This window comes from Salmo trutta, chromosome 25 (genome assembly GCF_901001165.1).
Source record: "Salmo trutta chromosome 25, fSalTru1.1, whole genome shotgun sequence".
Lineage (NCBI taxonomy): Eukaryota > Metazoa > Chordata > Actinopteri > Salmoniformes > Salmonidae > Salmo > Salmo trutta.
Window position 1 is genome coordinate 244,791 of NC_042981.1, and position 64,072 is coordinate 308,862.

Genomic DNA, 64,072 nt, shown 5'->3' on the forward strand with positions numbered 1-64,072 from the left:
ACAGTCAGTTTCCGTTTTATAACATTTTCAAATTTTGGTCATTTTTCACCTGTCCCGGAAAATACCAGCAGAGGGCAAATGGATCATATTGCAAATGTACAAAACATCACGATTCATGACATGGCCTTTTCTCCCAAACGGAAAAGACTTCGAAGACAAAACATGGTGAGCATCGGTTTGGCATAATGGGCAGTTGGCCCCGAACAAGATGGAGTCGAGGCCTCAACGCTTTTTGAGTTAAGGCCATTTTTCTGGGATTAAAGGTCAAAAATGAAAATAGAGCGCTAATTTGACCGCTTCACGTCAAAGTACATGAGCCTACGGTGTCAGGAAAAAAGAACCAGACATTTATCTATCGTCATTTAAGAGAAATTGTACAATGTACAATTGGTGATGTTAAAAAAAATGAGTTTTTTTCCCAAAAATGTTACAGATCCAGTTGCAGCGTGTTCAGATGAATCCGTTAAGGCGGGTTTTGGAGCTCTGCGAGATTTCTGTGATTTTCTGAAATAACACAAACTCATTCAACCCTCTGTAAATAAGTCAATTCTTAATGTAAAGACTTAAAACTCAATATTCTATAAGAGCCTAACTCAAGGAGGATATGTGTTCAGCTTCCTGTGTCAACCAGAAGTGCCTTAAAATGGTGTCATAGTGGCTGTTTCGAAGGGTTAAAAAGGTCAGAGCTTTCCACAACTTCATATGTGTGATTAGGCAACACTCATGAACTGTAAATCAGTAATTTCTCCCAAAAGCTCTATCTCTCTCTCACACACACACACACACACACACACACACACACACACACACACACACACACACACACACACACACACACACACACACACACACACACACACACACACACACACATACACACACACACACACACAGCAAGGATGGAGTGACACAGTGCGGTGCTTAAAGACACACAGAGCCTGCAATGGCATTACCATTATCTCTAGGCTGTGCCGAGTTCAACGAGATGCCCCGCTTGACCGTAGCTCGGTCTGAGCGCAGCGACCTTGAAAAAAAGTAGGCCCAAAATGAAGCCTGGACCTAAATTTCAAGTGCTTTTGGGTGACAGCGAGAGAACCGTTAGGGTTAGAAGCACAATTCGACCTCAGGAACGTTCCTGAGGTCCTCTTGATCTGTGCAAGCCTAACCTTGACCCTGTGGCATTAACCCTTCACAGTGAAAAGGTGTTTACATCAAACAGTTTGCAATGACTTCTCTCCCCATAGGAATACATTTGCCTATTCCACTTAATTCAACCTGAAGCCTATGTGGGTTATGAATGTCTTATGAACCTGTCTTCTATAACAATCCATCAGGCTACTGTGAGGTCTACCTGTGTCGATTCTAAGCTTCCTGGAGCAACCAGAAGTTGTTAAAAACACCCTAAAGGTGTTTTGATATAACCAACCTGCAGATTGTGAAAATCACTGGATTCAACCCTGTGTAAATCAGTTAATTCTTAACATAAAGACTTAAAACTCAGGATTCTGTGAAAGCCTACCCCAATGAGGATATGTGTTTATTTTAAGCTTCCTGTGCCAACCGGAAGTCCCTTAAATTGGGGTCACAGTAGCTGTTTTGAAGGGTTAAAAAAGTCACATCTTTCCAAAACTTCATATGTGTGACTAGGTAACCCTCATGAACTGTAAATCAGTCATTTATCCCATCAGATGTCAAAGAAAAGCTCACACACACACACACACACACACACACACACACACACACACACACACACACACACACACACACACACACACACTATGTTGCTCTGTCTGCATTCTACGTCTTGCTTGTCCTATGTTGCTCTGCATGTGCTCACTGATTGTCTGTATTGTAATAGTTTTTAATAACCTGCCCAGGGACTGCGGTTGAAAATTAGCCGGCTGGATAAAACCATCACTTTTACTGAAATGTTGATTCATGTGCACCGTCCCTGTAAAAATAAAAATAAACTCAAACTCACAATTATTCTACAATGTAGAAAATAGTAAAAATTAAGAAAAACCCTTGAATGAGTAGGTGGTCTAAAACTTTTGACCGATACTGTATATTCTCATTATTGTTGTTTTATTGTATTACTATTTCCTTTTTTGCAAATGTTTCTTACTTTTTGACTCAGAATTGTTGGGAAAGGGATGGTAGGTAAACGTTTCACGGTAAAGTCTACACCTGCTGTGTGACAATAACATTTGATTTTACTCTTATTTTGAAAAAAATGAATCTGCAATCATGATGCTGTCATTATATCCTGCTGCCAGGAGAACAGTAATCTACTCAAATCGGTCTCCAGGAAGACATAAACCGACGGGAAAATGGTGGAAGTGGATGTTCTGTTTGAATCAGATTGCGTGTGGAGTGGACATGAGAGTGAGAGGAATTGGATTACAGTGGAGAATGCAGAAGGGAATGAGAGAACTAAAGTGGTAGTGGAAACTTGGAAACTAGTAAATCCAAACCTAGTTCTTAGTCTTTTTTTGGTTGGAATAAGTGTTTTGAATCGATGTTGTTACCAGAGAGATCTGTTTTCAATTCTCTATTAAAATTATGGATGCGTTGGGTGAGGTGGCGTCAATAAGAATAATGAGAAGTGGGCTTATTTTTTGTATTTTTTTGTTGTTGTGTTTCTATGGAACAGAAGGAGCCTGCTTTGTCCCTCAAGATGTCGGATTGGAGTGTGTGGATCTTCGAAGCAGGACGCCTATCAAGGGTTTTATCTCTGGGGTGGCGCTAGAAGTAAATGCAAAGGATTTATGGGAAGAATTTGATCAAGTGGTTGGTGCACAATGACTGACCCGCATGGTGGATGGAGTGCGGAAGCACACTCCGTCTGTTCTATTGTTTTTTTGATGAGTCTCACGTGTATTTCGGTTCCATGAGATTCCCTGTGAGAGGCTTCGTGCCCTAACCCATACAGTGTGATAAATGTACATTGTTTTGTCATGGGTCAAGTGTATGTAGACGGGAGGAGCATGATATGCCAGCTGAGCCTAAATGCTGTAATTGTGGTGGTGAACGTGCACCTAACTTTCTGCAGTGTCCTGTTTGGGTGAAGGAGACGGAGGAATGAGTGCCGTCCAGAATGTCTCCTATCTGGAGGCGTTGAGAAGAAAGGAGTGAAGTTGATGAAGTAATGGTAGTAGGAGCAGAGACACCAGATGATGTTCCTTGTCAACAGAGAGATCCTGACATGTTGCACGTTAAGAAGGTGGACTTTTTAGCGGTTATTACTTTGGTTATCAACTGCACAGCGCAAACGGAGAGGAAATCTGAGAAAACAGGCACCAGGAGTGCAGCTGAGACTCAGGGACTTCTCTGCAGAGGCATTACAAGGAATCCTATCGATGAATCCTCACAGGCACCTGTGTAGAGATGGGATTTGAATATGACTGAAGGAGTGGGATGGTTGTTTGAATGGTTTTTGTATTATCTCGGATCCCCCCTTTCCACAATGGAGTATATTATGTTATGTACCCGGTACAGTAGGTGGCGGCGAATCACCACTAGGCGTCGACTGCCATTCAACTTGAAAGAAGGAGAAGAAGAAGAAGAAGAAGAAAGACGAAGACGGAAGCCGATATAATCCGCAGTTCATCCACCCACGGAGAAAGCAAGGACATGGGAGTAGTTCAGCTAGTGACATATTAAAGTAGCTAGCAGCGCAGCGGCGTTGTTTTTCCATTAGTTTTAACCAGTTGGCTAACCAGCTAAACTCCGTGAACGTTCATCAGAACCGGGAGCATGGCGTTAATGCTGTTGACGCGGTCTCGCACCCCGTTGATGAAAACATCTCGGTCCTTAAAGAGCGAGTTCCGCAACGGTGAGAATGATTGTCCATGTCTACTGTAGATCCGTGTATAAATCTGTTGTTGTAACATGTATTAGCTGGTTTAACATTGTAGGTAGACTACCAGTGCTGTTTAGATGTGAATACAATGATACATGTTCATAGCTGAAGTGTTTTATGACCGTGTAGAGGTTAACTAGTTGTTTCATTGAGATAATGGTAACGTTATACGGGCTATCTGTGTTAATAAGTTACTCCAGTTAGCAACTAGCTCTGCCGGTAACGGTGTATATACCGGTTCCAGAAGCGTGTTTGTGACATGGTCCGTTCAGGCCTTTGTTGATCCATTACGGGGCCGCGGACAGAAACAACTTCTAGACTGATTCCTGCTCCTCTATTAGCTACGACCTTTAACTAAGCGGGTCATCTTGGGCTTTTAACCTTTAGTGTTTCTGTTCCAGACGTTGTGATTACATTGTCAGGTCATCTAAGGCCAAGACTAGGGTCTGGGGGGGGGGGAACGGTCCGTGAGGCCTGGAAACGGAGCTACAACTAACGTTAGTTGTCGGTTCTGTCGCCAGGCTCCCCGGTTGGTGTATATGCGACTGTCATTATTGGAATAAAGCTCTCTAGTTTAGCGCATCCACTTCCTATACAAACCATCGGGTTTCAGATCCTCGACAGCTTTTAGTCAATTTCCATTCAAATATATTTTGTCATGCTGTTATATCTATAAACATGTCATGTATGTATTTTGCGGTGTAACGTGGTCGCTTCAGGCACCACACCTTGCGAATGGAGTGAATTCATGTAAGGGGAGGACACGTCATTCGAGGGATGGTTACCTCCTCCTCTAGTCCACTCCTTAACCAGCCGCCCCAGCCTGCTATGGTGCCGTTTCCCTGGTCTGCTATGGTGCCGTTTCCCTGGCCTGCTATGGTGCCGTTTCCCTGGCCTGCTATGGTGCCGTTTCCCTGGCCTGCTGTGGTGCCGTTTCCCTGGCCTGCTGTGGTGCCGTTTCCCTGGCCCGCTGTGGTGCCGTTTCCCTGGCCCGCTGTGGTGCCGTTTCCCTGGCCCGCTGTGGTGCCGTTTCCCTGGCCCGCTGTGGTGCCGTTTCCCTGGCCCGCTGTGGTGCCGTTTCCCTGGCCCGCTGTGGTGCCGTTTCCCTGGCCCGCTGTGGTGCCGTTTCCCTGGCCCGCTGTGGTGCCGTTTCCCTGGCCCGCTGTGGTGCCGTTTCCCTGGCCCGCTGTGGTGCCGTTTCCCTGGCCCGCTGTGGTGCCGTTTCCCTGGCCCGCTGTGGTGCCGTTTCCCTGGCCCGCTGTGGTGCCGTTTCCCTGGCCCGCTGTGGTGCCGTTTCCCTGGCCCGCTGTGGTGCAGTTTCCCTGGCCCGCTGTGGTGCAGTTTCCCTGGCCCGCTGTGGTGCAGTTTCCCTGGCCCGCTGTGGTGCCGTTTCCCTGGCCCGCTGTGGTGCCGTTTCCCTGGCCCGCTGTGGTGCAGGTGTTTATAGAGGTGCAGGTGTTTATAGAGGTGCAGGTGTTTATAGAGGTGCAGGTGTTTATAGAGGTGCAGGTGTTTATAAACACCTTTATAAACACCTACACCTCTATAAACACCTCTATAAACACCTACACCTCTATAAACACCTACACCTCTAGAAACACCTACATTTGAAATTGTCAGCGTAAAACAGGTCTGTCTCTGCATGGCAGTGCTGTGAGACAGACTACGAAACGGCACCACAGCAGGCCAGGTAGATTGAATCCCCGAGCTGACAAGGTACAAATCTGTCGTTCTGCCCCTGAACAAGACAGTTAACCCACTGTTCCTAGGCCGTCATCGAAAATAAGAATTTGTTCTTAACTGACTTGCCTAGTTAAATAAAGGTAAAATCAAAAAATAAAATATCCACATAATTTCCTACCTCATGATGCCATCTATTTTGTGAAGTGCACCAGTCCCTCCTGCAGCAAAGCACCCCCACAACATGATGCTGCCACCCCCGTGCTTCACGGTTGGGATGGTGTTCTTCGGCTTGCAAGCCTCCCCCTTTTTCCTCCAAACATAACGATGGTCATTATGGCCAAACAGTTCTATTTTTGTTTCATCAGACCAGAGGACATTTCTCCTAAAAGTACGATCTTTGTCCCCATGTGCAGTTGCAAACCGTAGTCTGGCTTTTTAATGGCGGTTTTGGAGCATTGGCTTCTTCCTTGTTGAGCGGCCTTTCAGGTTAGGTTGATATAGGACTCGTTTTACTGTGGATATAGATACTTTTGTACCCGTTTCCTCCAGCATCTTCACAAGGTCCTTTGCTGTTGTTCTGGGATTGATTTGCACTTTTCGCACCAAAATATGTTAATCTCTAGGGGACAGAATGCGTCTCCTTCCTGAGTGGTATGACGGCTGCGTGGTCCCATGGTGTTTATACTCGCGTACTATTGTTTGTACAGATGAACGTGGTACCTTCAGGCATTTGGAAATTGCTCCCAAGGATGATCCAGACTTGTGGAGGTCTACAATTTTTTTCTCTGAGGTCTTGGCTGATTTTCTTTTGATTTTCCCATGATGTCAAGCTAGGAGGCACTGAGTTTGACAGTAGGCCTTGAAATATATCCACAGGTACACCTCCAATTGACTCAAATTATGTCATTTAGCCTATCAGAAGCTTCTAAAGCCATGACATAATTCCAGAAAATTTTCCAAGCTGTTTAAAGGCACAGTCAACTTAGTATGTAAACTTCTGACCCACTGGAATTGTGATACAGTGACTTATAAGTGAAAAAATCTGTCTGTAAACAATTGTTGGAAAAATGACTTGTCATGCACAAAGTAGATGTCCTAACCGACTTGCCAAAACTATAGTTTGTTAACAAGAAAGTTGTGGAGTGGTTGAAAAAAATGATTTTACATTTTTCCAAATTTATTTAATTTAATTTTACTTCAACAGTATTTAACATGAGATCGTCTCTAAACTTTACTGGAATGTGGTTCTGAATATAAACAGCAACGCCGCCTCCGTTGGCATTTCTGTCTTTTCTGTAGATGTTATAACCATGTATTACTACCACTGTATCATCAAGGTGCTAACAGTGTAACTCTGATTCATAGGCTCGTGATTACTGCATCTAATAGCTGTAGGATCAACAGAGGTATTCAGGCAATTAGGGGGACAATTTAAGTTACTTACATTGTGTCTGCCAACACCCCTGGGATATAGTATATTTGATGCAGCATTATGACAACTCTGCGTCACAATGGTAGGGATTAACTGAGCTGGGCTTGGGTCATTGATTAGTCAGTCTCAACACAGCCTTGAAATGCGTGGACAGGAGTCCAGGAGCCAAGGTGATTTGGATGGACTCCATCATTCCTGAAGAGTATCTTCTGTTTCCAGAAGGTGTGGAAGTTATCAATAAAAGTGACTCCAGTAGAGCTACAGTAGTCTTTTAGCCAGGTGTGTAATACCAGCAGAGCTACAATAGTCTTTTAGCCAGGTGTAACACCAGCAGAGCTACAGTAGTCTTTTAGCCAGGTGTAACACCAGCAGAGCTACAGTAGTCTTTTAGCCAGGTGTGTAACACCAGCAGAGCTACAGTAGTCTTTTAGCCAGGTGTGTTATACCAGAGCTACAGTAGTCTTTTAGCCAGGTGTAATACCAGAGCTACAGTAGTCTTTTAGCCAGGTGTGTAACACCAGCAGAGCTACAGTAGTCTTTTAGCCAGGTGTGTAATACCAGCAGAGCTACAGTAGTCTTTTAGCCAGGTGTGTACTACCAGCAGAGCTACAGTAGTCTTTTAGCCAGGTGTGTAATACCAGCAGAGCTACAGTAGTCTTTTAGCCAGGTGTGTAATACCAGCAGAGCTACAGTAGTCTTTTAGCCAGGTGTGTAATACCAGCAGAGCTACAGTAGTCTTTTAGCCAGGTGTGTAATACCAGAGCTACAGTAGTCTTTTAGCCAGGTGTGTAATACCAGCAGAGCTACAGTAGTCTTTTAGCCAGGTGTGTAATACCAGCAGAGCTACAGTAGTCTTTTAGCCAGGTGTAATACCAGCAGAGCTACAGTAGTCTTTTAGCCAGGTGTGTAACACCAGCAGAGCTACAGTAGTCTTTTAGCCAGGTGTGTAATACCAGCAGAGCTACAGTAGTCTTTTAGCCAGGTGTGTAATACCAGCAGAGCTACAGTAGTCTTTTAGCCAGGTGTGTAATACCAGTAGCCTGCTGAATTTTTCACACCGTGGCCCAACGATGGTACCGGACCTGAAATGATTGGCTGCTTTTTGTAATCTTTCAGTGCTAGAATCAGTTCTTCAAAATCATTTTTCAGAAGTTCTGAGCTAGCTCTCCTTATGTCGTTTGTCCCCACACGGACTACAACAGTTCCCGGCATCTGTCATAGAACGGTAGAAGCAGCTTTGTAATGTTCTGTACTCGTGCTCCTGGGTTACACAGGGTTCTGACAACAGAGCTGCTGATGAAGACAACTTGTGCAATGGCTGAGGAGGTCCGGCTGTTCTTTTGCCTTGAGTGGTTTCGCAAACCCCTCGAGGACCGAAGGGCAGTGGGGCCCGATGGACCCGAGCTGGCTGTAGTATCAATCGTGGATGATGAATGGGTGGCATACTGTAAACTGACTGGCTGACTGTCTGCCCTGTCATGTACTTTTCTGTCGCAGCCTATAGATCAATATATCTGTTTCTCTCTGTGTTTTCAGGGAAGCTTCAAGATGGTTCCTGTTTCAGCTGTACATCTCTCAGACTCTCCAGTCAAAGGTAGTTTCTAACTGATACGAAGTAACAGTTTAATTAATCACCATGCTGGAGTTTTTATGTTCATATTGTCAATGAGTGTGGTGTGGTTATTGTTTTGGGGGGATTTTATTAGGATCCCCATTAGCTGTTGCAAAAGCAGAAGATACTCAGCCTGGGGTCCATATAAAAGATGAAACATGAGAATACAGAACATTTTTAATAGACAAGAACAGCTCAAGGTCAGAACTAAATCAATCAAATATATGTTTTACAGAAGGCACACAGCCTACGTATACATACACACAAACTATTTAGGTCAAATTCTTGGGCCATCTCTTTTCTCTGTATACATAAATGATGTCGCTCTTGCTGCTGGTGAATCTCTGATCCACCTCTACGCAGACGACACCATTCTGTATACTTCTGGCCCTTCTTTGGACACTGTGTTAACAACCCTCCAGACGAGCTTCAATGCCATTCAACTCTCCTTCCGTGGTCTCCAACTGCTCCTAAACACAAGTAAAACTAAATGCATGCTCTTCAACCGATCGCTGCCTGCACCTGCCCGCCCGTCCAGCATAACTTCTCTGGACGGTTCTAACTTAGAATTTGTGGACAACTACAAATACCTAGGTGTCTGGTTAGACTGTAAACTCTCCTTCCAGACTCACATCAATCATCTCCAATCCAAAGTGAAATCTAGAATTGGCTTCCTATTTCGCAACAAAGCATCCTTCACTCATGCTGCCAAACATACCCTCGTAAAACTGACCATCCTACCAATCCTCGACTTCGGCGATGTCATTTACAAAATAGCCTCCAATACCCTACTCAACAAGCTGGATGCAGTCTATCACAGTGCCATCCGTTTTGTCACCAAAGCCCCATATACTACCCACCACTGCGACCTGTACGCTCTTGTTGGCTGGCCTTCACTTCATAATCGTCGCCAAACACATTGGCTCCAGGTCATCTACAAGACCCTGCTAGGTAAAGTCCCCCCTTATCTCCGCTCACTGGTCACCATAGCAGCACCCACCTGTAGCACGCGCTCCAGCAGGTATATCTCTCTGGTCACCCCTAAAGCAAACTCCTCCTTTGGTCGTCTCTCCTTCCAGTTCTCTGCTGCCAATGACTGGAACGAACTACAAAAATCTCTGAAACTGGAAACACTTATCTCCCTCACTAGCTTTAAGCACCAGCTGTCAGAGCAGCTCACAGATCACTGCACCTGTACATAGCCCATCTATAATTTAGCCCAAACTACTACCTCTTCCCCTACTGTATTTATTTATTTTATTTATTTTGCTCCTTTGCACCATATTATTTATATTTTAACTTTGAACTTTCTTCAAACTACAAATCTACCATTCCAGTGTTTTTCTTGCTATACTTTATTTACTTTGCCACCATGGCATTTTTTTGCCTTTACCTCCCTTATCTCACATCATTTGCTCACATTGTATATAGTCTTATTTTTTTCTACTGCATCATTGATTGTATGTTGTTTTACTCCATGTGTAACTCTGTGTTGTTGTATGTTGTCGAACTGCTTTGCTTTATCTTGGCCAGGTCGCAATTGTAAATGAGAACTTGTTCTCAACTTGCCTACCTGGTTAAATAAAGGTGAAATAAAATAAATAAATAAAATAAATAACTAAAATAAAAAATAGGGGAGAGGTGTTGTGCTGTATCTGTTTTAAATAAAAAAACAGATTTGTTCATTTTGAGCAATATGAGATGGAACAGAGTTCTATGCAATAATGGCTCTGTATAATGTTTATCAATAATTGGATGGAGCAATTCCATAAATTCATCAAATGCAGCGTCTGGATGCTCCTCATTAATCACATCAGACCAACACATATGTTTAACATCCTCCACGTAAAAGTCAATCTTTTATTGGATCTGTTATTCACTATTTTACGCCCAGCTTTTGGAACCTTGGCTTTCCTGGATATAGCCACTATATTGTGATCACTGCATCCAATGGGTACAGATACAGCGTTAACATGATCGATACATGTGGATGATCTTGTTCCTGTAGGGTTTGTAAACACCCTGGTAAGTTGATTAATAAACTGAACCAGATTACAGACACTGGTTACAGTAAGACGCTTCCTATTGAGAGGACAGCTTGATGAAAACCAGTCAATATTCAGGTCCCCAAGAAAGTAGACCTCTCTGTTTACATCACATACACATCACATACACTATCAAGCATTTCACACATATTATTTAGATACTGACTATTAGCACTTGGTGGCCTATAGCAACACCCCAAAAGAAAAGGCTTTAGATGTGCCAATTGAACCTGCAACCACAACACTTCAATAACACTTGACATAAGATCTTCTCTTAGCATTACAGGGATATGGCTCTGAATATATACACCTCCCCCATAAACATTACAGGGATATGGCTCTGAATATATACACCTCCCCCATAAACATTACAGGGATATGGCTCTGAATATATACACCTCCCCCATAAACATTACAGGGATATGGCTCTGAATATAATCACCTCCCCTATAAACATTACAGGGATATGGCTCTGAATATATACACCTCCCTCATAAACATTACAGGGATATGGCTCTGAATATATATATATATATACACCTCCCCATAAACATTACAGGGATATGGCTCTGAATATATATATACACCTCCCCCATAAACATTACAGGGATATGGCTCTGAATATATATATATACACCTCCCCCATAAACATTACAGGGATATGGCTCTGAATATATATACACCTCCCCCATAAACATTACAGGGATATGGCTCTGAATATATACAGCAACACCTCCCCCATAAACATTACAGGGATATGGCTCTGAATATATACACCTCCCCCATAAACATTACAGGGCTATGGCTCTGAATATATACACCTCCCCCATAAACATTACAGGGATATGGCTCTGAATATATACACCTCCCCCATAAACATTACAGGGATATGGCTCTGAATATAATCACCTCCCCTATAAACATTACAGGGATATGGCTCTGAATATATACACCTCCCTCATAAACATTACAGGGATATGGCTCTGAATATATACACCTCCCTCATAAACATTACAGGGATATGGCTCTGAATATATATATATATATACACCTCCCCCATAAACATTACAGGGATATGGCTCTGAATATATATATATACACCTCCCCCATAAACATTACAGGGATATGGCTCTGAATATATATATACACCTCCCCCATAAACATTACAGGGATATGGCTCTGAATATATACAGCAACACCTCCCCCATAAACATTACAGGGATATGGCTCTGAATATATACACCTCCCCCATAAACATTACAGGGATATGGCTCTGAATATATATACACCTCCCCCATAAACATTACAGGGATATGGCTCTGAATATATATATACACCTCCCCCATAAACATTACAGGGATATGGCTCTGAATATATATATACACCTCCCCCATAAACATTACAGGGATATGGCTCTGAATATATATACACCTCCCCCATAAACATTACAGGGATATGGCTCTGAATATATACACCTCCCCCATAAACATTACAGGGATATGGCTCTGAATATATATACACCTCCCCCATAAATCTTACAGGGATATGGCTCTGAATATATACACCTCCCCCATAAACATTACAGGGATATGGCTCTGAATATATACAGCAACACCTCCCCCATAAACATTACAGGGATATGGCTCTGAATATATACACCTCCCCCATAAACATTACAGGGATATGGCTCTGAATATATACAGCAACACCGCCCCCATAAACATTACAGGGATATGGCTCTGAATATATACAGCAACACCGCCCCCATAAACATTACAGGGATATGGCTCTGAATATATATATACACCTCCCCCATAAACATTACAGGGATATGGCTCTGAATATATATATATATACACCTCCCCCATAAACATTACAGGGATATGGCTCTGAATATATATATATACACCTCCCCCATAAACATTACAGGGATATGGCTCTGAATATATATATATACACCTCCCCCATAAACATTACAGGGATATGGCTCTGAATATATACAGCAACACCTCCCCCATAAACATTACAGGGATATGGCTCTGAATATATACACCTCCCCCATAAACATTACAGGGATATGGCTCTGAATATATACACCTCCCCCATAAACATTACAGGGATATGGCTCTGAATATATACAGCAACACCGCCCCCATAAACATTACAGGGATATGGCTCTGAATATATACAGCAACACCGCCCCCATAAACATTACAGGGATATGGCTCTGAGTATATACACCTCGCCTATAAACATTACAAGGATATGGCTCTGAATATATACACCTCCCCCATAAACATTACAGGGATATGGCTCTGAATATATACACCTCCCCCATAAACATTACAGGGATATGGCTCTGAATATATACACCTCCCCCATAAACATTACAGGGATATGGCTCTGAATATATATATACACCTCCCCCATAAACATTACAGGGATATGGCTCTGAATATATATATATATATACACCTCCCCCATAAACATTACAGGGATATGGCTCTGAATATATATATATATATATATATACACCTCCCCCATAAACATTACAGGGATATGGCTCTGAATATATATATATATACACCTCCCCCATAAACATTACAGGGATATGGCTCTGAATATATACAGCAACACCTCCCCCATAAACATTACAGGGATATGGCTCTGAATATATATACAGCAACACCTCCCCCATAAACATTACAGGGATATGGCTCTGAATATATACACCTCCCCCATAAACATTACAGGGATATGGCTCTGAGTATATACAGCAACACCTCCCCATAAACATTACAGGGATATGGCTCTGAATATATACACCTCCCCCATAAACATTACAGGGATATGGCTCTGAGTATATACAGCAACACCTCCCCCATAAACATTACAGGGATATGGCTCTGAATATATACAGCAACATCTCCCCCATAAACATTACAGGGATATGGCTCTGAATATATACCTCTCCCCTATAAACATTACAGGGATATGGCTCTGAATATATACAGCAACACCTCCCCCATAAACATTACAGGGATATGGCTCTGAATATATACACCTCCCCCATAAACATTACAGGGATATGGCTCTGAATATATACACCTCCCCCATAAACATTACAGGGATATGGCTCTGAATATATACAGCAACACCGCCCCCATAAACATTACAGGGATATGGCTCTGAATATATACAGCAACACCGCCCCCATAAACATTACAGGGATATGGCTCTGAGTATATACACCTCGCCTATAAACATTACAAGGATATGGCTCTGAATATATACACCTCCCCCATAAACATTACAGGGATATGGCTCTGAATATATACACCTCCCCCATAAACATTACAGGGATATGGCTCTGAATATATACACCTCCCCCATAAACATTACAGGGATATGGCTCTGAATATATATATACACCTCCCCCATAAACATTACAGGGATATGGCTCTGAATATATATATATACACCTCCCCCATAAACATTACAGGGATATGGCTCTGAATATATATATATATACACCTCCCCCATAAACATTACAGGGATATGGCTCTGAATATATATATATATATATATATATATATATATATATATATATATATATATACACCTCCCCCATAAACATTACAGGGATATGGCTCTGAATATATACAGCAACACCTCCCCCATAAACATTACAGGGATATGGCTCTGAATATATATATACAGCAACACCTCCCCCATAAACATTACAGGGATATGGCTCTGAATATATACACCTCCCCCATAAACATTACAGGGATATGGCTCTGAGTATATACAGCAACACCTCCCCATAAACATTACAGGGATATGGCTCTGAATATATACACCTCCCCCATAAACATTACAGGGATATGGCTCTGAGTATATACAGCAACACCTCCCCCATAAACATTACAGGGATATGGCTCTGAATATATACAGCAACATCTCCCCCATAAACATTACAGGGATATGGCTCTGAATATATACCTCTCCCCTATAAACATTACAGGGATATGGCTCTGAATATATACAGCAACACCTCCCCCATAAACATTACAGGGATATGGCTCTGAATATATACACCTCCCCTATAAACATTACAGGGATATGGCTCTGAGTATATACACCTCCCCTATAAACATTACAGGGATATGGTTCTGAGTATATACACCTCCCCTATAAACATTACAGGGAAATGGCTCTGAGTATATACACCTCCCCTATAAACATTACAGGGATATGGCTCTGCGTATATACACCTCCCCTATAAACATTACAGGGATATGGCTCTGAGTATATACACCTCCCCTATAAACATTACAGGGATATGGCTCTGAATATATATATATATACACCTCCCCTATAAACATTACAGGGATATGGCTCTGAATATATATATACACCTCCCCTATAAACATTACAGGGATATGGCTCTGCGTATATACACCTCCCCTATAAACATTACAGGGATATGGCTCTGAATATATATACACCTCCCCTATAAACATTACAGGGATATGGCTCTGAATATATATATATACACCTCCCCTATAAACATTACAGGGATATGGCTCTGAATATATATATACACCTCCCCTATAAACATTACAGGGATATGGCTCTGAATATATACAGCAACACCTCCCCCATAAACATTACAGGGATATGGCTCTGAATATATACACCTCCCCCATAAACATTACAGGGATATGGCTCTGAATATATACACCTCCCCCATAAACATTACAGGGATATGGCTCTGAATATAAATACACCTCCCCCATAAACATTACAGGGATATGGCTCTGAATATATATACACCTCCCCTATAAACATTACAGGGATATGGCTCTGAATATATATATATACACCTCCCCTATAAACATTACAGGGATATGGCTCTGAATATATATATACACCTCCCCTATAAACATTACAGGGATATGGCTCTGAATATATACAGCAACACCTCCCCCATAAACATTACAGGGATATGGCTCTGAATATATACACCTCCCCCATAAACATTACAGGGATATGGCTCTGAATATATACACCTCCCCCATAAACATTACAGGGATATGGCTCTGAATATATACACCTCCCCCATAAACATTACAGGGATATGGCTCTGAATATATATACACCTCCCCCATAAACATTACAGGGATATGGCTCTGAATATATACACCTCCCCCATAAACATTACAGGGATATGGCTCTGAATATATACACCTCCCCCATAAACATTACAGGGATATGGCTCTGAATATATACACCTCCCCCATAAACATTACAGGGATATGGCTCTGAATATATACAGCAACACCGCCCCCATAAACATTACAGGGATATGGCTCTGAGTATATACACCTCGCCTATAAACATTACAAGGATATGGCTCTGAATATATACACCTCCCCCATAAACATTACAGGGATATGGCTCTGAATATATACACCTCCCCCATAAACATTACAGTGATATGGCTCTGAATATATATACCTCCCCCATAAACATTACAGGGATATGGCTCTGAATATATATATACACCTCCTCCATAAACATTACAGGGATATGGCTCTGAATATATATATACACCTCCCCCATAAACATTACAGGGATATGGCTCTGAATATATATATATACACCTCCCCCATAAACATTACAGGGATATGGCTCTGAATATATATACACCTTCCCCATAAACATTACAGGGATATGGCTCTAAATATATATATACACCTCCCCCATAAACATTACAGGGATATGGCTCTGAATATATACAGCAACACCTCCCCCATAAACATTACAGGGATATGGCTCTGAATATATATACAGCAACACCTCCCCCATTAACATTACAGGGATATGGCTCTGAATATATACACCTCCCCCATAAACATTACAGGGATATGGCTCTGAGTATATACAGCAACACCTCCCCCATAAACATTACAGGGATATGGCTCTGAATATTTACACCTCCCCTATAAACATTACAGGGATATGGCTCTGAATATATACAGCAACACCTCCCCCATAAACATTACAGGGATATGGCTCTGAATATATACACCTCCCCTATAAACATTACAGGGATATGGCTCTGAGTATATACACCTCCCCTATAAACATTACAGGGATATGGCTCTGAGTATATACACCTCCCCTATAAACATTACAGGGATATGGCTCTGAGTATATACACCTCCCCTATAAACATTACAGGGATATGGCTCTGCGTATATACACCTCCCCCATAAACATTACAGGGATATGGCTCTGAATATATACACCTCCCCCATAAACATTACAGGGATATGGCTCTGAATATATATATATACACCTCCCCCATAAACATTACAGGGATATGGCTCTAAATATATATACACCTCCCCCATAAACATTACAGGGATATGGCTCTGAATATATACACCTCCCCCATAAACATTACAGGGATATGGCTCTGAATATATATACACCTCCCCCATAAACATTACAGGGATATGGCTCTGAATATATATATACACCTCCCCCATAAACATTACAGGGATATGGCTCTGAAATATATACAGCAACCACTCCCCCATAAACATTACAGGGATATGGCTCTGAATATATACACCTCCCCCATAAACATTACAGGGATATGGCTCTGAATATATACAGCAACACCTCCCCCATAAACATTACAGGGATATGGCTCTGAATATATACACCTCCCCCATAAACATTACAGGGGTATGGCTCTGAATATATACAGCAACACCTCCCCCATAAACATTACAGGGATATGGCTCTGAATATATACACCTCCCCCATAAACATTACAGGGATATGGCTCTGAGTATATACAGCAACACCTCCCCCATAAACATTACAGGGATATGGCTCTGAATATATACAGCAACACCTCCCCCATAAACATTACAGGGATATGGCTCTGAATATATACACCTCCCCCATAAACATTACAGGGATATGGCTCTGAATATATACATCTTCCCCATAAACATTACAGGGATATGGCTCTGAATATATATATATATATATATATATATATATATATATATATATATATATATATATATATATATATATACACCTCCCCCATAAACATTACAGGGATATGGCTCTGAATATATATATACACCTCCCCCATAAACATTACAGTGATATGGCTCTAAATATATATACACCTCCCCCATAAACATTACAGGGATATGGCTCTGAATATATATACACCTCCCCCATAAACATTACAGGGATATGGCTCTGAATATATATATACACCTCCCCCATAAACATTACAGGGATATGGCTCTGAATATATACACCTCCCCCATAAACATTACAGGGATATGGCTCTGAATATATATATATATATATATATATATATATATATATATATATATATATATATATTATACACCTCCCCCATAAACATTACAGGGATATGGCTCTGAATATATATACACCTCCCCCATAAACATTACAGTGATATGGCTCTAAATATATATACACCTCCCCCATAAACATTACAGGGATATGGCTCTGAATATATATACACCTCCCCCATAAACATTACAGGGATATGGCTCTGAATATATATATATATACACCTCCCCCATAAACATTACAGGGATATGGCTCTGAATATATACACCTCCCCCATAAACATTACAGGGATATGGCTCTGAATATATATATACACCTCCCCCATAAACATTACAGGGATATGGCTCTGAATATATATATACACCTCCCCCATAAACATTACAGGGATATGGCTCTGAATATATACACCTCCCCCATAAACATTACAGGGATATGGCTCTGAATATATATATATATATATATATATATATATACACCTCCCCCATAAACATTACAGGGATATGGCTCTGAATATATATACACCTCCCCCATAAACATTACAGTGATATGGCTCTAAATATATATACACCTCCCCCATAAACATTACAGGGATATGGCTCTGAATATATATACACCTCCCCCATAAACATTACAGGGATATGGCTCTGAATATATATATATACACCTCCCCCATAAACATTACAGGGATATGGCTCTGAATATATACACCTCCCCCATAAACATTACAGGGATATGGCTCTGAGTATATACAGCAACACCTCCCCCATAAACATTACAGGGATATGGCTCTGAATATATACAGCAACACCTCCCCCATAAACATTACAGGGATATGGCTCTGAATATATACACCTCCCCCATAAACATTACAGGGATATGGCTCTGAATATATACATCTTCCCCATAAACATTACAGGGATATGGCTCTAAATATATATACACCTCCCCCATAAACATTACAGGGATATGGCTCTGAATATATATATACACCTCCCCCATAAACATTACAGTGATATGGCTCTAAATATATATACACCTCCCCCATAAACATTACAGGGATATGGCTCTGAATATATATACACCTCCCCCATAAACATTACAGGGATATGGCTCTGAATATATATATACACCTCCCCCATAAACATTACAGGGATATGGCTCTGAATATATATATATATATATATACACCTCCCCCATAAACATTACAGGGATATGGCTCTGAAATATATACAGCAACCACTCCCCCATAAACATTACAGGGATATGGCTCTGAATATATACACCTCCCCCATAAACATTACAGGGATATGGCTCTGAATATATACAGCAACACCTCCCCCATAAACATTACAGGGATATGGCTCTGAATATATACACCTCCCCCATAAACATTACAGGGATATGGCTCTGAGTATATACAGCAACACCTCCCCCATAAACATTACAGGGATATGGCTCTGAATATATACAGCAACACCTCCCCCATAAACATTACAGGGATATGGCTCTGAATATATACACCTCCCCCATAAACATTACAGGGATATGGCTCTGAATATATACACCTCCCCCATAAACATTACAGGGATATGGCTCTGAATATATACAGCAACACCTCCCCCATAAACATTACAGGGATATGGCTCTGAATATATACAGCAACACCTCCCCCATAAACATTACAGGGATATGGCTCTGAATATATACACCTCCCCCATAAACATTACAGGGATATGGCTCTGAATATATACACCTCCCCCATAAACATTACAGGGATATGGCTCTGAATATATATACAGCAACACCTCCCCCATAAACTTTACAGGGATATGGCTCTGAATATATACAGCAACACCTCCCCCATAAACATTACAGGGATATGGCTCTGAATATATACACCTCCCCCATAAACATTACAGGGATATGGCTCTGAGTATATACAGCAACACCTCCCCCATAAACATTACAGGGATATGGCTCTGAATATATACAGCAACACCTCCCCCATAAACATTACAGGGATATGGCTCTGAATATATACACCTCCCCCATAAACATTACAGGGATATGGCTCTGAATATATATATATATATATATACACCTCCCCCATAAACATTACAGGGATATGGCTCTGAATATATATACACCTCCCCCATAAACATTACAGGGATATGGCTCTGAATATATACAGCAACCACTCCCCCATAAACATTACAGGGATATGGCTCTGAATATATACACCTCCCCCATAAACATTACAGGGATATGGCTCTGAGTATATACAGCAACACCTCCCCCATAAACATTACAGGGATATGGCTCTGAATATATATATACACCTCCCCCATAAACATTACAGGGATATGGCTCTGAATATATATATACACCTCCCCCATAAACATTACAGGGATATGGCTCTGAATATATATATACACCTCCCCCATAAACATTACAGGGATATGGCTCTGAATATATACACCTCCCCCATAAACATTACAGGGATATGGCTCTGAATATATACAGCAACACCTCCCCCATAAACATTACAGGGATATGGCTCTGAATATATATACACCTCCCCCATAAACATTACAGGGATATGGCTCTGAATATATATATATATATATACACCTCCCCCATAAACATTACAGGGATATGGCTCTGAATATATATATATACACCTCCCCCATAAACATTACAGGGATATGGCTCTGAATATTTACAGCAACACCTCCCCCATAAACATTACAGGGATATGGCTCTGAATATATACACCTCCCCCATAAACATTACAGGGATATGGCTCTGAGTACATACAGCAACACCTCCCCCATAAACATTACAGGGATATGGCTCTGAATATATACACCTCCCCCATAAACATTACAGGGATATGGCTCTGAATATATATACAGCAACACCTCCCCCATAAACATTACAGGGATATGGCTCTGAATATATATACAGCAACACCTCCCCCATAAACATTACAGGGATATGGCTCTGAATATATACACCTCCCCCATAAACATTACAGGGATATGGCTCTGAATATATACAGCAACACCTCCCCCATAAACATTACAGGGATATGGCTCTGAATATATACACCTCCCCCATAAACATTACAGGGATATGGCTCTGAATATATACACCTCCCCTATAAACATTACAGGGATATGGCTCTGAATATATACACCTCCCCCATAAACATTACAGGGATATGGCTCTGAATATATATATATACACCTCCCCCATAAACATTACAGGGATATGGCTCTGAATATATATATACACCTCCCCCATAAACATTACAGGGATATGGCTCTGAATATATACAGCAACACCTCCCCCATAAACATTACAGGGATATGGCTCTGAATATATACACCTCCCCTATAAACATTACAGGGATATGGCTCTGAATATATACACCTCCCCCATAAACATTACAGGGATATGGCTCTGAATATATACAGCAACACCTCCCCCATAAACATTACAGGGATATGGCTCTGAATATATACACCTCCCCTATAAACATTACAGGGATATGGCTCTGAATATATACACCTCCCCTATAAACATTACAGGGATATGGCTCTGAATATATACAGCAACACCTCCCCCATAAGCATTTCTGTCTCTTCTATAGATATTATATCCTTGTATTGCTAATGATGTATCATCAAATGAATTATCTAAGTGAGTCTCACAAATGGCTAATATATGAATGTTATCTGATGTTAGCAAGTTATTGATTTCATGAACCTTATTTCTAAGGCTACATATAATAATATGGATTATTTTCAGCCCTTTCCTGAGTAGCTTATCAGAGATAGACATAACACTGAAAAGAGCAAACAAAGCAAGAGAAAAAAATACACATTCAGCAGTCCATTAATCAGTTGGTGTGTGTGTGTGTGTGTGTGTGTGTGTGTGTGTGTGTGTGTGTGTGTGTGTGTGTGTGTGTGTGTGTGTGTGTGTGTGTGTGTGTGTGTGTGTGTGTGTGTGTGTGTGTGTGTGTGTGTGTGTGTGTGTGTGTGTGTGTGTGTGTGTGTGTGTGTGTGTGTTGCGGGGTTGAAGCCATGAACCCAAAGGCTTGGCTCTCTCATCCCTTCCAGGCTTCTGGGAGGGAGGGTGGACAATGAACCTGTCATAGTGGATGTAAGCAATGTCCCCACGCGCTCTGGCAGCTTTCATGGCTGGCAGAAGTTCTTTCCTGGGCTCCTGAGTAGCGCAGCAGTCTAAGGCACTGCATCTCAGTGCTAGAGGAGTCACTACAGACCCTGGTTCAATTCCAGGCTGTATCCCAACCTGCCGTGATTGGGAGTCCCATAGGGCGGCGCACAATTGGCCCAGTGTCGTTAGGGTTTGACTGGTGTTTTGGTTGTTGTTCATGTTATTGAGTGTGCTGTTCATCTTTCATTTTTTTAGGGGGTAGATCGCCTTTAATATTGCAGATTGCGGCTTCCATCAATGTAATTGTGTGTGTGTGTGTGTGTGTGTGTGTGTGTGTGTGTGTGTGTATGTGTGTGTGTGTGTGTGTGTATTTATTTATTTATTTTTAATGTATTTTCCCCTAACCCTACCACCCCTCCCCTAATTAGAGTAAACTATTGGACAGCAACACGTAGGCTTCTTCTCCCAGCTTATACATTTATATACATTTTAAGGGCACAGTGTTTTTTTTTTACAATAGTTAGCTGTTGTACATGTTGTTATTGAGTGTCTCTGTGTTTTCAGTAGACTGGATGGTGATAGGCTGGTGGTCCGAGGTGGGAGCTTGGCTCCGCCCTGCTTCCTAGTCCCCTCGCTGCATACGGCGTCAGACGGCTACAGGGTTCCAGGCCACTTCCCAGACCACAGCCCTTCTAAGAGGCTGTACTGCTCTGTAGTGGAAGGCTCCTCCACCACCTCCTCTCTGTACCACCTGGGAGGTGGGTACCCACAGCGGACGGCGTCCTGGCGAGGGAGGGGGAACGTGGTCGGGGTACGGTGGATCCACACCTCCAGATGTCTTCATGACGACTCTAAAGTAGAGAAGTCTCTCCGTTCTCTGAAGGATAAGAACAAGAAGCTAGAAGAGGGCGGTCCGGTGTACAGTCCTACGGTAGACCATACCATAGTCAGGAGAACTATAGGACAGCGCGTTCTAGACGAGGTTAAACACTACTACCATGGCTTCAGACTGCTGTGGATCGACACTACCATCGCTGGACGCATGCTGTGGCAGGTCCTCAACGGGCACCCCCTGTCCCGACGGGAGAGGAGACAGGTGAGGAGATCAGGGATCCTATGTAATCTTTTGTTAACCCATCCACCACCCCCTTTTCTGCTACATATACAGAGCCTTCGGAAAATATTCAGACCCTTTTGTCTTTTTCCACAGTTTGTTAGGTAACAGCCTTATTCTAAAATTTATTAAATAGCATTTTTTTCCTCCTCAATCTACACACAATACCCCCCCTAAAAAAAAAAAAGGTTTTTAGAAATGTTTGCTAATTTATTAAAAATAAACAACATATCACATTTACTTAAGTATTCAGACCCTTTACCCAGTACTTTGTTGGAACACCTTAGGCGGCATTTACAGCCTCTAGTCTTGGTTATGATGCTACAAGCTTGGCACACCTGTATTTGGGGAGTTTCTCCCATTCTTCTCTGCAGATCCTCTCAAGCTCTGTCAGGTTGGATGGGGAGCATCGCTGCTCAGCTATTTTCAGGTCTCTCCAGAGATGTTCGATCGGGTTCAAGTCTGGGCTCTGATTGGGCCACTCAAGGACATTCAGAGACTTGTCCCGAAGCCACTCCTGCGTTGTCTTGGCTGTGTGCTTAGGGTCGTTGTCCTGTTGGAAGGTGAACCTTCGCCTCAGTCTGAGGTCCTGAGTGCTCTGGAGCAGGTTTTCATCAAGGATCTCTCTGTACTTTACTCTGTTCAGCTTTGCATTGATCCTGACTAGTCTCCCAGTCCCTGCCGCTGAAAAACATCCCCACAGCATGAAGCTGCCACTACCATGCTTCACCGTAGGGATTGTACCAGACCAGAGAATCTTGTTTCTCATGGTCAGAGTCTTTAGGCGCCTTTTGGCAAACTCCAAGCGGGCTGCCATGTGCCTTTTACTGAGGAGTGGCTTCCGTCTGGCCACTCTACCATAAAGGCCTGATTGGTGGAGTGCTGCAGAGATGGTTGTCCTTCTGGATGGTTCTCCCATCTCCACAGAGGAACTCTGGAGCTCTGTCAGAGTGACCATTGGGTTCTTTGTCACCTCCCTGAAGAAGAGCCTTCACCCCCAATGGCTCAGTTTGGCCGGGCAGCCAACTCTAGGAAGAGTCTTGGTGGTTCCAAACTTGTTCCATTTAAGAATGATGGAGGCCACTGTGTTCTTAGAGACCTTCAATGCTGCAGAAATGTTTTGGTACCCTTCCCCAGATCTGTGCCTCGACACAATCCTGTTTCCTTCGACCTCATGACTTGGTTTTTGCTCTGACATGCACTGTCAACTGTGGGACCTTATATAGACAGGTGTGTGTCTTTCCAAATCATTTCCAATCAGTTGAATTTACCACAGGTGGACTCCAATCAAGTTGTAGAAACATCTCAAGGACGATCAATGGAAACAGGATGCACCTGAGCTCAATTTGAGTCTTTTGAGATCAAAGGGTCTGAATACTTAGGTAAATAAGGTATTTTTATTTTTTATACATTTAGCAAAAATGCCAACCTTTTTTCGCCTTGTCATTATGGGGTATTGTGTGTTGATTGCTGAGGATAATCCATTTTATATTAACGCTGTAATGTAACAAAGTGGAAAATGTCGAGGTCTGAATACTTTCCATAGGCACTGTACATACATGGTACTTTTACATACAGCAATCACATAACAATAATACATTACCAAAGAAGCTCTTTAATCCCACCCCTCAGCCTCTCAGCCCATCCCACCTATCACCATAGACCACCCTCTCAGCCCATCCCCCCTATCACCATAGACCACCCTCTCAGCCCATCCCACCTATCACCATAGACCACCCTCTCAGCCCATCCCACCTATCACCATAGACCACCCTCTCAGCCCAACCCACCTATCACCATAGACCACCCTCTCAGCCCATCCCACCTATCACCATAGACCACCCTCTCAGCCCATCCCATCTATCACCATAGACCAGCCTCATTTGGTTTCCATGTGCCATATTTGTCAGTTGTGCTGTGATGTTTTACATGTAGACACTTTGAACCTTTCTCACCGTATAGTATCCACAGATTGTGAGCTAAAGATGAAAACCATTCCGACAAATATTATTATTTATTGACTATGGCTTTTCAAATCTCCCAACACGGCTAGTTGTAAGGTTAATTGCTAGTGAATGTCGTGATTTTTTATTTTGAACCATTCCTGAACCTGTGAGCAGAAACAAGCTACATAGGGACAATTCCCCCTATGTCTGTTCGCAGCAACAACTACAGAAACAAGCTACATAGGGCAATTCCCCCTATGTCTGTTCGCAGCAACATCTACAGAAACAAGCTACATAGGGGCAATTCCCCCTATGTCTGTTCGCAGCAACATCTACAGAAACAAGCTACATAGGGACAATTCCCCCTATGTCTGTTCGCAGCAACATCTACAGAAACAAGCTACATAGGGACAATTCCCCCTATGTCTGTTCGCAGCAACATCTACAGAGCTGAGATTGTTGCCCCATATACAGTCAAAAGTTGACACACCAACTCATTTGTTTTTCCTGTTTTCTACATTGTAGAATAATAGTGAAATCAGAAACTATGAAATAACACACATGGAATCATGTAGTAACCAAAAAAGTGTTAAACAAATCAAAATATATTTCAGATTCTTAAAAGTAGCCACCCTTTGCCTTGATTACAGCTTTGCACACTCTTGGCGTTCTCTCAACCAGCTTCATGAGGTAGTCACCTGGAATTGCATTTCAATTTACAGGTGTGCCTTGTTAATTTGTGGAATTTCTTTCCTTAATGCGTTTGAGCCCATCAGTTGTGTTGTGACAAGGTAGGGTTGGTATACAGAAGATAGCCCTGTTAGGTAAAATACCAAGTCCATATTATGGCAAGAACAGCTCAAATAAGCAAAGAGAAATGACAGTTCATCATTACTTTAAGACATGAAGGTCAGTCAATCCAGAACATTTCAAGAACTTTGAACGTTTTTCAAGTGCCGTCGCCAAAACCATCAAGTGCTATGATGAAACTGGCTCCCATGAGGACCGCCACAGGAAAGGAATACCCAGAGTTACCTCTGCTGCAGAGGATAAGTTCATTAGAGTTACCAGCCTCAGAAATCAGCAACTAACTGCACCTCAGATTTGAAATTGATTGTGGGAAGTTCATTTATATTTTTGGAGATATGAATACCAAAGATGTCTACTTCACCATCTGCCCATCTTATTGGTAAAGTAGTGTAAACACTATTTTTTAACGATCTGTTACGTAATATGGTACACTAGTCATAATTAGGTTTTAGTCCAGAGAGGCTAGAAAAGTGATCATGATCTCCAGACTGTGGGAGGGATCCAGACACTGTGGGAGGGATCCAGACACTGTGGGAGGGATCCAGACACTGTGGGAGGGATCCAGGCACTGTGGGAGGGATCCAGGCACTGTGGGAGGGATCCAGGCACTGTGGGAGGGATCCAGGCACTGTGGGAGGGATCCAGGCACTGTGGGAGGGATCCAGACTGTGGACCTAAGAAAAAACTTGGGTCATCAACATGCATATATACTTAGACGTTGCCCTGTTCTGGACCAACTGCAATTGACTTATGTCCTCCTTTGTGGCACCTAACCACACAACTGGTCAGTAGTCCAGCTGAGACAACTAGGGCCTGTAGGACCTGCCTGGTTGACTGATATGTCAAAGCTGAGCAACACCTTATCATGGACACACCTTTTCCTATTTTAGCAACCATGGAGTCTATATGTTTTGACCATGAAGGGAGGTGGAGAGGAGATGGATATTGTCCTGATGTACTGGACTGTAGTCTGGCTGTTCTGTTGACTGATATTGTGGCTCTACTGTGGCTGTTCTGTTGACTGATATTGTGACTGTACTCTCTGTTGACTGATATTGTGACTGTACTCTCTGTTCTGTTGACTGATATTGTGACTGTACTCTCTGTTCTGTTGACTGATATTGTGACTGTACTCTCTGTTCTGTTGACTGATATTGTGACTGTACTCTCTGTTCTGTTGACTGATATTGTGACTGTACTCTCTGTTCTGTTGACTGATTGTCCTGATGTACTGGACTGTAGTCTGGCTGTTCTGTTGACTGATGTACTGTGACTGTTCTGTTGACTGATATTGTGACTGTACTGTGGCTGTTCTGTTGACTGATGTACTGGACTGCATTGTGTTTGTTGTAGTAATGTGTTACCCAGTGGGCTAGAGATGGCTGGCTCTGACAGCAGATGGGATGGTGTGCTCTACTAAACTAACATATGGAATTGTCTTAAGATGCTCCTATCGTGGCTCATTAAGGGATTTGATTTAGAATTTTAGGACCCCTGTATGTATCAAAATATATAAACAAATGATTTGATCAAATATTGTATTTGGCCTTTACTTTTATAGTCCATAGAAAAGCATTGAATAACATGTTCATAAATGGCAAAAAAGAAAGTAAAAAAATCTATAATGAGGAATAAGGTTTTGAAGTGTCTGTCCTTTTATCTAGGATAAATAAGAAAGCTCAGGAAATATGTTTGTTTTTTGGACACATTTAACCCCCCGATGTTGTGGTCACAAAACGACCTTCAATCTTCCATTCATGTCTGTGACCTTCAGACGGGTCCCTCTGCACTTGTGGGAGTCGTAGAGCAAAACGGAGAACATTATTGTGTTCGTGAAGCCGTCTCAGATGTCCACCTAGTAGGTCAAACCGTTGGGATTCTACAGAGGTTTTGTGAGATTACCCATTTTTGGGATGTCTCCTGGTATTACAAACAGCCCTGTATAGTGATTCATATTTTTCCAGAAAATCGACCAATTTTCAATACTGGGAATAATTCATATTTATCGCTGGAGTCCCAATCGAAAGTGGCTGTTTTTTAAAGCGTTTAAAACCAAGATATGTTCACTTTACCAGGGTTCTCCCCACATTGCCGGCTGTGACACTATGTAAAGGTTTCACTGCAAGTGAAACTGCTATTTAGTAATGATAGAGTAACTTTGATCAGCAGTGACGTTGCGAAACAGGCCGTTCATAAATTCTGAGCGTTATCATGTTCCTCTGTTTCCGCAGTAGGCCAAGGCTGTTTCAACACAGAGCATGCTCAGTACGCACACAGCGCACCCTGACTAGGCTGTACTGTTGTCCAATCACACAAACTTTCGAAACGGCAGTCAAACGAAAGTCAGCTTGCTAGATAACCTCCAACCAATTACTGAATCGCTCCTATTTGGCAAAATTGAGTTGATTATCCAGATATCAGATCATGAATAACGGGGAGATTAACAGGAAATAGTTTTAAATATCAAGGTATCTTATCCATATCTAGTGTTTGTTGATCACTCATTCTCTACCGAAACTCTCCTATGGGCAGCAATACGAGACAGCGCAGAGAAGCTGGGGAAATGTTTCAGGGGGATTGAGACGGTAGGAGAATAGCCTCTATATACAGGGCTGGGGGATTGAGACGGTAGGAGAATAGCCTCTATATACAGGGCTGGGGGATTGAGACGGTAGGAGAATAGCCTCTATATACAGGGCAGGGGTATTGAGACGGTAGGTGAATAGCCTCTATATACAGGGCCGGGGAAATGTTTCAGGGGTATTGAGACGGTAGGTGAATAGCCTCTATATACAGGGCTGGGGAAATGTTTCAGGGGATTGAGACAGTAGGTGAATAGCCTCTATATACAGGGCTGGGGAACAGTAGGTGAATAGCCTCTATATACAGGGCTGGGGAACAGTAGGTGAATAGCCTCTATATACAGGGCTGGGGTATTGAGACGGTAGGTGAATAGCCTCTATAAACAGGGCCGGGGAACAGTAGGTGAATAGCCTCTATATACAGGGCCGGGGAACAGTAGGAGAATATCCTCTATATACAGGGCTGGGGAACAGTAGGTGAATAGCCTCTATATACAGGGCCGGGGAAATGTTTCAGGGGGATTGAGACGGTAGGAGAATAGCCTCTATATACAGGGCTGGGGTATTGAGACGGTAGGTGAATAGCCTCTATAAACAGGGCTGGGGTATTGAGACGGTAGGAGAATAGCCTCTATATACAGGGCTGGGGAAATGTTTCAGGGGGATTGAGACGGTAGGAGAATAGCCTCTATAAACAGGGCTGGGGAAATGTTTCAGGGGGATTGAGACGGTAGGTGAATAGCCTCTATAAACAGGGCTGGGGAAATGTTTCAGGGGTATTGAGACGGTAGGAGAATAGCCTCTATATACAGGGCTGGGGAAATGTTTCAGGGGGATTGAGACGGTAGGTGAATAGCCTCTATAAACAGGGCTGGGGAAATGTTTCAGGGGTATTGAGACGGTAGGAGAATAGCCTCTATATACAGGGCTGGGGAAATGTTTCAGGGGGATTGAGACGGTAGGTGAATAGCCTCTATAAACAGGGCTGGGGAAATGTTTCAGGGGTATTGAGATGGTAGGAGAATAGCCTCTATATACAGGGCTGGGGAAATGTTTCAGGGGGATTGAGACGGTAGGAGAATAGCCTCTATATACAGGGCTGGGGGATTGAGACGGTAGGAGAATAGCCTCTATATACAGGGCTGGGGGATTGAGACGGTAGGAGAATAGTCTCTATATACAGGGCAGGGGTATTGAGACGGTAGGAGAATAGCCTCTATATACAGGGCAGGGGTATTGAGACGGTAGGTGAATAGCCTCTATATACAGGGCTGGGGAAATGTTTCAGGGGGATTGAGACGGTAGGTGAATAGCCTCTATATACAGGGCTGGGGAACAGTAGGTGAATAGCCTCTATATACAGGGCTGGGGAACAGTAGGTGAATAGCCTCTATATACAGGGCTGGGGTATTGAGACGGTAGGTGAATAGCCTCTATAAACAGGGCCGGGGAACAGTAGGTGAATAGCCTCTATATACAGGGCCGGGGAACAGTAGGAGAATAGCCTCTATATACAGGGCTGGGGAACAGTAGGTGAATAGCCTCTATATACAGGGCCGGGGAAATGTTTCAGGGGGATTGAGACGGTAGGAGAATAGCCTCTATATACAGGGCTGGGGAAATGTTTCAGGGGGATTGAGACGGTAGGTGAATAGCCTCTATATACAGGGCTGGGGAACAGTAGGAGAATAGCCTCTATATACAGGGCTGGGGGATTGAGACGGTAGGAGAATAGCCTCTATAAACAGGGCTGGGGAAATGTTTCAGGGGGATTGAGACGGTAGGTGAATAGCCTCTATATACAGGGCTGGGGAACAGTAGGTGAATAGCCTCTATAAACAGGGCTGGGAAACAGTAGGTGAATAGTCTCTATAAACAGGGCTGGGGTATTGAGACGGTAGGTGAATAGCCTCTATAAACAGGGCTGGGGGATTGAGACGGTAGGTGAATAGGCTCTATATACAGGGCAGGGGAACAGTAGGTGAATAGCCTCTATATACAGGGCTGGGGGATTGAGACGGTAGGTGAATAGCCTCTATATACAGGGCCGGGGAACAGTAGGAGAATAGCCTCTATATACAGGGCCGGGGAACAGTAGGAGAATAGCCTCTATATACAGGGCTGGGGTATTGAGACGGTAGGAGAATAGCCTCTATAAACAGGGCTGGGGTATTGAGATGGTAGGAGAATAGCCTCTATAAACAGGGCAGGGGGATTGAGACGGTAGGTGAATAGCCTCTATATACAGGGCCGGGGAACAGTAGGAGAATAGCCTCTATATACAGGGCCGGGGAACAGTAGGAGAATAGCCTCTATAAACAGGGCTGGGGAACAGTAGGTGAATAGCCTCTATATACAGGGCTGGGGAACAGTAGGTGAATAGCCTCTATATACAGGGCTGGGGTATTGAGACGGTAGGTGAATAGCCTCTATATACAGGGCTGGGGGATTGAGACGGTAGGTGAATAGCCTCTATATACAGGGCTGGGGAACGGTAGGTGAATAGCCTCTATATACAGGGCTGGGGAACAGTAGGTGAATAGCCTCTATATACAGGGCTGGGGTATTGAGACGGTAGGTGAATAGCCTCTATATACAGGGCTGGGGTATTGAGACGGTAGGTGAATAGCCTCTATATACAGGGCTGGGGAACAGTAGGAGAATAGCCTCTATAAACAGGGCCGGGGAACAGTAGGTGAATAGCCTCTATAAACAGGGCTGGGGAACAGTAGGTGAATAGCCTCTATAAACAGGGCTGGGGTATTGAGACGGTAGGTGAATAGCCTCTATATACAGGGCTGGGGAAATGTTTCAGGGGGATTGAGACGGTAGGAGAATAGCCTCTATATACAGGGCTGGGGGATTGAGACGGTAGGAGAATAGCCTCTATATACAGGGCTGGGGGATTGAGACGGTAGGAGAATAGTCTCTATATACAGGGCAGGGGTATTGAGACGGTAGGAGAATAGCCTCTATATACAGGGCAGGGGTATTGAGACGGTAGGTGAATAGCCTCTATATACAGGGCTGGGGAAATGTTTCAGGGGGATTGAGACGGTAGGTGAATAGCCTCTATATACAGGGCTGGGGAACAGTAGGTGAATAGCCTCTATATACAGGGCTGGGGAACAGTAGGTGAATAGCCTCTATATACAGGGCTGGGGTATTGAGACGGTAGGTGAATAGCCTCTATAAACAGGGCCGGGGAACAGTAGGTGAATAGCCTCTATATACAGGGCCGGGGAACAGTAGGAGAATAGCCTCTATATACAGGGCTGGGGAACAGTAGGTGAATAGCCTCTATATACAGGGCCGGGGAAATGTTTCAGGGGGATTGAGACGGTAGGAGAATAGCCTCTATATACAGGGCTGGGGAAATGTTTCAGGGGGATTGAGACGGTAGGTGAATAGCCTCTATATACAGGGCTGGGGAACAGTAGGAGAATAGCCTCTATATACAGGGCTGGGGGATTGAGACGGTAGGAGAATAGCCTCTATAAACAGGGCTGGGGTATTGAGACGGTAGGTGAATAGACTCTATAAACAGGGCTGGGGTATTGAGACGGTAGGTGAATAGCCTCTATAAACAGGGCTGGGGTATTGAGACGGTAGGTGAATAGCCTCTATATACAGGGCTGGGGAACAGTAGGAGAATAGCCTCTATATACAGGGCTGGGGGACAGTAGGTGAATAGCCTCTATAAACAGGGCTGGGGTATTGAGACGGTAGGAGAATAGCCTCTATAAACAGGGCTGGGGTATTGAGACGGTAGGTGAATAGCCTCTATATACAGGGCTGGGGAACAGTAGGAGAATAGCCTCTATAAACAGGGCTGGGGTATTGAGACGGTAGGAGAATAGCCTCTATAAACAGGGCTGGGGTATTGAGACGGTAGGAGAATAGCCTCTATAAACAGGGCAGGGGGATTGAGACGGTAGGTGAATAGCCTCTATATACAGGGCCGGGGAACAGTAGGAGAATAGCCTCTATATACAGGGCCGGGGAACAGTAGGAGAATAGCCTCTATAAACAGGGCTGGGGAACAGTAGGTGAATAGCCTCTATATACAGGGCTGGGGAACAGTAGGTGAATAGCCTCTATATACAGGGCTGGGGAACAGTAGGTGAATAGCCTCTATATACAGGGCTGGGGAACAGTAGGTGAATAGCCTCTATAAACAGGGCTGGGGAACCGGAGGTGAATAGGCTCTATATACAGGGCTGGGGAACAGTAGGTGAATAGCCTCTATATACAGGGCTGGGGGACAGTAGGTGAATAGCCTCTATATACAGGGCTGGGGGACAGTAGGTGAATAGCCTCTATATACAGGGCTGGGGGACAGTAGTTGAATAGCCTCTATATACAGGGCTGGGGAACAGTAGGTGAATAGGCTCTATATACAGGGCTGGGGAACAGTAGGTGAATAGCCTCTATATACAGGGCTGGGGGACAGTAGGTGAATAGCCTCTATATACAGGGCTGGGGGACAGTAGGTGAATAGCCTCTATATACAGGGCTGGGGAACAGTAGGTGAATAGGCTCTATATACAGGGCTGGGGAACAGTAGGTGAATAGCCTCTATATACAGGGCTGGGGGACAGTAGGTGAATAGCCTCTATATACAGGGCTGGGGAACAGTAGGTGAATAGCCTCTATATACAGGGCTGGGGGACAGTAGGTGAATAGCCTCTATATACAGGGCTGGGGTATTGAGACGGTAGGAGAATAGCCTCTATAAACAGGGCTGGGGAACAGTAGGTGAATAGCCTCTATAAACAGGGCTGGGGAACAGTAGGTGAATAGCCGCTATAAACAGGGGTGAGGGGCGGGTGGGTGAATAGCCTCTATAAACAGGGCCGGGGAACAGTAGGTGAATAGCCTCTATATACAGGGCTGGGGAACAGTAGGTGAATAGCCTCTATAAACAGGGCTGGGAAACAGTAGGTGAATAGTCTCTATAAACAGGGCTGGGGTATTGAGACGGTAGGTGAATAGCCTCTATAAACAGGGCTGGGGGATTGAGACGGTAGGTGAATAGGCTCTATATACAGGGCAGGGGAACAGTAGGTGAATAGCCTCTATATACAGGGCTGGGGGACAGTAGGTGAATAGCCTCTATATACAGGGCTGGGGGACAGTAGTTGAATAGCCTCTATATACAGGGCTGGGGAACAGTAGGTGAATAGGCTCTATATACAGGGCTGGGGAACAGTAGGTGAATAGCCTCTATATACAGGGCTGGGGGACAGTAGGTGAATAGCCTCTATATACAGGGCTGGGGGACAGTAGGTGAATAGCCTCTATATACAGGGCTGGGGAACAGTAGGTGAATAGGCTCTATATACAGGGCTGGGGAACAGTAGGTGAATAGCCTCTATATACAGGGCTGGGGGACAGTAGGTGAATAGCCTCTATATACAGGGCTGGGGAACAGTAGGTGAATAGCCTCTATATACAGGGCTGGGGGACAGTAGGTGAATAGCCTCTATATACAGGGCTGGGGTATTGAGACGGTAGGAGAATAGCCTCTATAAACAGGGCTGGGGAACAGTAGGTGAATAGCCTCTATAAACAGGGCTGGGGAACAGTAGGTGAATAGCCGCTATAAACAGGGGTGAGGGGCGGGTGGGTGAATAGCCTCTATAAACAGGGCCGGGGAACAGTAGGTGAATAGCCTCTATATACAGGGCTGGGGAACAGTAGGTGAATAGCCTCTATAAACAGGGCTGGGAAACAGTAGGTGAATAGTCTCTATAAACAGGGCTGGGGTATTGAGACGGTAGGTGAATAGCCTCTATAAACAGGGCTGGGGGATTGAGACGGTAGGTGAATAGGCTCTATATACAGGGCAGGGGAACAGTAGGTGAATAGCCTCTATATACAGGGCTGGGGGATTGAGACGGTAGGTGAATAGCCTCTATATACATGGCCGGGGAACAGTAGGAGAATAGCCTCTATATACAGGGCCGGGGAACAGTAGGAGAATAGCCTCTATATACAGGGCTGGGGTATTGAGACGGTAGGAGAATAGCCTCTATAAACAGGGCTGGGGTATTGAGATGGTAGGAGAATAGCCTCTATAAACAGGGCAGGGGGATTGAGACGGTAGGTGAATAGCCTCTATATACAGGGCCGGGGAACAGTAGGAGAATAGCCTCTATATACAGGGCCGGGGAACAGTAGGAGAATAGCCTCTATAAACAGGGCTGGGGAACAGTAGGTGAATAGCCTCTATATACAGGGCTGGGGAACAGTAGGTGAATAGCCTCTATATACAGGGCTGGGGAACAGTAGGTGAATAGCCTCTATATACAGGGCTGGGGGATTGAGACGGTAGGTGAATAGGCTCTATATACAGGGCAGGGGAACAGTAGGTGAATAGCCTCTATATACAGGGCTGGGGGATTGAGACGGTAGGTGAATAGCCTCTATTAACAGTGCTGGGGGATTGAGACGGTAGGTGAATAGCCTCTATATACAGGGCTGGGGAACAGTAGGAGAATAGCCTCTATATACAGGGCTGGGGTATTGAGACGGTAGGTGAATAGCCTCTATATACAGGGCTGGGGAACAGTAGGTGAATAGCCTCTATAAACAGGGCTGGGGGATTGAGACGGTAGGTGAATAGCCTCTATATACAGGGCAGGGGAACAGTAGGTGAATAGCCTCTATAAACAGGGCTGGGGAACAGTAGGTGAATAGCCTCTATAACAGGGCTGGGGAACAGTAGGTGAATAGCCTCTATAAACAGGGCTGGGGAACAGTAGGTGAATAGCCTCTATAAACAGGGCTGGGGAACAGTAGGTGAATAGCCTCTATAAACAGGGCCGGGGAACAGTAGGTGAATAGCCTCTATAAACAGGGCTGGGGAACAGTAGGAGAATAGCCTCTATATACAGGGCTGGTGGGACAGTAGGTGAATAGGCTCTATAAACAGGGCTGGGGAACAGTAGGTGAATAGCCTCTATAAACAGGGCTGGGGAACAGTAGGTGAATAGCCTCTATAAACAGGGCTGGGGAACAGTAGGTGAATAGCCTCTATAAACAGGGCTGGGGAACAGTAGGTGAATAGCCTCTATAAACAGGGCTGGGGAACGGTAGGTGAATAGCCTCTATAAACAGGGCTGGGGAACAGTAGGTGAATAGCCTCTATAAACAGGGCTGGGAAATGTATTTCACCCCTTTTTCTAATTTCTCTACTTTAGCAAAACATTTTATACTGAATGTTATCAGATCTTCAACCAAAACCCAATATTAGGTAACGGGAACCTGAGTGAACAAATAACACAATTACATACATCATTTATTTATTTAATTAACAAAGTTATGCAACTGCAAATGTGTGAAAAATGTATTTCCCCCTTAAACTCTAACTGGTTGTTCCACCTTGAGCTGCAATGACTCCACCCAACCACTTCCTGTAGTTATTGACCAGTCTCACGTCGCTGTGGAGGAATTCTGGCCCACTCTTCCATGCAGAACTGCTTTAACTCAGCAACATTTGTGTGTTTTTAAGCATGAACTGCTCATTTCATGTCTTGCCACAACATCTCTATTGAGATTAGGTCTGGACTTTGACTAGGCCATTCCAAAACTTCAAATTTGTTTATTTTTAGCCATTTTGATGGGGATTTTTGTTATGGAGTATTGTAATGTTTAAAAAATGGTATAACTGCCTTAATTTTGCCAGACCGCAGGAAGAGTAAAGGGGATCCATAATAAATACATACATAAACTGTTTTTGACTAAATAATGTCTGTTTTCCTCCCCAGTTCCTAAGAACTTGTGCCGATGTCTTTCGACTCCTTCCCTTCCTGGTGTTCATCATTGTGCCGTTCATGGAGTTCCTGCTTCCTGTGGCACTGAAGCTCTTCCCCAACATGCTGCCCTCAACCTTTGAGACGCAGTCCAAGAAGGTAGGACCTCCTCCTTAACCATTATCTTAAAGGAATGTTCCAGATTTTCTTTATTTACCTTAATCGTTGTTCCGGTCACGTTAGAACATGTAGGAAACAGCTTCCAAATTAGTTATATGTATGGTTATTCTCCCTCAGTGATGTATTTGGGGGTGATCACGTGTTTTTTTTAAAGCTACAACAAGCTTTAGGGAGGAGTGAGGTTAATTTCCTGATCTCTGCTTGTTCCACCTCTGAACACGGGGAATTTGAGAAAGCGGGCCTTCCTAGTTAAACAGCCATGAGACTGTAATGCAGTGTCAGAGAGCTTCTCTCATTACTCGTGTCAGATAATCTATTGTGTGTAGAATGGCTGTTGCAAGCGATGACCCCCCTCCCTCTGCAGAGTTGGACGATTACGACTTTTAACAAGTGTTGAATGATCAGAATCCAATTTATTCGCAATGTAAATTTACACAAGTACATTTCCGGGACACTGACTACAGTGCCTTCAGAAAGGATTCACGCCGCTGGACTTTTTACCACATTTTGTTGTTACAGCCTGAATTTAAAATAGATTAAATTTAGATGTTGTGTCACTGGCCTACACACACTACGCCATAATGCCAAAGTGGAATTATATTTTTTACAAATTTAATTAAAAATGAACATGTCTTGAGGCAATAAGTATTCAGCCCCTTGGTTATGTCGAGCCTAAATAAAGTTCAGGAGTAAAAATATTCTTAACAAGTCTCATAAGTTTTTCATGGACTCACTCTGTGTGCAATAATAGTGTTTAACATAATTTAATGACTACCTCATCTCTGTACCCCACACATACAATTATCTGGAAGGTCCCTCAGTCCAGCAGGGAATTTCAAACACAGATTCAACCACAAAGACCAGGGAGGTTTTCCAATGGCTCACAGAGAAGGGCCCCTATTGGTAGATGGGTAAAACATTTTAAAAGCAGACATTGAATATCCCTTTGAGCAGTGTGAAGTTATTAATTACACTTTGGATGGTGTATCAATACACCCAGTCACTACTAAGATAAAGATAAACCCAGGCGTGTCCCATTTCGCTGACGACCCTCCTGGCTCCGCCCACCGACATCCTATTAAGGAAAAGAAGAGCGTTGAGAGAATTCGGCAGACGGAGTGGGAGGGTCGTCACACCAGCCATAGCCTTCTTTCGTTTCCTCCCCTCCCCTTTAATCTAGCCCTGCCGCTGACCTCCCCTTTAATCTAGCCCTGCCGCTGACCTTAGCCCTCCCTGATCTAATGTGTGTGTGTGTGTCCGTCCCAGGAGGAGAGGCTGAAGACAGAGCTGCGTGTGAAACTGGAGATGGCTAAATTCCTCCAGGACACTGTGGAGGAGATCGCTCTGAGGAACAAGGCTGCCAAGGGAAACGTCACTGAGGAGTTCTCTACCTTCTTTCAGAAGGTACCATCCATCTATCGCTACAGTCAAAACGCCTGTGTCCCCATGTCTCTGTCCCCCGTCTCCATTAAATCTCTGTCTCCGTGTCTCTGCCCCCCTTGTGTCTGTCGCTGTCTTCCCCGTTCCCCTGTCTCTGTCCCCCTGTGTCTGTCTCGGTCTCTGTCCCCCCCGTCTCGGTCTTGGTCCCCCCCTGTCTCGGTCTCTGTCCCCCCCTGTCTCGGTCCCCCGTGTGTCTGTCTCTGTCCCCCCCTGTCTCCGTCCGCCTTGTCTCCCTAACCATCTCTGCTCCGTCCCCCTGTGTCTCGGTCTCTCCCCCTATAGATCCGGGACTCAGGGGAGCGTCCCAGTAATGAGCAGATCATCAGGTTCTCGAAGCTGTTTGAGGATGAGTTAACTCTGGACAACCTGACTCGTCCTCAGCTGGTCGCTCTGTGTCGTCTGTTGGAGCTCCAGTCTATAGGAACCAACAACTTCCTTCGCTTTCAACTCATCATGAAGCTACGAGCCATCCGTGCTGACGACAAGGTCTGTAACCCCTGACCCCTAAGCCTTCCAATGGATGATATTTTATTGAACCTTTTATTTCACTAGGCAAGTCAAAAAAATAAGTGCGTCTGTGTTATCATGAAGCTACGAGCCATCCGTAATCTCTGACCCCTGACCTCGAGCTACGACCTTGGGCTCCCGAGTGGCGCAGCGGTCTGAGGCACTGCATCTCAGTGCTAGAGGCGTCACTACAGACCCTGGCTCGATTCCAGGCCGTATCACAACTGGCTGCGATTGGGAGTCCCGTAGGGCGGCGCACAATTGGCCCAGAGTCGTCCGGGTTAGTTAGTTGGCCGGGGTAGGCAGTCATTGTGAAATAAGAGTTTGTTCTGAACTGACTTGCCTAGTTAAATAAAAGTAAAATATGAGCCGTCTGTGGTGACAAGGTCAGATGTTAGACTCCCTGACCTTTTAACCCTAATCACTCACCTAGTTTGGTGATGGAGGCTGAATGAAGAACATAAATAACCTGTCATCCGTGTTGAATCAATACTACTGATTACTGTTCTGTCTGTACAGTTGATAGCGGAAGAGGGGGTGGACACTCTGAGTGTGAATGAGCTCCAGGCAGCCTGTCGAGTCCGAGGGATGAGAGCTCTGGGGGTCACAGAGGAGAGGCTGAGAGAACAGCTCCAGCAGGTAATAAACCACCTATATATTATTATATATATTAACATATCAGTGTCCTGATGGAGGAGAGACTGAGAGATCAGCTCCAGCAGGTAATAAACCACCTATATATTATTATATATATTAACATATCAGTGTCCTAATGGAGGAGAGACTGAGAGATCAGCTCTAGCAGGTAATAAACCACCTATATATTATTATATATATTAACATATCAGTGTCCTAATGGAGGAGAGACTGAGAGATCAGCTCCAGCAGGTAATAAACCACCTATATATTATTATATATATTAACATATCAGTGTCCTGATGGAGGAGAGACTGAGAGATCAGCTCCAGCAGGTAATAAACCACCTATATATTAACATATCAGTGTCCTAATGGAGGAGAGGCTGAGAGATCAGCAGGTAATAAACCACCTATATATTATTATATATATTAACATATCAGTGTCCTAATGGAGGAGAGGCTGAGAGATCAGCTCCAGCAGGTAATTAACCACCTATATATTATTATATATATTAACATATCAGTGTCCTAATGGAGGAGAGGCTGAGAGATCAGCTCCAGCAGGTAATAAACCACCTATATATTATTATATATATTAACATATCAGTGTCCTAATGGAGGAGAGGCTGAGAGATCAGCAGGTAATAAACCACCTATATATTATTATATATATTAACATATCAGTGTCTTAATGGAGGAGAGGCTGAGAGATCAGCAGGTAATAAACCACCTATATATTATTATATATATTAACATATCAGTGTCCTAATGGAGGAGAGGCTGAGAGATCAGCAGGTAATAAACCACCTATATATTATTATATATATTAACATATCAGTGTCCTGATGGAGGAGAGGCTGAGAGATCAGCTCCAGCAGGTAATAAACCACCTATATATTAACATATCAGTGTCCTAATGGAGGAGAGGCTGAGAGATCAGCTCCAGCAGGTAATTAACCACCTATATATTAACATATCAGTGTCCTAATGGAGGAGAGACTGAGAGATCAGCTCTAGCAGGTAATAAACCACCTATATATTATTATATATATTAACATATCAGTGTCCTAATGGAGGAGAGACTGAGAGATCAGCAGGTAATAAACCACCTATATATTATTATATATATTAACATATCAGTGTCCTAATGGAGGAGAGGCTGAGAGATCAGCAGGTAATAAACCACCTATATATTATTATATATATTAACATATCAGTGTCCTAATGGAGGAGAGACTGAGAGATCAGCTCTAGCAGGTAATAAACCACCTATATATTATTATATATATTCACATATCAGTGTCCTGATGGAGGAGAGACTGAGAGATCAGCAGGTAATAAACCACCTATATATTATTATATATATTAACATATCAGTGTCCTGATGGAGGAGAGACTGAGAGATCAGCTCCAGCAGGTAATAAACCACCTATATATTATTATATATATTAACATATCAGTGTCCTAATGGAGGAGAGGCTGAGAGATCAGTAGGTAATAAACCACCTATATATTATTATATATATTAACATATCAGTGTCCTAATGGAGGAGAGACTGAGAGATCAGCTCCAGCAGCTAATAAACCACCTATATATTATTATATATATTAACATATCAGTGTCCTGATGGAGGAGAGACTGAGAGATCAGCTCCAGCAGGTAATAAACCACCTATATATTATTATATATATTAACATATCAGTGTCCTGATGGAGGAGAGGCTGAGAGATCAGCAGGTAATAAACCACCTATATATTATTATATATATTAACATATCAGTGTCCTAATGGAGGAGAGACTGAGAGATCAGCTCCAGCAGGTAATAAACCACCTATATATTATTATATATATTAACATATCAGTGTCCTGATGGAGGAGAGACTGAGAGATCAGCTCCAGCAGGTAATTAACCACCTATATATTAACATATCAGTGTCCTAATGGAGGAGAGGCTGAGAGATCAGCTCCAGCAGGTAATTAACCACCTATATATTATTATATATATTAACATATCAGTGTCCTAATGGAGGAGAGGCTGAGAGATCAGCTCCAGCAGGTAATAAACCACCTATATATTATTATATATATTAACATATCAGTGTCCTGATGGAGGAGAGGCTGAGAGATCAGCTCCAGCAGGTAATAAACCACCTATATATTAACATATCAGTGTCCTAATGGAGGAGAGGCTGAGAGATCAGCAGGTAATAAACCACCTATATATTATTATATATATTAACATATCAGTGTCCTAATGGAGGAGAGGCTGAGAGATCAGCAGGTAATTAACCACCTATATATTATTATATATATTAACATATCAGTGTCCTGATGGAGGAGAGGCTGAGAGATCAGCAGGTAATTAACCACCTATATATTATTATATATATTAACATATCAGTGTCCTAATGGAGGAGAGGCTGAGAGATCAGCTCCAGCAGGTAATAAACCACCTATATATTATTATATATATTAACATATCAGTGTCCTGATGGAGGAGAGACTGAGAGATCATCAGGTAATAAACCACCTATATATTATTATATATATTAACATATCAGTGTCCTGATGGAGGAGAGACTGAGAGATCAGCTCCAGCAGGTAATAAACCACCTATATATTATTATATATATTAACATATCAGTGTCCTGATGGAGGAGAGACTGAGAGATCAGCTCTAGCAGGTAATAAACCACCTATATATTATTATATATATTAACATATCAGTATCCTAATGGAGGAGAGACTGAGAGATCAGCAGGTAATAAACCACCTATATATTAACATATCAGTGTCCTAATGGAGGAGAGGCTGAGAGATCAGCAGGTAATTAACCACCTATATATTATTATATACATTAACATATCAGTGTCCTAATGGAGGAGAGGCTGAGAGATCAGCAGGTAATTAACCACCTATATATTATTATATATATTAACATATCAGTGTCCTGATGGAGGAGAGACTGAGAGATCAGCTCCAGCAGGTAATAAACCACCTATATATTATTATATATATTAACATATCAGTGTCCTGATGGAGGAGAGACTGAGAGATCAGCTCCAGCAGGTAATTAACCACCTATATATTAACATATCAGTGTCCTAATGGAGGAGAGGCTGAGAGATCAGCAGGTAATAAACCACCTATATATTAATATATATATTAACATATCAGTGTCCTGATGGAGGAGAGGCTGAGAGATCAGCTCTAGCAGGTAATAAACTACCTATATATTATTATATATATTAACATATCAGTGTCCTGATGGAGGAGAGGCTGAGAGATCAGCTCTAGCAGGTAATAAACCACCTATATATTATTATATATATTAACATATCAGTGTCCTAATGGAGGAGAGACTGAGAGATCAGCTCCAGCAGGTAATAAACCACCTATATATTATTATATATATTAACATATCAGTGTCCTGATGGAGGAGAGGCTGAGAGATCAGCTCCAGCAGGTAATAAACCACCTATATATTATTATATATATTAACATATCAGTGTCCTGATGGAGGAGAGGCTGAGAGATCAGCTCCAGCAGGTAATTAACCACCTATATATTATTATATATATTAACATATCAGTGTCCTAATGGAGGAGAGGCTGAGAGATCAGCTCCAGCAGGTAATAAACCACCTATATATTATTATATATATTAACATATCAGTGTCCTAATGGAGGAGAGGCTGAGAGATCAGCAGGTAATAAACCACCTATATATTATTATATATATTAACATATCAGTGTCCTAATGGAGGAGAGGCTGAGAGATCAGCAGGTAATAAACCACCTATATATTATTATATATATTAACATATCAGTGTCCTGATGGAGGAGAGGCTGAGAGATCAGCTCCAGCAGGTAATAAACCACCTATATATTAACATATCAGTGTCCTAATGGAGGAGAGGCTGAGAGATCAGCTCCAGCAGGTAATAAACCACCTATATATTATTATATATATTAACATATCAGTGTCCTGATGGAGGAGAGGCTGAGAGATCAGCTCCAGCAGGTAATTAACCACCTATATATTAACATATCAGTGTCCTAATGGAGGAGAGGCTGAGAGATCAGCTCCAGCAGGTAATTAACCACCTATATATTATTATATATATTAACATATCAGTGTCCTAATGGAGGAGAGGCTGAGAGATCAGCAGGTAATAAACCACCTATATATTATTATATATATTAACATATCAGTGTCCTGATGGAGGAGAGGCTGAGAGATCAGCTCCAGCAGGTAATAAACCACCTATATATTATTATATATATTAACATATCCGTGTCCTAATGGAGGAGAGGCTGAGAGATCAGCTCCAGCAGGTAATTAACCACCTATATATTAACATATCAGTGTCCTAATGGAGGAGAGGCTGAGAGATCAGCAGGTAATAAACCACCTATATATTATTATATATATTAACATATCAGTGTCCTAATGGAGGAGAGACTGAGACAGTGAGCCTATATTAAACCTACTAAAACACTGTTTAAACATGAGAGTTCTTCTTCACTGTGATTAGTAGCTAACCTGGTGTGTTCCTCTTCTCCAGTGGTGGGGTTAGGGGTTAGGGGTAGGGGATAGAGGTTAGGGTAGAGGTTAGGGTAGGGTTGGGGTTAGGGGTTAGGGGTAGGGGATAGAGGTTAGGGTAGAGGTTAGGGTAGGGTTGGGGTTAGGGGTTAGGGTTAGGGGGTAGAGGTTAGGGTAGGGTTGGGGTTAGGGGTAGGGGATAGGGGTTAGGGTTAGGGGTTATAACCTGGTGTTCCTCTTCTCCAGTGGTAGGGTAGAGGTTAGGGTAGGGTTGGGGTTAGGGGTTAGGGTAGGGTTGGGGTTAGGGGTTAGGGTTAGGGGTTATAACCTGGTGTGTTCCTCTTCTCCAGTGGTGGGGTTAGGGGTTAGGGGTTAGGTTAGGGTAGGGTTAGGGGTTATAACCTGGTGTGTTCCTCTTCTCCAGTGGTGGGGTTAGGGGATAGGGGTTAGGGTTAGGGTTAGGGGTTAGGGGTTATGGGGTTATAACCTGGTCTGTTCCTCTTCTCCAGTGGTAGGGGTAGGGGTTAGGGTAGGGGGAGGGTTGGGGTTAGGGTTAGGGGTTATAACCTGGTCTGTTCCTCTTCTCCAGTGGTAGGGTAGGGGTAGGGGTTAGGGGTTAGGGTAGGGTTGGGGTTGGGGTCAGGGTTAGGGGTTATAACCTGGTCTGTTCCTCTTCTCCAGTGGTAGGGTAGGGGTAGGGGTTAGGGTAGGGGGAGGGTTGGCGTTAGGGTTAGGGGTTAGGGGTTATGGGGTTATAACCTGGTCTGTTCCTCTTCTCCAGTGGTAGGGGTAGGGGTTAGGGTAGGGGGAGGGTTGGCGTTAGGGTTAGGGGTTAGGGGTTATGGGGTTATAACCTGGTCTGTTCCTCTTCTCCAGTGGTAGGGTAGGGGTTAGGGGTTAGGGGTAGGGTTAGGGTAGGGGTTAGGGGTTAGGGGTAGGGGATAGGGGTTAGGGTCAGGGTTAGGGGTTATAACCTGGTCTGTTCCTCTTCTCCAGTGGTTGGAGCTCCACCTGAACCAGCACATCCCCACCTCACTGCTCCTCCTCTCCAGAGCCATGTTCCTCCCTGATACTCTCTCCCCTGCTGACCAGCTCAAGACCACCCTGCAGAATCTGCCTGACATAGTGGTATGTATGAGTACAGTTCCACCTGGAAATAGTGGTGTGTGTGAGTACAGTTCCACCTGGAAATAGTGGTGTGTGTGAGTACAGTTCCACCTGGAAATAGTGGTGTGTGTGAGTACAGTTCCACCTGGAAATAGTGGTGTGTGTGAGTACAGTTCCACCTGGAAATAGTGGTGTGTGTGAGTACTGCTCCTCCTGGAAATAGTGGTGTGTGTGTGTGTGTGTGAGTACAGTTCCACCTGCTGGTACAGGGTTTTTATACTGACATGGAATCCAGGTGTAGCAGCCTTCTGTTGTAACCTGGAGCGTTGTTCGTTTATTCACATACGTTCTCTCCGTCTCCAGGCCAAGGAGGTCAGGGGTTAGAGGTCAGGGGTGAGAGGTCAGGGTCAGGGTCTCTGACATGGTGTAGGGTTAGAGATCAGGGTTATGTATGACATGGTGTCTCTCTCTCTCTCTCCAGGCTAAGGAGGCCCAGGTTAAAGTAGCTGAGATGGAGCTGTCCCAGGTGGACAACAAGACCAAGCTGGAAGCAACGCTGCAGGAGGAGGCAGCGATACGTCAGGATAACAAGGACCGAGAGCTGGAGAGGCTGGCGGACGCAGCAGAGAGGACAGAATTCTCCCTCTCTAATGGGGACATGGCTAAACACTCAGAGACACTACGAGACACAGCGCCTGTCCTAGAGGGCATCAAGGTAACACACAGACCAACACCTGTCCTTTAGGGCATGAAGGTAACACTCAGACCAACACCTGTCCTTTAGGGCCTGAAGGTAACACACAGACCAACACCTGTCCTAGACGGCATGAAGGTAACACTCAGACCATACCTGTCCTAGAGGGCATGAAAGTAACACACAGACCAACACCTGTCCTAGAGGGCATGAAGGTAACACACAGACCAACACCTGTCCTAGAGGGCATGAAGGTAACACACAGACCAACACCTGTCCTAGAGGGCATGAAGGTAACACACAGCCCAACACCTGTCCTAGAGGGCATCAAGGTAACACACAGACCAACACCTGTCCTAGAGGGCATCAAGGTAACACACAGACCAACACCTGTCCTAGAGGGCATGAAGGTAACACACAGACCAACACCTGTCCTTAAGGGCATCAAGGTAACACACAGCCCAATACCTGTCCTAGAGGGCATGAAGGTAACACACAGACCAACACCTGTCCTAGAGGGCATCAAGGTAACACACAGACCAACACCTGTCCTAGAGGGCATGAAGGTCTTCAGGTGATTTGAATAGATTTCACCATAATCATATTTTATACTGGGCAAAAATATATAAAAAAAAAAAAAAAAAAGTTCCCTGCCCTGAACTATGTCACTAGCCGGCTACCACCCAGTACCCTGCCCTGAACTTAGTCACCGTTACTAGCCGGCCTCCACCCAGTACCCTGCCCTGAACTTTCTCACTGTCACTAGCCGGCTACCACCCAGTACCCTGCCCTGAACTTAGCCACCGTTACTAGCTGGCTACCACCCAGTACCCTGCCCTGAACTTAGCCACTGTTACTAGCCGGATACCACCCAGTACCCTGCCCTGAACTTTCTCACCGTCACTAGCCTCCACCCAGTACCCTGCCCTGAACTATGTCACTGTCACTAGCCAGCTACCACCCAGTACCCTGTCCTGAACTTAGCCACCGTTACTAGCCGGCTACCACCCAGTACCCTGTCCTGAACTTAGTCACTGTTACTAGCTGGCTACCACCCAGTACCCTGCCCTGAACTATAGTTACTGTTACTAGCATCCACCCAGTACCCTGCCCTGAACCTTAGTTACTGTTACTAGCCGGCTACCACCCAGTAACCTGCCCTGAACTTAGTCACCGTCACTAGCCTCCACCCAGTACCCTGCCCTGAACTTTCTCACTGTTACTAGCCGGCTACCACCCAGTACCCTGCCCTGAACTATAGTTACTGTTACTAGCCGGCCTCCACCCAGTACCCTGCCCTGAACTATAGTCACTGTCACTAGCTGGCTACCACCCAGTACCCTGTCCTGAACTATGTCACTGTTACTAGCTGGCTACCACCCAGTACCCTGCCCTGAACTATAGTCACTGTCACTAGCTGGCTACCACCCAGTACCCTGCCCTGAACTATAGTCACTGTCACTAGCTGGCTACCACCCAGTACCCTGCCCTGAACTATAGTCACTGTCACTAGCTGGCTACCACCCAGTACCCTGCCCTGAACTATAGTTACTGTTACTAGCATCCACCCAGTACCCTGCCCTGAACTTAGCCACCGTTACTAGCTGGCTACCACCCAGTACCCTGCCCTGAACTATAGTTACTGTTACTAGCATCCACCCAGTACCCTGCCCTGAACCTTAGTTACTGTTACTAGCCGGCCTCCACCCAGTACCCTGCCCTGAACTATAGTCACTGTCACTAGCTGGCTACCACCCAGTACCCTGCCCTGAACTATAGTCACTGTCACTAGCTGGCTACCACCCAGTTACTCAACCCTGCAACTTAGAGGCTACTGCTCTATGTACATAGACATGGAATCACTGGCCACTTTAATAATGTTTATAAAATGCTTTACTAAGCTCATATGTATATACTGTGTTCTAGGCAATGCCATCCTATTCAACTATTGCTGTATACACTATTCTATCCTACGACAATCCTATCCTATTGTCCTGTACCAAACTGTATAATAGTATATATTGTCCTGTACCCTGCTGGGTGTTTTACCTAATAAACTGGTCACTGAGTGTCTGTCCTGTACCCAGCTGTACCCCAATATATAATAGTATATATTGTCCCCTACAGGGAGAGGAGATCACTAAGGAAGAGATAGACATGTTGAGTGATGCTTGTACCCAGCTGAAGGAACAGAAGAAGTTGCTCACTCTGGAAAAGGAGGAACTAGAGGACCTGAAAGATGATGTGCAGGAGTACAGCGAGGTAAGGTGGGATCTCCACTACTGACGGGGGTAAGGTGGGATCTCCACTACTGACGGGGGTAAGGTGGGATCTCCGCTACTGACGGGGGTAAGGTGGGATCCCCGCTACTGACGGGGGTAAGGTGGGATCTCCGCTACTGACGGGGGTAAGGTGGGATCTCCGCTACTGACGGGGGTAAGGTGGGATCTCCGCTACTGACGGGGGTTTCTGTGTTTCTGTCCAGGACCTGAAGGAGATAAAGAAGGAGTTATCTAAGACTGGCCAGGAGAAGGCCGTGCAGGAGAGTAAGGCCTCTCAGCGGCTCTCTAAGAGGGTCAACAGGATGATCGGTAGGATAGGAAAGATCATCACAGAGCTGGAGCAGGACAAGGTGGTCCTGGACGGACAGATGGACAGACCATCCACTCCTCCTATTGGGTAAGAAATCAGCAGCGTCATCATAGAACCACTCTGGGAACCAATGGGGGTGTCCGATCAGACTGGAACAGGATATGGACGTCATGTGACCGGCGTTAACGTGTAGTTACCGGTAGTTACCAATGGGCTAAATGTGTAGTTACCAATGGGCTAAACGTGTAGTTACCGGTAGTTACCAATGGGCTAAATGTGTAGTTACCAATGGGCTAAACGTGTAGGTACCGGTCGTTACCAATGGGCTAAATGTGTAGTTACCGGTAGTTACCAATGGGCTAAATGTGTAGTTACCAATGGGCTAAACGTGTAGTTACCGGTAGTTACCAATGGGCTAAATGTGTAGTTACCGGTAGTTACCAATGGGCTAAATGTGTAGTTACCGGTAGTTACCAATGGGCTAAACGTGTAGTTACCGGTAGTTACCAATGGGCTAAACGTGTAGTTACCGGTAGTTACCAATGGGCTAAACATGTAGTTACCGGTAGTTACCAATGGGCTAAACGTGTAGTTAGGTAGCATTTGGAGTAATGGGTTAGGAGTCTTATTCACATGCTGAAATGTGTTTGATCTCGCTAAAAACACATGCCTCCAAAGAAATATCACTTAATATGCCTTCAACAAAAACAAGGCTAGTTTGAAAATTGGATAATGTTCATTTGACATTTGATGGAGAATGGATGATCATCATAGGGTTGTTGACGGTGTGGCTGGGTTGTTGACGGTGTGGCTGGGTTGTTGACGGTGTGGCTGGGTTGTTGACGGTGTGGCTGAGTTGTTGACTGGGTTGTTGACGGTGTGGACGGTGTGGCTGGGTTGTTGACGTTGTGGCTGGGTTGTTGACGGTGTGGCTGGGTTGTTGACGGTGTGGCTGGGTTGTTGACGGTGTGGCTGGGTTGTTGACGGTGTGGCTGGGTTGTTGACGGTGTTGACGGATCGGGCTGGGTTGTTGACGGTGTGGCTGGGTTGTTGACGGTGTGGCTGGGTTGTTGACGGTGTTGACGGATCGGGCTGGGTTGTTGACGGTGTGGCTGGGTTGTTGACGGTGTGGCTGGGTTGTTGACGGTGTTGACGGATCGGGCTGGGTTGTTGACGGTGTGGCTGGGTTGTTGACGGTGTTGACGGATCGGGCTGGGTTGTTGACGGTGTGGCTGGGTTGTTGACGGTGAAAGACATGCCTCAATATGTAGTAAAACATTCAGGTTTCCAACAATTTAAGTACATGTTTTGAAAATGCGTTCTGCCTCCAGCTCATTGGGAAGTGGGGTGTGACGTTGCCTCTGCTGTTTGAGATGCTGTAGCAGGAGCCTCTGCTGTTTGAGATGCTGTAGCAGGAGCCTCTGCTGTTTGAGATGCTGTAGCAGGAGCCTCTGCTGTTTGAGATGCTGTAGCAGGAGCTCTCTGCTGTTTGAGATGCTGTAGCAGGAGCCTCTGCTGTTTGAGATGCTGTTGCAGGAGCCTCTGCTGTTTGAGATGCTGTAGCAGGAGCCTCTGCTGTTTGAGATGCTGTAGCAGGAGTCTCTGCTGTTTGAGATGCTGTAGCAGGAGCTCTCTGCTGTTTGAGATGCTGTAGCAGGAGCCTCTGCTGTTTGAGATGCTGTAGCAGGAGCCTCTGCTGTTTGAGATGCTGTAGCAGGAGCCTCTGCTGTTTGAGATGCTGTAGCAGGAGCTCTCTCGCTGTCCGACAGAGTTTCTGCTCATAGGCGGCTTCGTATCTGTGTGATTAAATGTGACCCACTACCTCTTTTCAGTCATATGTAGCAACATTTTGAAATTGTGTTTTTTACATTGGATAAAAGTAGAGACTTAGAGCTAGAACAATTGTATATCATACACTGTAGCTGAGGAACAATGGGAAAGTAATTCTGCTATGAAAGTTGAGGAACTTGTAAACTCACTTTTGAGAAAGTGGTCCTTGAATGTTTTGGTCCACCTACTGGAGATCTCTTCTTTGTCTACACCCATTCAGCATCGTTCACACCCTCTTAAGCCTTAGCCCCACTCATCTCTTTAAGGATTCTCATTTGAGGCCATGTGCTAAACAGAGTGAGTAGTGTAGTAAACAACCAACGTTTTCAAGACTTAAAGTGGTGAAAATAGTAGCTCCAGGTAAAAATACAATATCTAGTCCTTGGCCTATATCCTAATCTGACTTTGGTGCAGGTCATGTTGTTCACATTACTGTCTCTGGGAAACACACAAAATAAAATTTGAAGATTATTTGTCACATGCACAGGATACCGAAGGTGTCATAGCCGCTAAAGCTAACCAACTAGGTTCAATGTGCCAGCTAACATTAGCTAGCTAACAGTACGCTTTAACTTGGGATTTTGTTTAGACATGTAGCTCGCTAATAAACCATAATCTCAATCCATAGAATACTAGTATTACAAACTGATTGTCATAGCTAGCTAAAGCTAACCAAATAGGTTCTAGTTAGCTAGCTAACATTAGAGTATAACTAGCCATGCAAATGGATTTCTGAGATATTTCAACACGGAAAATGTAGCTAGATGCATGTAGCCGTGTACATGCATGAACGGTTAGTGGCAGACTGCAACCACTTTCATTATATAAGATGCCCTGTGTCGTTTTCATTTTGTTTGTACAGCTTGCTTGGCCCATTGGGTCCAGTCACTCTGGTTCACACTGACCGTGTGCAATGCCATAATCATCAAATCTTTCTCCTTCTCTGTCGCGGATGCCATAGTTGCCCTTAGTTTGAAGATGTAATCCGGAGACAGATGTTTTATACAACAGCCTTGTTCTCTTTTCCACTCCCTCTGCATTTGTAATCAAATGGCAAAATTGTATTCATCTCCTTATCATACTCTGCTTCCACCAGGCATTCTACTGATTTCAAAACATTGTCAACTTCTTCCGCGACAACAACACTGTTGATCGCCGTTTCTTCCCAATCACTGTCATCAGAAGAAGGTTCAATGAAAATGCTTTTACTTAAGTCAGGGATTTCCTCATCGTCTGAATAATTTTCAGTTGGAGAGAGTCAACATGACACGATCGTCCTCCAGAAAGTCCATCTCAACTTTTTTCCACTGATCTTTGTCAATAGTGTCTGCTAAATTCAGGGCAGCGTTGTTGAGAGCAGTAGCATCACTTTGCATTTCTCCGTGGTTAACGTTATATCTTTCAATAAGCTGCGGTAGCAAGTATCTACACATACTGAGCAGCTCATGTTATATGTATGTTACATGGCAGACCAATCCGAACTCATGTCTCGGGATGTCCATCCATTATCTCAGCCAATCATGGCTAGCGGGAAAGTTTCTGTCTTTTTCCGTGGCTTAACTAACCAGGCTCGTAACTTAACAATTTTATTCGTATTTACAGATGACATACAATTTTGTTATTAAGGCACTTGAAAGTTCACATGTTCCAGAAGGCATTTCTGCCAAAAAAAAAAACGTTCATGTGCCTCTCCTGTGAAGTAGTGACGTCCATCATACGCCTACCTTACTGAAACGAGTCACAAATAAGTTACATAACGAATATACACACGCCAAGTTAATTCCATTCAGTTATGCAAGTTAACCTAGAGACTAGTAAGCATGACTGGTCAAATGTATTTACATCAATGACGAGGCTAAAAATGTATTTTTTTTATTTCCCTACCGGACAATTGGCCGGTGCAGATTTTATCGGCTTTTCTATTTTTTTATCGTCCAAAAGCCGGCTAACACCGGCTAACACCGGCTAACACCGGCTAACACCGGCTAACACCGGCTAACACCGGCTAACACCGGCTAACTGAAACCCTGCTTGGTGGCACAGATTACTGTTCCATCTGAGCTGGGCGCTCTGCCCTCAGCAGCTGTACCTGGTCAGGTGACGTGTCATAGCCTGGTTCAGTCTGCTGGAACAGGTCCACCCATTCACTGTGGTGGGGCTTCATACTGACCTCCATTCACTGTGGTGGGGCTTCATACTGACCTCCATTCACTGTGGTGGGGCTTCATACTGACCTCCATTCACTGTGGTGTGGCTTCACACTAGATTATGTTAGACAGCTCTTCCTAATAGCAGCTCCTGTGACGGAATGGGCAGCGCCGTTAAGGGCTGTCTCCATTTTAAAATAGTGTGTTTTCTTTAAGGAGAAGCATGAGGTCTTTAGTTCGTCTCTGTTCTCTGGCCTGTAAAGTCACTCTTCATTTGGAATGGTAAACATGCATCATTACTATGTTGTTATTGATGGTGTCTGTTCTAATGTAGACTTCCTGAGAAGCCAGTCTGGGTTAGAGTGGGTTAGAGTTAACCCTAACCCATATTCATCAGTATGGAAGCCAGCCTGGGTTAGAGTTAACCCTAACCCATATTCATCAGTATGGAAGCCAGTCTGGGTTAGAGTTAACCCTAACCCGTATTCGTCAGTATGGAAGCCAGTCTGGGTTAGAGTTGGTTAGAGAAGCCACTCTGTTTGTTTCTAGAGCGGAGGCTGTGGTATAGCTAAGCCCAGAGCCACTCTGTTTGTTTCTAGAGCGGAGGCTGTGGTATAGCTAAGCCCAGAGCCACTCTGTTTGTTTCTAGAGCGGAGGCTGTGGTAAAGCTAAGCCCAGAGCCACTCTGTTTGTTTCTAGAGCAGAGGCTGTGGTATAGCTAAGCCCAGAGCCACTCTGTTTGTTTCTAGAGCGGAGGCTGTGGTATAGCTAAGCCCAGAGCCATATATTAAGAAATAAATGACTAAACCCTATCAAACTTAGCACAACTAACTTTTTATAGACAAAAGTAAAATGATAGAAATGACTTTGCTGGTGATGCGCGCCCCTCAGGTGATACAAATGTAACAGCAGCCTGAGCACACAGGACTGGAAACAACCATACAGATGGAACCATTTCATGTATTATCTGACCAACACTAGTGCTGCCAACTCAACATGTTTATAAGTGAGGGTTCAAAAAAATGGTCACGATGAGGAAAAGTTTTGCAGCACACCTGAGAGTTCCTCAAGCAACACACCTGAGAGTTCCTCAAGCAGCACACCTGAGAGATCCTCAAGCAGCACACCTGAGAGATCCTCAAGCAGCATTACATTTACATTTACATTTAAGTCATTTAGCAGACGCTCTTATCCAGAGCGACTTACAAATCGGTGCATTCACCTTATGATATCCAGTGGAACAACCACTTTACAATAGTGCATCTAAATATTTTGGGGGGGGGGTTAGAAGGATTACTTTATCCTATCCCAGGTATTCCTTAAAGAGGTGGGGTTTTAGGTGTCTCCAGAAGGTGGTGATTGACTCCGCTGTCCTGGCGTCGTGAGGGAGCTTGTTCCACCATTGGGGTGCCAGAGCAGCGAACAGTTTTGACTGGGCTGAGCGGGAACTGTGCTTCCTCAGAGGTAGGGAGGCGAGCAGGCCAGAGGTGGATGAACGCAGTGCCCTTGTTTGGGTGTAGGGCCTGATCAGAGCCTGAAGGTACGGAGGTGCCGTTCCCCTCACAGCTCCGTAGGCAAGCACCATGGACTTGTAGCGGATGCGAGCTTCAACTGGAAGCCAGTGGAGAGAGCGGAGGAGCGGGGTGACGTGAGAGAACTTGGGAAGGTTGAACACCAGACGGGCTGCGGCGTTCTGGATGAGTTGTAGGGGTTTAATGGCACAGGCAGGGAGCCCAGCCAACAGCGAGTTGCAGTAATCCAGACGGGAGATGACAAGTGCCTGGACTAGGACCTGCGCCGCTTCCTGTGTGAGGCAGGGTCGTACTCTGCGAATGTTGTAGAGCATGAACCTACAGGATCGGGTCACCGCCTTGATGTTAGTGGAGAACGACAGGGTGTTGTCCAGGGTCACGCCAAGGTTCTTAGCACTCTGGGAGGAGGACACAAGGGAGTTGTCAACCGTGATGGTGAGATCATGGAACGGGCAGTCCTTCCCCGGGAGGAAGAGCAGCTCCGTCTTGCCGAGGTTCAGCTTGAGGTGGTGAGCCGTCATCCACACTGATATGTCTGCCAGACATGCAGAGATGCGATTCGCCACCTGGTTATCAGAAGGGGGAAAGGAGAAGATTAATTGTGTGTCGTCTGCGTAGCAATGATAGGAGAGACCATGTGAGGATATGACCGAGCCAAGTGACTTGGTGTATAGTGAGAATAGGAGAGGGCCTAGAACAGAGCCCTGGGGGACACCAGTGGTGAGAGCACGTGGTGCGGAGACAGATTCTCGCCACGCCACCTGGTAGGAGCGACCTGTCAGGTAGGACGCAATCCAAGCGTGGGCCGCGCCGGAGATGCCCAGCTCGGAGAGGGTGGAGAGGAGGATCTGATGGTTCACAGTATCAAAGGCAGCAGATAGGTCTAGAAGGATGAGAGCAGAGGAGAGAGAGTTAGCTTTAGCAGTGCGGAGAGCCTCCGTGACACAGAGAAGAGCAGTCTCAGTTGAATGCCCAGTCTTGAAACCTGACTGATTAGGATCAAGAAGGTCATTCTGAGAGAGATAGCAGGAGAGCTGGCCAAGGACGGCACGTTCAAGAGTTTTGGAGAGAAAAGAAAGAAGGGATACTGGTCTGTAGTTGTTGATATCGGAGGGATCGAGTGTAGGTTTTTTCAGAAGGGGTGGAACTCTCGCTCTCTTGAAGACGGAAGGGACGTAGCCAGCGGTCAAGGATGAGTTGATGAGCGAGGTGAGGTAGGGGAGAAGGTCTCCGGAAATGGTCTGGAGAAGAGAGGAGGGGATAGGGTCAAGTGGGCAGGTTGTTGGGCGGCCGGCCGTCACGAGACGCGAGATTTCATCTGGAGAGAGAGGGGAGAAAGAGGTCAAAGCACAGGGTAGGGCAGTGTGAGCAGGACCAGCGGTGTCGTTTGGCTTAGCAAACGAGGATCGGATGTCATCAGCCTTCTTTTCAAAATGGTTGACGAAGTCATCCGCAGAGAGAGAGGAGGGGGGGAGGGGGAGGAGGATTCAGGAGGGAGGAGAAGGTAGCAAAGAGCTTCCTAGGGTTAGAGGCAGATGCTTGGAATTTAGAGTGGTAGAAAGTGGCTTTAGCAGCAGAGACAGAAGAGGAAAATGTAGAGAGGAGGGCGTGAAAGGATGCCAGGTCCGCAGGGAGGCGAGTTTTCCTCCATTTCCGCTCGGCTGCCCGGAGCCCTGTTCTGTGAGCTCGCAGTGAGTCGTCGAGCCACGGCGCAGGAGTGGAGGACCGAGCCGGCCTGGAGGATAGGGGACAGAGAAAATCAAAGGATGCAGAAAGGGAGGAGAGGAGGGTTGAGGAGGCAGAATCAGGAGATAGGTTGGAGAAGGTTTGAGCAGAGGGAAGAGATGATAGGATGGAAGAGGAGAGAGTAGCGGGAGAGAGAGAGCGAATGTTGGGACGGCGCAATACCATCCGAGTAGGGGCAGAGTGAGAAGTGTTGGATGAGAGCGAGAGGGAAAAGGATACAAGGTAGTGGTCGGAGACTTGGAGGGGAGTTGCAATGAGATTAGTGGAAGAACAGCATCTAGTGAAGATGAGGTCAAGCGTATTGCCTGCCTTGTGAGTAGGGGGGAAGGTGAGAGGGTGAGGTCAAAAGAGGAGAGGAGTGGAAAGGAGGCAGAGAGGAATGAGTCAAAGTTAGACGTGGTGAGGTTAAAGTCACCCAGAACTGTGAGAGGTGAGCCATCCTCAGGGAAGCACACCTCAAATAAAATGTTATTGGTCACATACACACGTTTAGCAGATGTTATTTTGGGTGTAGTGAAATGCTTGTGTTTCTAGCTCCAACATTGCAGTAATATTTTAACAATTTCACTACAATACACAAAATATACACCAATCTAAAGGAATGGAATGTGTGCTGCACCAGAGTTCCTCAAGCCATATGGCCTTTAGACTGTGGATTAAATGGTATAGACCATATGGCATTTAGACTGTGGATTAAATGGTATAGACCATATGGCATTTAAACTGTTGATGAAATGGTATAGACCATATGGCCTTTAGACTGTGGATTAAATGGTATAGACCATATGGCATTTAGACTGTTGGAAACCACTGGTATAGACCATATGGCCTTTAGACTGTTGGAAACCACTGGTATAGACCATATGGCCTTTAGACTGTGAATGAAATGGTATAGACCATATGACATTTAGACTGTTGGATGAAATGGTATAGACCATATGACATTTAGACTGTTGGATGAAATGGTATAGACCATATGGCATTTAGGCTGTGGATGAAATGGTATAGACCATATGACATTTAGACTGTTGGATGAAATGGTATAGACCATATGGCATTTAGACTGTTGGATGAAATGGTATAGACCATATGACATTTAGACTGTTGGATGAAATGGTATAGACCATATGGCCTTTAGACTGTTGGATTAAATGGTATAGACCATATGGCATTTAGGCTGTTGATGAAATGGTATAGACCATATGGCATTTAAACTGTTGAATTAAATGGTATAGGCCATATGGCATTTAAACTGTTGAATTAAATGGTATAGACCATATGGCCTTAGACTGTGGATTAAATTGTATAGACCATATGGAATTTAGACTGTTGGATTAAGTGGTATAGACCATATGGAATTTAGACTGTTGCTATAGCATAATACACCTCAATATTATTTATTAAGGGTACTGTTTTTTTTATTCACAATAATGATATGATGTATTAGATCTATCACTAGCCACTTTAAACAATGCCACTTTCTATAATGTTTTCATACCCTACAATACTCATCTCATATGTATATACTGTACTCTATACCATCTACTGCATCTTGCCTATGCCGTTCGGCCATCACTCATTTATATATTTTTATGTACATATTCTTATTCATTCCTTTACACTTGTGTGTGTACAAGGTAGTTGTTGTGGAATTGGTAGATTACTTGTTAGATATTACTGCATGGTCGGAACTAGAAGTACAAGCATTTCGCTACACTCGCATTAACACCTGCTAACCATGTGTATGTGACAAATAAATTTGATTTGATTTTAACTAATTTGCTAAATTAATAATAATCATTTTCTAGATATGATTTTTCACAAAAGATGCAATTCCTAGGAAAGGCTTTTAAATATTTTTTCCAATGAAAAAGATAACATGTTTTTAATTTGAGCTTGTTCTTCATTGCACTTTACTGATAAAATACTCCCTAAAATGTAATTTGGTGTGATCTGATTGGTGTGCTCTGATCTGGGACCTTTGATCCTGCATGGCAACAGAGTTGGCTCCTCCTCCCCCACCATGTGACCTGTGTGAGCCAGTAACATGCCTCCTGTATGTAGCCTTCTGTTTACCTTTAGGGAGAACCTGATCAGCATCAACGAGCTCATCACCGTCATGAGACAGATCCAGAACATTCCAGAGCACAAGCTGCAGAGCATCGCTGACGCGCTCGACGACAACAAGGACGGGAAGATCGACATTGATGATGTCATCAAGGTATGTGTTGTTGGGCCAATCAGAAGGACCTCTGGCTGTGTCTTCTCAGCCAATCAGCTGAATGAAAGACAGACAGGTGGTGACAACAAATGAACGCTAACTCAATGAGTGTCTTGTTGTGTGTGTTATTCTAGTTGGTGGAGTTGATTGACAAGGAGGACATTGACATCAACACCAGCCAGGTAGCAGAAATCATGGTGATGCTGCAGAAGGAGGAGAAGCTGCAAGAGAAGGAGAAGGCCCAGAAGGAGCAGGCTGCTAAGTTAAATAACTAGCCCACAGAAGAGGCTCTGCTTGGGGGAGGAAACCGCCTCCCAGATGACGTAACCGGAGCTCATCTCTGGACCCCAGACCTCCATTGACCCTAAACTGACCCTGACCAGTCGACCAGCACCATGAGCTACCAGCCAGCTACTCGAAACAGTTTCTTCCAACAGAATTAGAGGCTGACTTTTTGTTCAAAAATTTGTTTCACAAAAAGGCTCTTGTCCTTATGAACATTATTTAAACTTATCCCAAAATACCCAAGAATTATACTCAAACAACATAGTCTTAGAAACAAATGATGTTTCTGGCACCCAAGCTATCTAATGGTAGTACTGGCACCCAAGCTATCTAATGGTAGTACTGGGACCCAAGCTATCTAATGGTAGTACTGGGACCCAAGCTATCTAATGGTAGTACTGGGACCCAAGCTATCTAATGGTAGTACTGGGACCCAAGCTATCTAATGGTAGTACTGGGACCCAAGCTATCTAATGGTAGTACTGGGACCCAAGCTATCTAATGGTAGTACTGGGACCCAAGCTATCTAATGGTAGTACTGGGACCCAAGCTATCTAATGGTAGTACTGGGACCCAAGCTATCTAATGGTAGTACTGGGACCCAAGCTATCTAATGGTAGTACTGGGACCCAAGCTATCTAATGGTAGTACTGGGACCCAAGCTAGCTATCTAATGGTAGTACTGGGACCCAAGCTAGCTATCTAATGGTAGTACTGGGACCCAAGCTAGCTATCTAATGGTAGTACTGGGACCCAAGCTAGCTACCTAATGGTAGTACTGGGACCCAAGCTATCTATCTAATGGTAGTACTGGGACCCAAGCTATCTATCTAATGGTAGTACTGGGACCCAAGCTATCTATCTAATGGTAGTACTGGGGCCCAAGCTAGCTATCTAATGGTAGTACTTGGTTAGATATGCTTTATCTCAGCCATGTGTGAAACTCATTTCAGGGAGGGGTGAGTGTCTGTGGGTTTCTGCTCCACCCTTGTACTTTTTAATAAGGAACTCCCCACAGCTGGTTGTCTAGGTCTCCCCTCACCTGGTTGTCTAGGTCTCAGTAAGGAACTCTCCTCACCTGGTTGTCTAGGTCTCAGTAAGGAACTCCCCTCACCTGGTTGTCTAGGTCTCAGTTAGGAACTCCCCTCACCTGGTTGTCTAGGTCTCAGTTAGGAACTCCCCTCACCTGGTTGTCTAGGTCTCAGTTAGGAACTCCCCTCACCTGGTTGTCTAGGTCTCAGTAAGGAACTCCCCTCACCTGGTTGTCTAGGTCTCAGTTAGGAACTCCCCTCACCTGGTTGTCTAGGTCTCAGTTAGGAACTCCCCTCACCTGGTTGTCTAGGTCTCAGTTAGGAACTCCCCACAGCTGGCTGTCTAGGTCTCAGTTAGGAACTCCCCTCACCTGGTTGTCTAGGTCTCCCCTCACCTGGTTGTCTAGGTCTCAGTAAGGAACTCCCCTCACCTGGTTGTCTAGGTCTCAGTAAGGAACTCCCCACACCTGGTTGTCTAGGTCTCAGTAAGGAACTCCCCTCACCTGGTTGTCTAGGTCTCCCCTCACCTGGTTGTCTAGGTCTCAGTAAGGAACTCCCCTCACCTGGTTGTCTAGGTCTTAATTGAAAGGAAAAGCCAAAAACCTGCAGACACTCGACCTTACGTGGAATGAGTTTGACACCCCTGATCTAGGCCTTCAACAGGTCGTAATAAGGTCGAGGCAACAATGATATAACAGGGTCTCTCCTATCTTACAGCTACAGTTGACAAAACGTTAAGGACACCATCCTATGGAGTTGTACCCCCTTTAGCTCTCAGAACAGCCTCAATTCGTCACGGCACAGACTCCTCAAGGTGGCTAAAGCGTTCCACAGGGATGCTGGCCGTTGTTGACTCCAATGCTTCCCACAATTGTGTCAATTTGTCTGGATGTCCTTTGGGTGGTGGACCAATCTTGATACACACGTGAAAAACTCAGCAGCGTTGCAGTTCTTGACACAAACCGCTGCGTCTGGCCCCTACTACCATACCCCGTTCAAAGGCACTTAAATATTTTGTCTTGCCCGTTCACCCTCTGAATTGCACACATACACAATCCATGTCTCAAGGCTTAAAAATCCTTATTTAACCTGTCTCCTCCCCTTTATCTACACTGATTTGAAGTGAATTTAATAAGTGACATCAGTAAGGGATCATATCTTTCACCTGGTCAGTCTGTCATGGAAAGAGCAGGTGTTCTTCATGTTTTGTACATTCAGTGTATATAGCCATACTTTACAACCTGTATAATGGCTCTGGTGAGGTTGCAGATGAACCAGCTGGCCTTCCATTCATTCAACCATCAAAGGAAGGATTTGTTCTTCAAGATCACTCCTCGACACACTAAATCTCATTCATTTATTCCACTCAGCCCAATTTTGCTTTTGATTGAACTTTATTTAGTTTTAGTTTTATTTTTTTTGCGCTCCTGATGTTAATACGTGATAACTGAGTTGTTGCTATTTATTGTGTTGAATGTAACATAAAGATGAAGGTAATGCATTCTAAAGGCTTTATGGTTCGTCATCAAAGGGACCGCATTACTTATAGGAGTCTATGACCTGTCGAAGTTCTACTGTATAGACTAGACCTGATGTTAGGAGAGACAGACCTTCCCCCAAACAGTCTCTCTATTTCTATTTACAATTATAACGGACTAAAGAAGCAATCGAATGTAATAAAAACCAATAATCGATTGTATTGATCTGCATGGAGCACAGGGTGAGAGTCTGACCAATCAGCATCTTGGCCTTGAATAGAACCAGACATTATGGATACTGTCAAAGATGTATCGTTGTTGTTGATGAATATATAATATTCTGCCCACTTTGACTTGAGTACTTGACCTGGTTTGTTACTAAATCCAAGGAGGTGTGGTTTTGAGTTTTATAGAGTTCGTTTGGTTGAGTTGTATTGGACATCAGAATGTCTGTCTGATACATGTTGATTTTAGAAACTTCCTTATTTCTGAGCTCTAGGTAGAGAAGTGTACGAGCCTGCTGCTGGTTTGGAGGGCTAGAAGGTCAGCAGAAGGATATAGATATGGTACCTTTTTAATCCATTCCTGGAATACATTGGGGTTTGCTGTGATGCTGGAGGGTTGGCTGTCGTCTACCAGGTAGATATATTATCAGTTCAGACACGTCTCTGCCAGGTAGATACATTATCAGTTCAGACACGTCTCTGCCAGGTAGATACATTATCAGTTCAGACACGTCTCTGCCAGGTAGATACATTATCAGTTCAGACACGTCTCTGCCAGGTAGATATATTATCAGTTCAGACACGTCTCTGCCAGGTAGATATATTATCAGTGCAGACTAGGAATTGGCGTTATCCAGATTTTCATATCAGTCCGTCCTCTTATCCCGGGATTTACAGTATTACCGGTTTAGTACACAAGTGGGCACCAAATAAACCCCATTGGGCGTCTTTATTAGCAGAATGCTAACAAAATTAGCACAAGTAATAGCATGGAGGCTGCTACCTAAATATGCTAACGAGCACAAACAAAAATAAGTTAATTGCAAAGACAGGCAGTCCAGCTCATAAAATTCTACGTATATAGGTAGGCACTACCGAACGTAATTTTCGGTGAGTTTGTACATTTACAAGTGCGTGTGAATGAGAGACATTGTGCAAATGAACAGTACTAACTCTGGAGCAGCATGTCTACATGCTGTGTCTGTGTGGAATCTGGAGTCGCTAGGCGATGGGTGCGGAGCAGACGAGAGGAGAAGAAATGAAAGGAAATCATGAGAGGTCAGTGGCAGCTTTACAGAACTGATCCAAAGGGCTTTGACGACTTAATCATGGCAGAAAGTGAACACAATATGATGCCCCCTCACCTTATTAATTTAGCTACTTAGATAACTAGCAAGTTTAATTCAGCATTTTTCAATCAGAAAAAAAAGAAAATGCATTAGAAATATCTTTCTGAGATCTGTAAACACATTTCTAAAATGCATCTTATTGTAATTTCTGCTCGGCGGCAGACTAATTTTGTGCTTCAGTTCTAAACTCATAATTCAGGACCAGGCAGCGCTCTGACTGATATGGAGATGCTTTTCTCTCTACTTTTCTCGGTGTAGCCTGATTATTTTTCTCCTGTGAAATGCGAGTTTAACGTTAAGCAAAATGTTAGGAAATGTAGCTGCCTACGTTCTTCCTACGGTAGGCCTAAACATTAGAAATATGTTGGCCATGCATTGTTTTTGCAAAAAATACCTTGCTTTTCATTGTAAGCTCATTTACTTTTTTGGCTGTCAGACAAATATCATTGCACTTCTGTTGTCATCTGATGAAAATGAAGCTGTTTTCAGCCGAATGTGTTGCACTGGAAAACTGTAGTTGCACGTCCCTGATCACTCTATTGAAGCAAAAAACAGACTTTCAATATAAAACATGACCCCTGTCAATTCACAGCTGGTCTCACCTGCTCCTGCTTTCTCCAGTTGTGCTATTGACAAACAAACACGGGACTGGGTCAGCTGTTCTGGGGAACTATGGTAACTATGGTAAGCTTCATAATATAAAATGTGTGAGATGAAATGAAGAATGCAATCTGCTTTATCTCCTAATGTATTGCACAAGTTGACTACAGGTATTTACTTAAAAAAAAAAAATCTACAAATATTTAAATGTATTGGAAAAACTTCAAAGACATAGTTTCAGATATGATATATAGGGTATACCGCCAAAGCCTAGTTCAGGAGGAGTCTTCGACCACTAGAGGACAGGGGAAGGTGTAGAGGAGGAGTCAATCGCACCCAAGGTCCAACCAAAATTTGACTTACGCTTTTAACCCACCTCCTCCGAAAGAGACATTCTACATACAGGTATTGGAGAGGTGCAGGGGCCACACTGTGCGCCCAGGGAGCTGTTGTTGTGGGGGGTTAAGTGCCTTGCTCAAGGGCACAACGGCAGGTAGTGGCATTTAGGATTTGATACCAGCAGCCTTCCAGCTGACTTCCCGCCAGATTTTTCTGGGCGGTCCGGGATTCAAACTGGCAACCTTCCGGCTGCTGGCTGACCTCTAACCGCAAAGGGGAATTATTTCATGGAGTTTTTAATTGCACAATAGTCTATTAGTCTAATAATCAAATACATGTTTGTTGTCCATGTGGACTCAGGGTGTATCTGACCGTGTACACTGGTTCTGAGATGGTAGAGAAGACAATATTTGAAGCAATACGTCATTCACAGTTTTTATTGGAGAGAAATTAAGTGTACGATATGTTGTTTTCTCTTCATTTTGAGGCCGTACATTGTACTAGTTAATTTAGCATTTCCTCAGATTATATTTTAGTGGATAGTGTTTCAGATTGGGATTGTTTTTAAAGTTGAAGTCATCTGCACATCTAGAGGCTGGTGGGCAGCATGTTAGGGTGAGTAATCAGTTCCTATCCAGCCTGACTGGCAGCATGTTAGGGTGAGTAATCAGTTCCTATCCAGCCTGACTGGCAGCATGTTAGGGTGAGTAATCAGTTCCTATCTAGCCTGACTGGCAGCATGTTAGGGTGAGTAATCAGTTACTATCCATCCTGACTGGCAGCATGTTAGGGTGAGTAATCAGTTCCTATCCAGCCTGACTGGCAGCAGGTTAGGGTGAGTAATCAGTTACTATCCAGCCTGACTGGCAGCATGTTAGGGTGAGTAATCAGTTCCTATCCAGCCTGACTGGCAGCATGTTAGGGTGAGTAATCAGTTACTATCCAGCCTGACTGGCAGCATGTTAGGGTGAGTAATCAGTTCCTATCCAGCCTGACTGGCAGCATGTTAGGGTGAGTAATCAGTTGCTATCCATCCTGACTGGCAGCATGTTAGGGTGAGTAATCAGTTCCTATCCAGCCTGACTGGCAGCATGTTAGGGTGAGTAATCAGTTCCTATCCAGCCTGACTGGCAGCATGTTAGGGTGAGTAATCAGTTCCTATCCAGCCTGACTGGCAGCATGTTAGGGTGAGTAATCAGTTCCTATCCAGCCTGACTGGCAGCATGTTAGGGTGAGTAATCAGTTCCTATCCAGCCTGACTGGCAGCATGTTAGGGTGAGTAATCAGTTACTATCCAGCCTGACTGGCAGCATGTTAGGGTGAGTAATCAGTTACTATCCAGCCTGACTGGCAGCAGGTTA

The 64,072-nt window shown here is 44.1% G+C and overlaps 1 protein-coding gene and 2 long non-coding RNA genes across 6 annotated transcripts; all 3 read left to right on the forward strand.

Annotated features, from left to right (window-relative positions):
* The first annotated feature begins 3,372 nt into the window (after positions 1-3,372).
* letm1 (leucine zipper-EF-hand containing transmembrane protein 1) lies at positions 3,373-58,800 on the forward strand. 3 transcript variants are annotated; one of them, XM_029712587.1, is made up of 13 exons: positions 3,373-3,835; positions 8,514-8,571; positions 22,800-23,331; positions 36,460-36,603; positions 37,891-38,028; positions 38,347-38,550; positions 39,091-39,210; positions 44,752-44,883; positions 45,344-45,577; positions 47,684-47,818; positions 48,042-48,235; positions 57,468-57,624; positions 57,759-58,800. In XM_029712587.1, exons 1-13 carry the CDS (start codon positions 3,757-3,759, stop codon positions 57,897-57,899), a joined length of 2,268 nt encoding a protein of 755 aa, XP_029568447.1. In that variant the 5' UTR covers positions 3,373-3,756; the 3' UTR covers positions 57,900-58,800. The 3 variants fall into 3 exon arrangements, with proteins under 3 accessions (XP_029568447.1, XP_029568448.1, XP_029568449.1); XM_029712588.1 differs by having other exon boundaries at positions 22,803-23,331; XM_029712589.1 differs by having other exon boundaries at positions 3,374-3,835; positions 57,486-57,624.
* On the forward strand, positions 39,220-43,709 carry LOC115161810 (uncharacterized). 2 transcript variants are annotated; one of them, XR_003869427.1, is made up of 3 exons: positions 39,220-39,690; positions 41,972-43,079; positions 43,382-43,709. It is a non-coding gene; the product is annotated as an uncharacterized LOC115161810 (long non-coding RNA). The 2 variants fall into 2 exon arrangements; XR_003869428.1 differs by lacking the exon at positions 39,220-39,690 and having other exon boundaries at positions 40,796-42,676; positions 42,920-43,079.
* Positions 45,586-46,201, forward strand: LOC115161811 (uncharacterized). The gene is made up of 2 exons (XR_003869429.1): positions 45,586-45,966; positions 46,123-46,201. It is a non-coding gene; the product is annotated as an uncharacterized LOC115161811 (long non-coding RNA).
* Positions 58,801-64,072: the final 5,272 nt, after the last annotated feature.

Coding starts and splice junctions, on each gene's coding strand:
- letm1 (XM_029712587.1), top strand. CDS start 3,757: ATGGCGTTAATGCTGTTGACGCGGTCTCGCACCCCGTTGATGAAAACA. Junction 45,578..47,683: donor CTGTCCTAGAGGGCATCAAG/GTAACACACAGA, acceptor TGTCCCCTACAG/GGAGAGGAGATCACTAAGGA. Junction 47,819..48,041: donor ATGTGCAGGAGTACAGCGAG/GTAAGGTGGGAT, acceptor GTTTCTGTCCAG/GACCTGAAGGAGATAAAGAA.